Source organism: Molothrus ater, chromosome 7, assembly GCF_012460135.2.
Source record: "Molothrus ater isolate BHLD 08-10-18 breed brown headed cowbird chromosome 7, BPBGC_Mater_1.1, whole genome shotgun sequence".
In the NCBI taxonomy this organism is placed as follows: domain Eukaryota; kingdom Metazoa; phylum Chordata; class Aves; order Passeriformes; family Icteridae; genus Molothrus; species Molothrus ater.
In genome coordinates this window covers 34,780-102,136 of record NC_050484.2, presented here as the reverse complement: position 1 = coordinate 102,136, position 67,357 = coordinate 34,780, and the positions used below count along the sequence as shown (strand labels likewise).

The window sequence follows — 67,357 nt, the reverse complement described above, 5'->3', positions numbered from 1 at the left end:
CCTACATTGCAAACAGGTTTGGGCAGATCCTCAGCATCCACCAACCACAGGAAATCATCCTGTTGAGGAGGAGATCCCTGGAATGACAGAGAGACTCCATGGTGCTCACAGCCCAGCAGACCTCCTCTGTGGTCACCTCCCTGTGGTTGTGCCTAGCTGTGGAGCCAGGAGCCTACTTCCTGCAGAAATCCAGTGGTGGTAGAAAGGATCCAGCACGTTTCAGCGCCATGGGTTGCAGGTGCCAGCTGAATTTTTGCTGCTGCTCCCAGTAAGTTAAGTGGGGCATGCACTACCCATCAATACAATCAATGGAGCAGCCTCAGCCACTAATAAACTGAGTGCCAGAGGGCTGGAAAACCTCTCCACTGCCCAGAATATTCCCCAGGCAGCAGGGTGAGCGAGCTGCAGATCCCTTGCTTGAACTTGGTGCTGCTCTTAGTGTGCTGGGGCACCTTATGTGTTAACAGGGAAAACCTGACTCTCTCAGTGACTCAGCAACCTCCGTGCTCATCCCCAGTACCTCGGCACTTCCCTGCCACAGGAAGGAGCTTGTCAGTGGAAGGGGAGCCCATGGGACCTCCTAAAGTCAGTCTTCAGCCCTGCTGATGCTCACAACAGCATCAGCACTAAGGTCAGAGTGGGTTGCCCAGGGCTTTATCCCTTTGGGGCTGAAAACCTCCAAGGATGGAGCATACACAGCCTCTCTCAGGAACCAGCTGTCCTCAGAATTTATGGTTTTTCTCTCAACAGTTCACTCCATGTCCTCCAAGGTACTGGCTACATCCCCAGCTGGTGTCACCTACAAGCAGCATAGGTGCCAGGATGGACTCTGAGGGATTTCCCTGCTCTCCACTGAGCCTACACCAGCCAGATAAATTTTAAATCCCAGTAACTGCTGCAATCGCAACATCCAGTCCCATGGGCTCTGGCCAAAACTAAAAGCCTGGAAAGGATGGAAACCTCAAAGTGTGACTCACCGTTGGAAGACCCGCAGGGCCAGGTCAGGGATCCCGTGGAGTTGGTGGTCAGCAGTGCCGGAGGCAGGGAAGGATCTGGAAGACAGCACATGCTGAGGCGGCCAGGCAGCCCCCCCCCCGGAATCTACAGAGCATCCTCCTGGCCCTGCTGCCGTGGCCAAGGGCAACACAGGGAACAGGGAAGCCCAGGGCCAAATCAGAGGAGTCCTTGGTAATTGTTTTATTCCAATCAGTACCAATTGCTGGTCACTGATTCCAGGATTGATAACAAGAAGGGAAAATCCTCATCATGGCACCAGTCTCATCTACATACCCATGGAAAGGGAGCTCAGGCAAGTATTTAGCAATGCTGGAAGGACAAGGGGTTGCAAGGAAACCCCAATCCTTCTTCCCAGATCCAGTGTGGGCACAAATCAATCTGCATCCCATAAATTCATGGGGGAAGAGACTTGTACTTATCTTCTGGGTCCTAGGTTTGAGTTTATCCCAAGGCAAGGCTTAGCATCCAATGAACTCAGCATTAAGGAATTTTTTAGCAGTTTTCTTAATCAAAAATGGGTCCATCTTTCAGTAGCTCTGCTCCTTGCTATGTCCCACCCCTTCCACCCACCAAGCTGCAGGTGAGATGCCAGCCATGACCCTGTGCTCCTGCAGTAGGCACCAGGGCACACGCAGGAGGTGTTCTCTGCCATGAGGGTGCAGGTCACCTCCAGGCACACAGGTTTGGTGCTGTGCTGGGATAACCTCAGTTCCAGCACAGGTAAAAGTGAACCTCAAGCAACCCAAAAGCAGTGTCCAGGTAGAAACCTCAGCACTGCAAAGGACATCTTGGCTGCTTTAAGCACCATCTGACAACTCCAGTGGGGCTATTTCCACGACATTCTGCTGGGCACAGCGATCCAGCACCTGCCACATAGCACCACCAGTAGCTCCTTCCTCATCACTGACCAGTCCAAGGCACTCAGGAATTGTCTTAAAAGGTATCATGAGATAGATAAACAACATTTGGGTTGCTGGGGGACAATCACCCTTGCCATCTCCCAAATCCTCTCTCCAGCATGGCTGAAGGCCCTGCACCTTGTGGCTGCCCTGTCAGTAAAAGCAAAGGAACCAATTGAATTTTTTTTCCTGGTTGCTCTCTCCAGTGAAGCATGCATTGCCAGCAGAGGCAGCTGTAGGCTTCTCCCACCAAAAACTTTCCATCTGCTGATCCATGGCAGTGGAGAGCACAGCTCCATCCCTGCATGGCCAGCTTGCCTGCTAGCTCTCATGGACTACATCCCATCAGGAAATTTGGCCAGGAATGTTCAAAAGCATCACTCAGGATGCTGAAGGAGTCATTTCTGAACAGCAGAGTGCCCAAATCCCAGCAAAATCCCGCCTACTCCTCCCAGATAAAAGCACCTGAGGATGCAAGGAATTCCAATGCACCGAGATGTGACCAATCCCAAAAATCAGCCTCTGGAGACTACAGGATTTCACTGCTCTTAACTCATCCCAGTGAGGCCACAGGGACCCAGGGGCTGGGCAACACCTGCAGCTTGATGACCTCACCTGCACTGGAGCCCTTGGCCACCCCATTCCAGGGGGCTCGAAATTTGGTCTGGGATGGGAATGGAGGAAACACAAACACATAGACAAATCTGGGGCCATCAGCAGAATGCCAAGGGAAAGGACTGAGGGGGGCTCCTTGCTCATGCCCATCTTCCAAGGTGAGCTGGTGGTACTTTCATGTGGGGGCAGCTCCCATGCCTGGTCCCACAGGGCTGTGAAAACTCCCTGCTTTCCTACCACCCCAAATACCACATTCCCTACTGCACACCACTCCCCTTTCCCAAAAATACCAAAGCCTGCTCTGACACCCACCCTGCCTCTCCTGCAAACTCAGGACTTCAGCTTCCCCTCGCTGGTGAGTCCCTGGATTTTCGTGACAATCAGGAACCTTCCTTGGTATGTTTGGGACCCTGGGGCACATGTGTAAGGTCCAAGCTCTGCAGAGAGCGTGGAGAGCTTGGAGAAGTCCTATAGCTTTGCTGTGACCCTCCAGGGAAAATTCAAGGTCTTTTGGAAGGCATGCTGTGCAATGGTGAGGGAGGGATGGGATGGGATGGGATGGGATGGGATGGATGGGATGGGATGGGATGGGGATGGGAATGGCTGCGATGGGATGGATGGCATGGGGATGAGACAGGATATGACGGGATGAGATGGATGGAATGGGGCAGGATAGGATGGGATGGAATGAGATGAGATGAGATGAGATGGGAATGGAGATGGGATGGGATGGCATGGGATGGGATGACATGGGATGGGATGACATGGGGATGTTCTCCCACCATACCACCAATCCCTGATCCATAGTACACCCCAAAGACAGGAATACCAGTGACATGGCTCCATCTGCATTGACCCCTAAGCTGCCAGCCTCCTCTGTGCTGGAGGCAACTCCCCTTCTCTCTCCTGGGGATGCAGCAGCCCCCACACTGCCAGATCTGCTTTGCTCTGGGGTTCTGGGCACCACCACTCCCTGTGCAGGGAGAGAGGGATCCTCCCCTGACCTGTGTTCCCATCATCCGCCTGCCCGGGTGTTCCATGCAGACAGAGGCAATGATTTTGATGTCCCAGTGAACAAGCTGTCGGGATGCATCAGCCTCAAAGAGCAGCCTTCAGAGCTGCCTTCTCCTCCTGTGCACTGCCTGGGCAAGGAAAACCAAATCCAGCTTCGAGCACACACACCACACGCACACACACACATACACACAGAGATACACACTGCGTCACCGGTGCCTGAGATTTTCCAGCCTTTTAACTAAAAATCCTTGCAAACCTTACCCACGAGGAGGGGGAGGCAGCGAGCCTGGGGCGGGGGTCGGAGGGGAGGTGCCGCCCAGCTGGCAGAGGGGCAGCCCCACGGGCAGAGCCCCGTGATGTGATGGAACCTGAGCACTGCAGAGCCGTCAGGAGCATGGGCAGAGATGAGCTGAGAAAAGCCATGAGCAGAGCTGACATCTGCCCCCTGGGTGGATACCTAATGAGCGGAGACACTGTCCATTTGTGGAGATGAGGAAAAGTTAAAAGATTTCCAAGCTGACACCTGGCAGCCTCCATTGGTGTTCCTGACCACACAGAAGGGGAAGGAGAACAGCGTCACCCCCCGGCTCTGCAGGGGTGGGTGGGCTCGATGGCCGTGGGGTTGACATCTCAGCAGCTCATCCACACTGCCCAAATCTCCCCTGCTTGTGTTTTTCTGCCACCTTAAAAGAGAAACTGGTGCTTTATGGGAGCTGGGGGTGGTGTGGTCTGGCAGGGTCCCATGCTACCCCATACCCCAGGAAAAGGCAGCAGCATGGCAGGGAGCACATTCCTGGGTCTAGCAGCACGCCAAACCTGCTCTAGGCTGGGATCTGAGCACGGGCAAAGGCTCCTTTTATCCTGTGGTCTCCACATCACAGGAGTAGGATGGCACTCAGCAATGCCTCAGCCCCCAGCGTGGCCCAGCAGCCCCCCCCACACTTCCAAAAACCTAGTTCTGTCAGTCCCTATAAATCCAGCCTCCCTAAGCCAACTTGTCACAAGCTCTTCTGTAACTCACCTCCAGCCTCTTCCCTACCCACCACCTTCCACTGGTGACAAGACAGGAGCGATGGAGCAGGAGAAGGGAGAGCCCTGTATCACTCCAATCGCCTCCCAGCTTTCCCCTCAGGAAAACCTGGGTCTAAAAGTACTTGTGAGCCAGTAAACAGCCCCATTCCCCCCCAAACCCACAGTGAAATGATCTTCTCCCCACCTGCCTGCCTGCTTTCCTAAAGGCCAAGTGGATTTACAGAAAAAACACCTCTCTCCAAGTATTCTGGCTGAAAGGGGAGATCCTGGAGCATCCTCAAGGCTTTTCACCAGCCTAAAAAGCAGCTTAAAAACACTGACATTACTTCACATGGTTTTCACCACCTCCATCAGCGAACAGTCTCAGGTCTAAACCCCATTACAAGCATGATTTCCACCTGCCTGGCTCCAGGGATTTTTGCTTTCCAACAAATATAGCCAGAAATGACCAAAAGAAGGGTGCAACCCTTTCCCTGGGATGCCTGGGAGTACAAACAGCAGCTGGGTTCAGGCTGCTCTTCCCTGGCACCCGCTCACCTGCTATGCTTGAGCAGATGGAGCAGCCACAAATCCCCCTGTAAGCCAGGGAAGGGACTAATCTCCTAGAGGACAAATCAGTTGGCAAGGGGGGGGAAGCTCAACATTCCACCTTTTCCTCCCTCCTCTGGCAAACCCAGCAGCACCCAGCATACCCAGAGGGATCACAGCACTCCCGAGGGCAGAGGAGGCACCAGGAGTTTGGGCACCTGGTGGAGACCCAGTCTGGGGACAAGCAGACAGTCAGGTCACAGCAAGCTAAGTCTTACATGCCCTGTGCAGGGAGGGGCAGCAGCTGGTGTGTCTCTGTGGAAAACCACATCTGGTGAGCTCTTAAAACTTCCAAAATGCTCTCCAGCCATGACGGGCTGAGGCTTCTTCAAGACTGAGAGGTTCTTGGTGGGTGTGGAAAGCTGGAGGAGCAGCCACTGGGATGAGGTGGATTACCCACAGTGGAATCCTTGGTCTTTCCTCACTGTTGGAGGAGGATTAAGTCCACTGGAGAGGGTTAGTCCAGGTTCACAGGATGAGATCTAGAGAGCCAAACATGCTCTCTCCAAAACACAGATATGCCCAGAAGGACTGGGAATGACAACGTGCCGATGTCAAAGCCCCACAGCAGATCCCACCATGGACATCACCCACTGCCACGCTCACCCCACGTCCTTCAGAAAGGTGTTTCTGCCCCAAAGACCCCAAACCACAGGTCAGCCCAAGGACACACAGCCTAGTCCCGCTCCTGGGGCCATCCACAAGTGCCAACCCTCTCCAACTCATTTTCCTTCTGCTCCAGAGGCCATGGAAAGTAAGAAGGTCAGTAAATTTCGTGCCACCCTTCATTCTTCTGGCTTGTGTTCTTTTCTTTCTTGTGCCCCCTCTTCCCTTGCCTAAGGGCTGGAAAACTCCTGTGTGCTTGCTAGGGACAAATGTCTCGCCAGATATTGTCAGCCCTACTCAGAAAACTCCAAGGCGGGAGTGCTGATGAGGACAGGCACAAGAGCTCTCAGAAATGCTTGGAAGGAGGAAGCTGCAGCCCAGGGAGAGGATGGAAAAGATACAGGCTGGGATGTGCGGCATCTGGGTTTGGATTGCACCCTGCACCTCAGATGGAGGATCATGAATGGCCAGCAGAGCCTGGGGAAGCCCTGATGAGGTGTGATACCCACAAGTGCAGCACAGCACCAGTGCCACCTCTCTGGGTGCCACTGCACATCCAAAGGAATGGCCTGGGACAGAGGGTAAGCCATTGGTGTGTCCCTGGGGATCATGGCTACTCAAGCTATGCAGTCAAAACAGGCAATTTCAAGTCTCCCACAAATCCATCCCCATGTCCTGGAGGGGAGATTTGGGGAAAATCCCAAAATTTCCCTGAGGGAACCCCAGAAAAACCTGTTTCCCAGGTGGGGAAACTGAGTCACGGAGAACACCACCATGGACAGGCTTGCCTGTCCCATGGAGCCACACAATGCCAAGGAAGGGCTTCATTTCCCAGATACCCTGGGCCCATGTTGTCATGCCCTGCCTTCATGTTATCAGTCCAATAAAAGCCTTTAAATAGGGAATTGTTTCTACATTTTAAGGAAAGTTTAGAGGCACAGAGTGAGTGAGCATCTCTGGAGGTCTCTGGCCCAGCTCCCACCCCAAGCAGGGTCACTCCAGAAATGGATTAGGCTGCCTGGTATGAAATTACTCCACCCTGAAACCTCAAAACTTTTTCCAAGCCCTCCATTTTCTGCCTGCACACAAGGAGATGTTCCCTGGATGCCCTCAGCCACTGCTATTCCCAAAGGCCTAATTCTTATCCTTTTCAGAGCACACTGGACAGCAGGGACCTCATCATAGATCATCACCTGGATAAAAGGGGACCACTCCATGGTGGTGCCCACAGTGGTGACGTCCCCATACCCATGGCTGTGACCCCATGCCCACAGCAGTGTCCAGACTGGAATGGCCACCAGCCTGCGTGACTTGTGCCGGGGGGAACATGCCACCATCACCCCAAGGGTCCCCTGGACAGCCCCAGGCCCAGAGTGGGGCTGTTCCTGCCTCCTCACCTCTGGAATGGGCTGCAGGCGCAGCACAACCTGGAGGCACATCTGGCAGCGTTGGAAGGGTGGTGCTGCAGTGGGATGGGTGGCTCCTTCCCTGCGGAATAAAGGGATGAGAGTCAGTTATGGAGCAAAAGCATCCTCCAAACAATGTGCCCCCCACAGGCCCCCATCATGGGGACACCCACACAAGCATTTGAACCCGTGCCAGAAATGTCACCACCACAATTCTCTCAGGACAAGCAAGTCCTAGATGCAGCTTCCCCCAGCCCAGCTGAGCAGAGTCCTATAAGGCATGATCAGAAGTCTCTGGGGCACTTGGATTTTCAGGAAATCATCACCTTGCGCTGAGAAAGTAGGGACAAGAGGGTTTGCTCCTTGGTGGCAGGGCTGCATGAGTCATCCTCCAGCCGATGCCCTTGAAACAGAGCCAAAAAAGCTTTTACCCAAAGTAGCCAGCAACAGGATACCAGAGCTGGAGTTCCAGGATTAACCCGTTCCTGGCAGAAGCTGGCTGGCTGCCCTGCCATGCAGACCCCTTCTCCTCCTCTGCTCAGTGCTGGGTTTTCCCACTGTGTGCACCCACCAGGTGCCAACACTGGCAAGGGCAGGGGGGGACATGCCATGAGACCCCAATGATGGGCTGCTGCCAGACCAAATGGGGTTGGAAACACAGGCCCCTCAAATGGGGTACATCATTTCTCTTCCACGTCTCACCACAAAGCCTACCCAGCAAACAGGACAATGTTTGGGGTCCACCAAAGTGAAAACACAACTCAAAAAATAAAGTGGAAAATTTAAAGCTCTCTATTTCCACCGCTTTGAGGGGAAGGCTCTTGATCCCTGCAGTCCTGAGTCCTTGTTTCATTTAGGAACCCACCAACCATCCGTAGCTCTGATGGGATCCTCATTGTTTGGTGTGCCAAGACTTGATGAGCTTTCCCCAGAATAGGGGGAACTAGCCGGCTGGAGAATCCCATATTCCCTCCTTGATGGAAAAGTGTCCCTTAGGGACAAGTGGGAATTTCTGTGTTAAAAGGAGGTTTCCCTCCCTGCAGGCAGGCAGAGAGGTGGCAGCACCCAGCTTTCCTATCAACCTGATGACAATGGACCTATTCCTGCAGTGTGGAAAGGTGGGAGCTTCAAACCATGGCGTGGCAGTGGGCATGAGCATCACTGAGCTGGGACAGGGCAAGAAGATGGAGGATAATGCTCCCAGCTCCCAGGGCTGGGAGTGGCTGCTGCACAGCAGCCTTGCTGTACAGGGCCCCAAAACAAGCCCAGCCTCTCCTGGGGCCATCAAAAAGAGAAGGGAAAGGTGCTGGGGGTTACAATGATACCCACTAAGGTGGGCTGGAGCCTCCTGCCATGGCCCCATGGACCCAAGCATCAATCGACCCACTCCAGCAGTCTGGCAGTGTTTTGGTACCTGCATGGACCCACCCAGGGCATTTAAAGCAAGACAGAGATTTCCCTCTCATATTCTCCCACAGGCCACTATGCAAATGCTCCTTGAAAGCACAGATTAGGTCACGGAGATTTTGATGAGCTTCACCTTCCCCAGGGTTCTCCATCCCCAGTTTACTTCTTTACAGTCTACAGTCAACCCTGGGGGATCCCTGTGCCCCTGCCAGCCCACCCAGACCCCAGGTGCAGCATCATGTGTCTCCCACCAGGACCACCCGCTCCCTTGTACTGCATCCCTTGTGATGCACCGGTGCTCTCGGATCTCCCAAGGATGGGCAGCATGAACCGCCCAGGCCTGGAATGCCTGGAACACCCAATCTGTGCCACAGCAGCGGGCGTTCCCCAACACCCCCAGCACCAGGGACACCATGGCCCCAGGCTGCCCTGCCTGCCTGCAGTGATTCCCGGGGAGCCATGCAGCATCCGCACGGGGTAGGGATCTCTGCAGTGGAAGGAGGATGCTTCCTCTCTGCTGGAGGATGCTGCACTGACCAGGCTGCTGCACAGACCCCTCCCCAGAACGGGTGTCATCCAGACACTGGGAGGACCTGCTGAAAGGAGGTCAGCAAAAAACACGGCCCCGGGAGCCAGAGCTGAATAAACTGACCCCTCCTGAGCCTGCTCCGTGTGATGAGAGGTGGTGACTCCAGTGGGGAGCACGCAGCACCCACTGCTCCACCACAGGGCACCCACTGCTCCCTCAAGGTCCCTCGAGGCACATGCTGAAGAACCAGCTCAGTGACAGAGTGGGTGACAGCCCTGCCTGTGGCAGGGGGTTAAAATTAGATGGTCTCTAAGGTCCTTTCCAACCCAAATCATTCTGTGATTCTATGATGATTCTGACTTTGGAGGAAGGACAGAAAAGTTCTGCCTGGGGAAATGGGTTCCCAGGAGATATCTACCCAGCTACAGCAGAAATTTTGAGGCCTGGGACTCCTTTTCTCCCCCCAGTACTGATGCTGAGGCTGCATCTGCACCACTTGGTAATCACCACACCTAGAGCGCATCTCATAAATTACTACCAGCCTGACACTCGTGAGACGCCATGGGTGCTGGCACCCAAAACCAGCAGCCAGGGCTCAGAAACGCACCGTGGGACCCCTCGGGATATTCCCACCCAAAGTCATGCAGTATCCCTGCCGTCACCCATCCCTATGCACACTTCTCCCTGCACTTGAGAGTTGGGGCGGGATTGGAAAGCCGTTCCCCTTGGGGACCCTCACTTATCCCCACGCGGGGACAGCACTTTGGAATTGTTTCAGCAGAGCCCGGGAGACTCCCAGGGATGGGAGCCAGGGACAGAAAACTCCCAGCAGCCTCGCAGAGCCACTCAGTCGGGAAGGTGGCAGCACACGGGGGCACCTCTTGGGGACGGGGGGGACACGGGGACAGGGTCGGTGGGTGCACGCCCTCCGCACCTCGGAGCGATGGGGGAGCCGCCCAGCCCCGATGTTGCCGCCACCACACCCATCGGCGTCCCCGCACGGGGACCCTCCTTCCCCGCTCCAGGTCCCGAGCCCCCCAGGCCCAGAACACACCCCTCAGAGAAGGCAAAGTCCTACCTGTGTCCGGACGGACGGGCCGAGGGACGGCTGGGGCAGGGCGGGGGAGCGGCAGGGCTGACTCAGGGGCGGCGGCAGCCGGAGCCGAGCGGGAGCGCTCAGCCCTGCCCGCCACCCGCCCGGCTCTGCCCGGCCCCCCGACTTCCTGCCCCTGCCCCGTCCCTTCCCGTCCCAGACCCAGTCCCTGCCCCTGTTCCTGTCTCTAAACCTGCTCCTCCCCTGCCCCAACTCCTCCTCTAGCCCCTGCTCCTGCCCCGGCCCCTCCACTGCCCTCTCCCTAGTTCAGTCCCTGCCGCAGCCGCTGTACCTGTTCCTCCCCTACTCCTGCTCTTCCCCCTACTCAGTCTCTACTCCTGCCCCCGCCCCGTCATAGCCCTCTCCCTAATACAGCCCCTGCCCCTAAACCGGCTCCTCCCGTCCCAGCTCCTGCTTTCCCCCCTACTCAGTCCCTACTCCTTCCCCCCGCCCTTCACTGTCCTCGCCCTACTACAGCCCCTGTTCCTGTCCCTGAAGTAGCTCTGCCCCTACCCAGTCCCTGCCGCTGCCCTGTGGTGCCTGGGGGCAGTCCCAGCTGACACTGCCCACGGTGACTCTGCCCCAGGGTGACTCTGCCCCAGGATGCTGGCATTTCCCGGGTGCCCAACACCGCCCCGGACCCACACCCTGCAGAGCTCCTGCACCCGGGCCCGGCTGCGTTTACGGCAGGGACCTAACCCTGCCTCCATCCTGGCCATCAGCGATGGACAGACAGGTTCCACCTGCCCGCGGGAGGGGCAGGGTGCAGACAGGGAGCTGACGGACACGTCTGCTGTGGTCTGGCCACCCTCCCCAGGACCACCTGGGGGGCTCAGTAGGGCTGGAAGCCTCTGGGTTGGAATATCCAGGGCTGCCTGGACCTTACAGGCTAGCTTGGGTGGGACGGGTGTGTGGGTGTGTGTGTGGGCGGGTGGGTGTGGGTGGGTGTGTGGCAGTCCCCGGACGTCTGGGATCCTGCTGCCGCACTTCCAGGCGGGAAGACATAAATATTTCACCGGAATAGCCGAGCCCTGTCAGCTTGCATTTGCTTCTGGCAGGGTGAGCGCTGGGAAAGGGGGAGGAAAGGCGGGGAGAGAAGATGCCCTCGGAAGATGCACTCTGAAGATGCATCATCTCCCGAGATGCTCCCGATGGGGCACTAGCTCCGAGGCCAGATTCTCGGGGGGCTCCACCTCCTCTAGGGATGCTCTTCCCTCCGGAAGAAGTGCACGACCATGCTACAGACCCTCCAGGTCCTGAAGGCCGGACTCACCCCATAAGCAACTCTCGGGGGTTGCTGCCAAGCTGGGTGAGGGGATGAGAAGTTTCGGAAGCTCTGCTTGGAGCACAGCGGGGAACTGTTCGGGACCCTCTGGGATACGGCACAACTGCGTAGACTGGAACAAATCCACCCCCAGGAAACAAACGGGGTGCAGAAATAAATCCAAGCAGCCATGGGTATCACAAATCAGCGGAGGGAGGCAAGGCGGGGGCAGCGTTCCCCAGGGCCCGCAGCCCAGAGGCCACGGCAGATGTGCAAGGAGCGGACCCCGGCTGAGGGCAGTGGACAAGGGGGTCCTTCACGCCCAGCCGACGCTTTCGGAGGGGGATTTGTCCCTATACGGGACACAGGCGCCGGAACAGCTCTGTTCCGGCGTGGCCGGGCTTTTCCTGTTCCTCCTCCTCCCCTTCCTCCCTCCCGCTGCACTGTGGGGTTTGTAGTCCCCACGTTGCCCCGCACCTGGAGAGCAACTACATTTCCCGAGGTATTCCTACATTCTCCTCTTCCTCCTCCTCCTCCTCCTCCTCCTCCTCCTCCTCCTCCTGCTGTCTCTGTCCCGGGCTCGCCGCCGATCGGGCTCGGGTGGCAGCGGGGAGCTCCGGATCCCGCCTGGCCTCGGCCCGCAGTGCCCATGCCCGCCGCCCAGCAGGTACGGGGTGCGGGGTGCGGGTGCCGCCGGCGCGGTGCCGTGCCTGGTGCGGTCCTGGGATGCCGGCAGTGTTGTTTCCCCCGGGTGCTGGGGATGTGTGCCGGGTGCTGTGTTGTTTCCCCCCGCTCTGTTGTTTCCCCCGCCGTTGTTTCAGGGTGAGCAGGTGCCGCGTACCGCCAACACTCTCCTCTGCCAAGTACACCCCGCACCACCCCGCAGCGCCTATCCCTTGGTGCTGGGCGGTGGGAAGCAGAGAGGTGCTCGTACGGTGGGCGAGGGTGCATTTTCCGGAGCTTCCCAGCCCTTGTTTTAGGGAAGGTACTCCAGGGATTCACGCGCCCCATTCGGCGTGGCAGCTCCGCACATAAGACGTGGCGCCTTGGCAGTGTCAGTTGTATGCCACCGGCACGCTGGGCGGAGGGCATCGCGCCCACTCCCAGGGCTCTCCCCTCTGGACCACGGGTGGCTCTGCCGCCCGTGTCAGCTCTGGCCCCGGGCTGACAGCGGTGTGTGGCGTGACAGTGATCCATGTCAAGGTCACACCCAGATAACTCGGTGATAAACAGGTTCACACGGTGATAACGGACCGGCTCTGCTCCCTCTCCCTCCCTCTCTCTTCTCCCTTTTCTTCTTCCCTCCACTCCCTGGCTTGCACCAGGTACTCATGCCCACTCATCTCGAGCAAAGTAGCTCCATGGATGTTCTGGACAAGGGGGGTAGGGTGCAGCTAGGTGGGTTCTGCTCTGGAGTCCCTTAGTGTGTGGGGACACGCATGCTGGGAGTTAGGAGCCAGTGCTCCTGGGAATGGAGCAGCTTCATGGAGCTGTGTCCTGGATTTAGTGTGGATGGTTTTCTGTGGGCCAGGGATCCATGTATATATCCCTCCTGGATGGACAGGGCAGGAATGGGGAGCAGAGGGTGGCAAACACCCCACAGGAGTTGTGGTGCACGTGGCGGCAAGCAGCTGCTGCAGGTGACATCTACAGCCCAACCTGGGGACAAGAAAGTGATGGAGCAGAGTCCAGGAACTCGCAGCTGGCAGTGGCCCCGGCACGGTGCTGGGCTGGGTGTTTGCCGGGGGTTAGCCCTTGCTCCTTGCTCCTTTTCCTTCCTGCCACTGCAGGGGCCAGTGCTCCAGCCAGTGCCGGACAGGCTCGCTGGGCAGCGAGTGAGTGAGCGCCTCTTTGATCCCCAGGGATCTGTTTAGGGGCTGCCCCAGCCGTGAGCTCTGGCACACGAATGTTTTGGTGACACTCAGGCACCAGTGCTGAAATCCCATGGGAATGCTACTGGAGCGGTGTATCCTCACTGGGGCAAATGGACACTTGGCGTCCTGTAGGTTTAGGTCACCACCAGCTTCCTCTGCCGCCACTGGTGCTGGCTCATGTCCCTGTTTATCCTGCATTATCTGGCAGCAGGGAGGGGATTATCCCCCAATTTCACCATGCAGGATGCAGTGGGACACAGACTAGGACCATGAACTTACTTTTTAATGACCATGATTAGTTGTTCTATGGTTATCTGGGTAATCAGGTTTCTAAACCTTGCTCCTGTGGCGTGTGTTGGAATACGAGGAATCACGTGGCATGAAAAGTCACCTAGGTCACTTCTTGTGGGAGTGGGGAGTGCTGGGAGGACATTAGTCCAGGCCTTCTCCTGTCCCTGCCCTCATCCCATGACTGCTAATCGGGTCTCCTGGCACTGCCAGCTTTCCAGCAGCCAAACCTCAGCATCTGAGCTTTTAATCCTTCTCTGGACCATGAATCTCGTGGCATTTTGCATTTCCTCATTTTGCACAAGCTGGGGATTGTGTCCCCCTGGGATGAGCCAAGCGACAGCCGTTTGCCGGTGGCTCAGCTAAAGTCCTGCCAGCCATCCCGTTACTGAGTAACACGGGTGGCCCCATGCCCGGGGTGCACATTAACTCATTTCCACAGCCAGCACATTCTTGTGCCATCCCCTCCAGAGCATTCCCGGTGCAGGGCGTCTGCATCCCTCTACCTCTGCAGCTCAGAGGAAGTGTTGCTCCAAGAAGCAGCAAAACCCCACTGAGTCTTAAAGGGGAGGAAGAGGAGGTGGTGGGAGCTGAGGATGCCCCACTGTGGATCCAGATGCTCTGTGCATCCAGGCTCCGGATGCACGTGATGTACGAATGCTGCCCAAAATGACCCCCCTCCCCCCCGCTTCTGCACAGCAAGATGCATGGCTGCTTTTCTTCTTCCCAGAACATCTCCTGGGGAGAAGGTAGTGGTATTTATTTGCCTTGCGATTCTTGAGGAATTTTGAGCCTGTGCCAAATGCTGCTTTTTCCACAGAAACTGCAGCGCCCTGGTTTTCCATGCGTCCGAGAGCGCCTGTGGACAGAGAGGGGCTGCGTGGTCCAGCAGAGCCTGTGTAGCTAATGGCTCCCAGGATAATGCTGCTGTCCTGCTGCAGAGCCATGCCTAAGAATGATGGCACCAAAAAGCCGGCGCCGGAGATGGTGCCGGACCAGCGCTGGAAGCTACAAGTCTGCTACCTCTGCTTCTATGGCTTCATGACACAGATCCGGCCCGGGGAGAGCTTCATCACTCCCTATCTGCTGGGGACCAAGAACTTCACAAAGGCAGAGGTGAGCTGTGGGCATCTGGTCCCCCACCCTGGTGTCCCCCTTTATGGCCATGGTCACCATCCTGGGGCTGTACAGAGCATCCCTCAGTGCTTCTGGGGTGCACAGGGGTGTTGTGTCCTGGGCATGGCAGCATGTGGTGACTCAGTGGTGCTTTCTGGGCAGGGAAGGTGGTGTGTTGTGGGGCCTTGTCTCACTTGGCTGTGAGGTCACCCTATCCCCTGAGTCCCAGGCTCAACTTGCCCTGGCATAAAACCTCGTGCCCAGGCTAGCAACTGATTTTGGGGGCAGTGTGTGACCCCTGCCCACCTTAGCAGCCTGTTGGAGGGTGCTGGGCTGGGAGAAGTCATGCCCCATCCCACTGGGGAGACTTTTCCATGATGGCACAGTGCACTGCTAGGCCACTGGCAGCGATGGGGTTAGACAAGGAGGGGCCACAATGTCATCATCTCCCAACCAAGGGATGCTGGCCTCAATCCCAGCTGGCTGCTGCGCTGTGGGAACGCTGCATTCCCGGCATGGGAAGGGGCCAAGGCTCAGCCAGACCCCCAGCTGAGCATGCTGCTTGTCACAGTCCTCCCTGAGGAGGTGCTGCCATGGGGGTCAGCAGCCAGTGCCCATACCATTTGCAGGTTGGGGGGCATTGCCAGGGATGTGCCCGGCGCTTAGCCCCTCCTTGCCCTCATGGCAGGTGACCAATGCGATCACACCGGTGCTGTCCTACTCCTACATGGCCGTGCTGGTGCCCATCTTCCTGCTGACAGACTACCTGCGCTACAAGCCCGTGCTAGTGCTGCAGAGCCTGAGCTACATCTCCATCTGGCTGCTGCTGGTGCTGGGCACTTCCGTCCTGGCCATGCAGCTGATGGAGTTCTTCTACGGCATCACCATGGCTGCCCGCATTGCCTACTCTTCCTACATCTTCTCCCTGGTCGCCCCATCCCGCTACCAGCGGATGGCCAGTTATTCCCGTTCTGCTGTGCTCCTGGGGGTTTTCACCAGCTCCGTGTTGGGCCAGCTCTGCGTCACCTTGGGTGGTGTCCCCTTCCTCACCCTTAACTACGTCTCCTTGGGCTTTGTCAGCTTCGGCCTCATCCTCACCCTCTTCCTTGAGCGGCCCCGGCGCAGCCTCTTCTTCAATCGGCCCGGGGGGGCTGATGACGCCGCTGTGCCCACCGAGCTGGACAGGATGGCTGGGGGGGACAGCAGGAGGGGGACACGGGGCTGGCGGGACATGGTGCTTTGCCGGATGCTGCAGGAGCTGGGAGCACTGGCCCGGCAGCCCCAGCTCCGCCTCTGGTCCCTGTGGTGGGTCTTTAACTCGGCTGGGTACTACCTGATGCTGTACTATGCTCACATCCTCTGGAACGAGATCTCTCCTACCACAGACAACCGCCGGGTGTACAATGGAGGCGTGGATGCTGCCTCCACTCTGCTGGGTAACTCACCTGGGATCGGGACACTGGGGGTGTGGGGGGACACTCACATCCTGCTGCATCCTGTGGGAATGGCTGGGGACACCAGAGAGGCGGGGGGTCACTGCTGTCCTGCTGCACCCCTTGGGAATGGTGGTCCTTATGGTATTTTTGGTGGTTTGGCATTGGGGATGATGGGATGGTTACTGGGCTGGGTCCCAGCCTAAGTAGGGCAGGGGATCCTTGAGCTGTTCACAGCATCCTTCATTCCTCCTCAGGAGCTGTCGCCTCCTTCGCTGCTGGCTACGTGAAGATCCGCTGGAAGCTGTGGTCAGAGCTGGTGATTGGAGTGGTTACGGCATTCCAGGCAGGATTGCTCCTCCTTATGAACTCCACCACCAACATCTGGCTGTGCTATGCTGCCTACATCCTCTTCCGTGGCTCCCACCAGTTCCTGGTGCCCATTGCCATGTGCGTGGTGCTCCTGGGGACCCACTCCCACCCTGGCAGCTGGGTTGATGCCAGGGGTTCACCAGTGCTCCCATTTTTCCCAGTTTCCAGATTGCTACCTCCCTCTCCAAAGAGCTCTGTGCTCTGGTCTTCGGGGTCAACACCTTCTTCGCCACAGTGCTGAAGACTGTCATCACCATCATCGTGGCTGACAAGAGGGGCTTAGGCTTATCTGTGCATCCCCAGGTAGGGGTGGGGTCGCACCTAGGATGGAGGTGGTCCCTGAATGGTGCGGGATGAAGGGAGGGCTCCAAGTGCTGTTCTCCCCTCTCTCCTCTTTTGCAGTTTTATGTGTATTTTGGCTACTTCACCCTGCTGGCCGTGGTCTACCTGCTGGCAGCCATCGGAGTGGGTGTCCAGCACAGCCACCGCAGGCAGCCAGTGGAGCTGGCCCTGGCCAAGAAGCCATGCCAGCTCCCAGCGGAAATTCCAGCACAGGAGAAAAGCCCGGAGGTGGGCACCATACAAGCCTGAGTGCTGGTACCACGACGCTGTGGCTGGCTGTTGGCTCCCCAAGTGAGCATTGTCATCGCCACCGTGTGCTTGGTGTCCTGTCCCACTGCTGGTCCTGGCTGCTGTTCTGTCAAGGATGTAACCACTGGGACATGTTTTCTGCTCTGTGAGGACAGGGCTGTGCCCCTTCCCAGTCCCCACACACAGAGAGGGGGCAAGATTCCCATGGTGCCCCTGCCGTGTGTCACACACACATGGGGTATGGATGGGGACCCCATCCCGCTCATCCCCATCATGGCACAGAGCCAGGCTACAAGAGAATGTTTCTTTATTCAGTGCCTTTAGAAAATGGTTTATAGGACACAACTGATGACAAAAAAAATATAAAGATCCACACACTTTAAATTGCATTAATTACACAAAATACAGTAGACTGTAAGAAATAGAAACCGTGTGACTTGCACAGCTTTTATGGTAATAATTTCCATAGAATAACAAAAAAGCTAGTTACAAATTTCTCTTTTTTCTTTTATTTTTTTTTTGGTTTTTTTTTTTTTAGCACCTTGGATTTGCCCCCACAAATTCCAACCAGCTTTGCTGTGCCTTTGCCATTCAAGCCCAGCAAAGGTGGCACGGGGAGGGGGGGATGGCAGTGCCTGGCCTCAGTACCACACGTGCTCAACACGCACGCACAGAGAGAAACACGTGCCAGGAGCACAGCTGGCCACGCCTTGGGGCCACCCTGTCACCCCAGTAACTGGGCTGGCTGGGGCTGTACCTGGGCTGTGGGGGCACAGCCGGGGGTCCCCAGGGTGTGTGGATGGGATGGGGGAGACCAGACCCCCACCAGAGCTCTGCTGGCTGGGAGGTGGAGGTGAGAATGATGATGGGATGGTCCTTACCTGGGGAGGATCGAGACCATCTGGGAGGGCCCCAGCATCAGCACAGGACAATCCCTTGGGTGGGATGCTGGTGTCTTGGCTGGAGAAGACCCTGTGGCCTCAGCAGCAGGGATTTGGTTCCAACCCCAAGCTCCTGGTGAGGACAGCGTGGGGCTGGGGGGCTGGGGTGAGAGAGGCCCCACAGGCTTTTGCGGGGAACAGCCCACATGGCAGCACTGAAAACTCCCTGCCGAGCATCCTCCCACCCAGCCATCCCAAAAACAGCAACCAAGCAGGGAGGGGAACAAGCTGAAGTGGTTAAATATTAGGAGTTAGAAGAGGAGGAGGAGGAGGAAGGCCACCAGCCCATGGCTGCCCTGCCCCAGGTGGGACCTGAGCCCCTGCCAACCCAGGGCAGGGGCCATGTCAATACTCTTTGGCTTCAGGTCTGCAGGAGAAGGAAACCCTGCAGGGCAAGAGTGGGCGCGTGGAGGGGGCTGAGGGGTGCTGGGGTGCAGGCTTGCCCAACCCTCCCCAGGGACATGGGGGTACTCAGGGGTGCCGGGGCAGGTATCACTTTTTGGTGGCGGTCATGAAGCTGTTCTCGATGCAGAGGACAATGAAGGCTTGCTGGCAGCTGCTGGCCACCTGCTCCAGCAGTTTTCCAGAGGCCAAGGAGGAAGCCTGGCCAGTGACTGCACGCTCCTCTGTCCGCCATGTTTCGCAGTAGCTCTCAGGCAGGCGCCGACCCTTGGCATCTGAGCCATGCCAGACACTCTTCTGTGGCCTGGAAGGGTGAAAGGTGGGGGGCTGCTGCTGCCCCACCGTGCTCCAAACCCCAATTCCCCATCACTTGGTCCTGCACTCACCATCCCGCATCCTGCAGGACATCCCGGCCATCAAAGGAGAGGATGCGGGCGCTGGTTCTCAGTGGGGCCCCGCTGCCCGTGAAAAGGGCTTCCCAGTTATTGAAGAGCACTTCATCCTAGCGGGAAGGGTGGGAAAATGGAGGAGGAGGGGGTTTAGCACTGCCTGCACCCCAAGAGCAGCCCAGAAGCTCCAAGCTGCAGCAGCCTCTGGGAAGGGGATGCTTCATGATGGCTGGCAGCTTTGCTATGCTCTGCATCCCAGACCTTGGCAGTGCTGGGTTAATAGCTGGACTTGCTGATTTTAAAGAGATCTTTCCCAACCATAATGACTATGTGATCCTATTCTGTGATCCATGAGAGCTCAGACAGTGTTGAGAAGGGGATGGGACGTGCATACCCGGAGGTTGACAATGGGGACGGCGGCGCGGTCGGCCCTGCGCACGATGCTGTAGAGATCCTGCAGGCGCGAGGACAGGAAGGCACGGAAGGTGCCAGCCAGCCCAACCTGTCGGGCTTGCTGGAAGCACTGGAAATCGGCGCCCCGGATACCACGCATGCCACCACTCAGCGGGGTGTTCAGAGCCACCAGGTGAAGCTGCCAAGAGGGGACAACAGGGCTTGAGGGACACAGCTTTGGCCACCATCATCAGCTCCCCTCAGCCGGCATGTGGCACTCACGGCAGGCTGGAAGTCCTGGTGCACATGGGCGGCCACAGGGGCGGGGTCTGGCCGGCGGTGGATGTAGTACCCATTGATGAGCTCGTGCTGGTGGTGGAGCAGGGGCTGCTCGGGCAGGCGGTGCTGGTTGGCCACCACCTCGTCCCCACGCCAGGGATGGGCGGTGGCCGAGGGGACGTGGTTGCGGAGCGGGTGCAGGGGCCCGCGGGGCTGGGGGCCAGCATAGTGGAGGGTGGGCGGCTTGTCGTACACCTCGTTGTCCTGGGGAGGGGGACACAGTATGAGGAGGGGCGTGGTGCCCCAGGTGGGGATGGGGATGGGGATGGAGATGGAGAATGTTGGGGATGGATGGAGATGGTTGTGGTTGGATGAAGATGGGCATGGAGATGGTTGGGGTTGGATGGATATGGCACTGGGAATGGAGATGGTTGGGAATGGGGATTGATATGGTTGGGGATGAATGGGGAATGAGATGAAGCTGATTGATGATGGATAGAGCTGGTTGTGGATGGGATGAGGATAGATGAGGATGGAGGATAGGGATGGGAATCGGAAAGATAGGAATGAGGATGTGCATGGGAAATAGAGGACTCACCAGAGCCGAACTGGGGATCAGGTTGTGCTCCTCCAGCTGCAAGGGCATGGCACATCAGATCCCAGCCACCCCCCTCTCCTCTTCCTCGCGCACGGGTGGGGGGACCCCAAGCATCACCAAGAGTCACCACCGAGCCCCCGGGATGGTGCTGTCCACGCTCCCCTCAAGCCGGGCAGTGCAGCCCCGGCAGGGGTGCCCCTCTGCCCCCGCACTCACCAGCACCCTGCGGAAGCCCCCGCGGAGGCGGACGTAGAGTTCCTGCCGGTCCGTCAGGAAGACGAGGCCGCCCTCGGGCAGCTCGTGCGCGGCACTCAGCATCGCCTGGTACGTGGGCATGGCCTGGAGCTGTGGGCACAGCCCGGGGCAGGGCTCAGGGATCGGCTGCCTGCACCATGGGCAACGCCTGCCCAGAGCCCTGACTCACCCCCAAGGATATCCCACTAGTGCCTGGTGGTCCAGGGGGTCCTGGTGGTCCCGGGGGTCCAGGGATGCTGACAGCTGTGGGGGAAGGAGGGTGAGATGGAGAGAGGTACAGCATGAGGAGGAATGCAGAGCTGCAAGGAGGGATGCATGGGATACAATCAGGAATGCTGGGGGGGGCAGGGAGGGATGTGGGGGTGCAGGGTGGAATGCAGTAGAGCAGGTACCTTGTCTGTGGGGACCTGGGAAGGAGGGTGGCCCGGGTGGACCAGGAGGGCCAGGGGGGCCCTGCCGCCCCTCGTATCCGATACCAGGGGGACCCTGAGGTCCTGGAGGCCCTGGTGGCCCAACAATACTGTCCCCCTTGGGACCCTAGGCAGTGTGAGAGAAAATCTGTTGGAGCAAAGCCTCCAGGGATGCCACGTCCCGCTGTGCCCCCCTTCACTCTCCACCCTATCTGGTACTCACTGGCAGCCCGGGGTATCCCTGGGGCCCTGGAGGCCCTGGAAGTCCAGAGACTCCAGGACTGTAGAGTGGGGTGCTGCCTGGCTCGCCCTTCTCACCCTTGGGACCTGCATCCCCCTTGTCACCCTGTGGGATGGCACAGTCTTAGGGTGAGCAACTGGGATGCACTGGCACCCCAAGTGATGCTGGGTTCCAGCTGCCAGTGTGCAAAGGGCTTACCCGCAGGCTGGTACCAAAGTGACTCACGTCATAGGGGAACTGGCCTGTGGAGAGAGGGAGAGGAGGGGAGAGGAGCCAGGATGGGCATGAGCCATCCCCTGCCTGCCTCTGACAGCAGGGACCAGTTATCTACCTGGTGGTCCTGGGGGTCCGGTATCACCTTTCTCTCCCTTTTGTCCTGAGAACTGGTGGAAACCTGTGGGGAGCAGCAGAGATGCCATCTCAGAGTTGCAGCTATAAGGGATGGGAGGGGGTTCCTCCCCAGCCCTGCTTTGCCAAGGTTCCCCAAAATTCCCAGAGGGGGCGGGGAGAGGGACACCCACTTACTAGGGAACGCTGGGTGGCTGGAGTCACTGAAAGTCTGTGGAGATGCAAAGGAAGTGGCTGCAGAGACAGCAGCATCCCTGGGGACCCCCCCTAATGCTGGTGACAGTCCCACATGCCAGCTCCAGCCAGGATGTCACCAGAGCATTCTCTGTTTCCTCCAGGCAGGCAGGGGACATTGGGGGCCCAGTCACCAGCATGGTGACCGTGGTGATACTCACATTGCCATTGTTGTAGACTATGCTGCCAGGTGGCCCAGGGGGCCCAGGGGGTCCTGGGGGGCCTGGGGGACCCTGTGGGGGTTGAGAAGATTTGTCAAAGTCCTGCAAAGCTGACAGTCCCCACCAGGGAGGGGGACAACCAACCCCTGAGAGAAGGAGACATGCCCTTTGCCTAAGGGATTGGGGTCCTTGGGGATACCCTCAGGGTGTGTGCCCCGCCCTGCAGGGCCAGCAGCTGGGAGGTCACAGCAGTGCTCACCCGCAAGCTCAGCACGTCTGCAGGGTCACCCTTCTCGCCCTTCAGCCCGTTCATGCCAGGACGTCCCTGTGGATGAGCAGCGCAATGAGCCTTGTCCCCGTTCCCCTGCCAGCCCCTGGTGTCACATCTGGTGCTCCAGAGTCACCTCCGACACCCCAGCACTGCCCCATCCCTCAGGGACACAGCAGGGTGTGGGGCTCAGTGGGTGCAGGACGTGCAAACGCAGAGGGGGGCGCGGTGGAGGAGATGGACACAAACAAACCGGGAGCAGGTCTTACGGGTCTGCCCGGAAAGCCAATCTCTCCCTTCATCCCTGCTCGTCCTGGGGGACCCTGGAAGGGAAAGAAGATGAGGGTGAGAGATGCTCAGTATAGAGGCATCCCCTCTGCCTAGGATCATCTCCATCCCTCCCCATGGGACACAAGGAAGGGGATGGTGATGGTGACTTACCGATGGTCCCATTGGGCCCTGCAGCCCTGGCTCCCCCTGCAAATAATAGAGAGGGACAGGGCATCACCACTGGGACCACCTGGCACTGTCCCAGGGGGATGTCCCCCTCCCATTCCTGCCAGGAACCCACCTTTTCTCCTTTCATCTTGGCAGTGACCACAGTCCCATCAGGGCTGATGATGACGCCGGGCTCCCCCTTCTCCCCCTGCAAGAGAAGAGGGGGTGGGAGGGGACACGCAGGGACCAGGCTCCCTCCCATGACAGAGCTGGTGTCACCTGATGGCCAGGTGGAATGGGGGACCAGGAATGTGACCACTCAATGGGGTGCAGGTGGCCTGGAGCAATTACCTTCAACCCTGGGGCACCCTGGGGACCAGTTGACCCCTGGTCTCCTTTCGGTCCCACCGGGCCCTGCAGAAAGGACACAGAGTCCATGTCATTCCCAACTCAGCAAAGGCAGGCTCCAAACTCTCCCTCCATCACCACCACTCTGCAGCAAAGCACAGCAGGACTGGCGACCACAGCTGTCACCAGGGCCACCCCGTGGTCCCCAGATGTGTCACCAACTCACCGGGAAGCCAGCGTGGCCTGGTCTGCCCTGCAGAGAGAAGCATAGATACTCCTAAGAGCAAACCCCATCTTTCCAAAAACAGGCTGCCCTCCTGGCACTGCTCAGGGGTGGGCACAGGTGGCAGGAGGGCACCTACCTCTGGACCAGGAAAAGCCACCAAGGACTTCTGCAAAAAGAGACAAAATGAGGTTTTTCCCCTGATCTTGGCTCCGAGGGTCAGAGCTGCTGGTGAGGTCTCCCTCATGATGGCTGCTGGAATACCCCTTCCCCTGCCCTATGCTGAAGCCAGGTGCCACCACTTACATCTTCACCAGAGACACTGATGACCTGTCCAGGGGGACCAGGTGGGCCAGGGGGGCCAGGCAGCCCCACTCCATCCTGGCCTCGCTCTCCCTGGAAAACACAAGCCATCAGCCTAGGGCCACCAGTGGCTGGTCCCCCGTCCCCAGCCTGGTGGCACCTACCTTCTCACCGGTACTGCCTTTGTCACCTTTGGGTCCCTGGAAAGAGGAGCAGGAGGGAGTGAGCACCAAATGGAGAGGGACTGTGTCTCACCAGTGCAGACCCCCTCCCACCTCTGGCTCAAAAAATACTACAGGCAACCCCACCTCTGCCTCCAGCTCCAGGCAATGAGCCAAGCTGCAATGATTTTGGGTGGAGGTGGTGGCCAGTGTGGTGACAAGGTGGGGGAGGACAGGATCCTAGGGGGTGTGGGCACCCCTGACATGTGGTGAACCAGGTCCCACAGCAGGGAGGGGGAATTTTGGCTGCTGGGGATGGAGCTGCTGCAATCAAAGGCGCCCTGCCTGGAGGTGGGGGGGGGGGTGGGTCTTCTGGAGCTGGGGGGGCTGAAGCTCCTACCTGTGGTCCAGGGAAGCCCTCCAGGCCAGGGCGGCCATCCATGCCAGGCATGCCAGCATCTCCCTGCAATGGGAGCAGGAAAGGGCAGGATGCAGCCCCAGGTCACAGAGCACAGCGGTCCTGCCCACTGCCCTGCACACCCGGGTGCTGGCACAAAGCCATCCCAATCTCCCAGTGCTCCTACCTTTGGTCCCGGCAAGCCAGGCTGTCCGGGGCTGCCGACCTCTCCCTGCAAGGAAAGAGGTGTCAGAGGCATCCCTACAGGCTGCCTGCAGGCATCCCACATGGATAGAGCCAAGAGCATGTTGTAAGGGTTCCTCACCTTCAGCCCCGGTAGTCCTGGCACGCCCTGCAAGCAACAAGGGGACCATGAGCACTGGGTGATGGCAGGGGACATGATGGCTGGGAATTCCCTAGGGAGCCCAGGATGGAGAGGAGGGAAAGGGCAGGAATGGCCCTACCTGTGGTCCTTCAGGCCCAGGTGGTCCAGGGGTGAATGACAGCCCCGAGCCCTCCATGTCACCCTAAATGCAGGGAGAAGGGACTGAGCTGTGTCTGTCTCCGGCTCCAGCTCATCCCATCCCATCCCTGCAGTGACCACTCACAAAGCCAGCCTCGTAGCCCGGCCCCGGTGGTCCTGGAGGGCCGGGGGGCCCTGGCCGCCCTCGGGGTCCGATGGGCCCGGGAAGGCCGGCTAAGCCCATTTCTCCTGGGGGCCCTGCTGGTCCCGTTTCTCCTTTGTTGCCCTGCAAAGGAGACAAAAAGGGCACAGATGGAAGGTGACAGTGGTCACTGCCTGGAGCCTGCAAGCAGGAGGCAGAGCATCCCCTCACAAATCCCCTCTGGGACAGGATATAGAGGATCTCCCTGATGTTCCCCTCTCTAGGGGCTTTGTGGGAGGGGGCATTGCCCAGCTTGGGCACCCTTCATCCCACCAGCTCCCCTTGTAATGTCCACAGTGGCCACCAGAGGCTCGTCTAAAATCATAAAATGGGAATGTCTTTGCACGTGGGGCTGGCTCCACTGCTGCAGCAGAGCTCAGTGCCATAAAGGAATGCTCACAGGCATTCCAGGGATTGCAATGGCTCTGGAAGCAACAGGCTCGGACCTTACACACGCTGCCACCCCATCTGCCCTCTGGGTGCTGCAGAAGTGCAGAAAGTTAGAATTAAGGTTACGAAACCTTAATTTTTGAGGGTTTTGCCTCCAGTTCAGGCTGTAGTGGATGGTGATCACAAGGGGCAGCATCCCAACTCTAAGGGGCTCCCATCCCGGCAAGCCTTTACTTCCACTTTTGGGGATGCAGGGTGGAAAGAAGCTGGAGCAAGCAGGCAGGAGAGAGTAATGCACAGAAGATGGGGTGTTTTCCAGTGGGGTGTGGGCATCTGCCAAGCAAAGTCTCCTCTGTGTCTTGAAACACCCCTACTTGGTTTTCCTGCCCACTTCCTGATGTGGCAGTGCCTGGAGCAAAGCCAAGGCAGGGTAGCAGGAGCCCAGTGAGCATCCTTTGTGGGGTCAGCAGCTCCATGCACCTTTGAGATATGGCCCTGATCTGGGAGGAACACAAATAGCAGCACCCCTATCCCCATTCCTGTGCAAGATGGCTCCCCCAGGCAACATCCCTGCCTCCAGTCTGCAACGGACAACCCAAAAATTCCACCCCAGGCACAGTACCTTGGGTCCTGGTAGGCCAGGGAGGCCAAGGTCACCCATATCGCCCTGGGAAGGAGGAGGGAGAAGAGGGTGTGGAGAAGCTGCCCAGCCCCAGGCAGAAGCAGAATGGTGCTCCCCAGCCCAGGAACTGGGGCCTCCCAGAGATGTGCCAGTGCTGCCTGTGGGACAGCTGTGACACGCTCTTGGGGCACATGGGACAGGGCCAACCTGCCACTCACCTGCTCTCCTTTGGGCCCCGGCTGCCCATCCTCCCCATCTCTTCCTGGAGGACCCCGAGGACCCTGTAAGATCCCAGGAGTTGGTTCCAGCACAGGAAAACCCTGTAGGGCTGGTGGGCACCAAGCCCCCCACCGGCACAGAGTGGCCCTGGCTGGGTCTCCTTGGCCAACCCACAGACCTACCACTGGCCCCGGGGGCCCAGGGGTCCCGTCCCTGCCTGGCAGCCCAGGCGGTCCCGGCAGGTCTGTGCGGTTCATCCCAAACCTTCCTGGCTCCCCTGGCAAACCAGGCACGCCAGGTGGCCCTGGGGGACCAGGTGGCCCTCGTGGACCCTAGAAGAGACATGGGGGGCCATGGCTGAGGGTGTCCCCCCCTCCCAGCTGGCAAGACAGGCACTCAGCCCCACTCACCCGCAGGCTCTCCAGGTCACCACCGAAGCCAGAGCCCTCCATGTCGATGAAGGTCTGGGAGAGAAGCACAAGGGGGATGTCAGGGCACCTGGTGGCACTGGGGCTCGCCCAGGGGCTGGTGGGATCACTCTGCACCTGTCTGGCTTGATGGACCCCCCCCCCCCGCCCCCCCATCCCTCAAATCCCTGTGTCCCAGGGGGCACCCACCAGCTTGTCATTCTTGGAGGAGGGTCCCGGTGGTCCCGGAGGGCCAGGTGGTCCAGGGGGTCCCCTTGGCCCCACACCTGGGTCACCCTAGCACAGAGGAGAGAGTGTGGTTTGGGGGTGCAGCTGAGCTGGGATGAGAGGAAGGGGGGCAACACTGGCACTCACCTTCTCCCCCTTCAGGCCTGGCTCCCCTGGCATCCCAGGGAATCCTGGGGGCCCCATTTCACCCTGCAAAGGGGAGCAGTGGGGGGTCAGCAGGTGGCAAGGCAAGGGGGTGGCCATCCCCCATCACCCTGCCACTCCCTCCACCCCACTTACGGGTTTGCCGTCCTCGCCAGGATCTCCCTAGGGATGGCAGAGAGGGGACAGGTCAGTGTGTAGGTGGGTAGAGTAGGGGGACAGGCACACCCTGTGTGGGGGGAATTGACTCACAGGCTCGCCATCCCTGCCAGGGGCTCCATCCTTCCCTGGTGTCCCTGGAGGGCCAGTGATCTGCTCCACCACCGAGCCATTGGCATGCTGAGAGAGGGTCCCGGGGAGTCCAGGGTCACCTGGTTCTCCTTTTTGGCCTTTAGAGCCAGGGTAGCCAAATCCAGCACTGCCCTAGGGAGGGGAGGGAGATGGGAAAGGGTGGCAGGTCTCTGAGCTGGCAGCCTGGGCAGGGCATGGCTCTGTGCCAGCTCCCACAGTGATGCTCACCTTGACACCCAGGTCTCCTTTCTCCCCCTGAAGATCAGAAATAGAAAGAAATGTGTGTCAAACACAAGTGTCACCAGCACCCTCGAGCCCCTAGGGATCAACTCTCACCCACCTTTTGACCCTTGACACTGCCTGGCCCTACAATGCCATTGGTCCCTGAGTCTCCTTTCAAGCCACGTTCCCCCTTCTCTCCCTTTTCGCCTTTCTGACCGGTGCCTGTGGAAAAGGAAAAAGAACCCAGTTGGGGCTGAGGATGGCCACACCACCACCATGTCCTCACCTGTGCACCCTGGGGAAGAGGAAAGCCGCTGGAATTACCTTCCGTGGAGACCCGCAGTGTCTCCTCTGCTCTGGTCCTCTCGGCTTGCTGCGGGGACCCCCCGCCACTCCTCGGGCCACTGCCCCCCGCCACGGGGGGGGAGGTCACGGGGACAGCATCCAGCAGCCCTGGGACACCCTGCACCAACAACGAGGGGACACCATGACACCCTTCACCTCCCAGTGCCTTCCCATAATGGACAGGTGCTGGGATATTATCAACCATCCCATGACCTCAGCCATGCAAGGCACTCAGCTCTCCGCATCATGAGAATTTTAGGGTCCTGCCCTGAGTGCTACACCTGCCGGCAGCAACTCACCTCGACCTTGCCTGAGGGCTGCTGTCCACCTTCCATCCCGCTGCCAAAATCCCCAGAGACCTGCATTTGCCCATGGAGAAGGGGTGAGAGCTGAGCTGGGAGCATGGTGGGGGCACCCCTGAGCCCTCCCTGGTCATGCCGCCAGTGCTCACCTCTGTGTCATCCTCCTCTTCCTCACACTGGCGCTCAGCCGCCCGAGGGTCCCCTCGGAGCTTCAAATCTGCAATGACCCCCTGCAAGGAGACCGTGCATGGGTGGGGGACATGGACAAGCCACCCAGCTGTGATGTGACCTGCTGTGCCACTCAGCCACCACATCCTCATGTGGGAGAAAAAGGATGGATGAGATCTGCTGTGCACACTGCAAGCAGGTGGAAAAGTTCACCACCCAGCTGGGGGCATTTGCTTGTGAGAGGAAATGATATAATTTTTTAATTATATATAAACTATGTATTTATAATATATTTATTATATAACTTAATCTACTTATAATTCATTAGTATTATGTCACAGTCAGCCTAGCTGAACTGCGACTGCCCTGATCCCTATTTTCCTAAGTCCATCACATTTCCTTGTCTGGACGTGGTGCCCTGTACTTTCAGGCCAGCTCCAATATTATTTTTGTTGTCTTGCTCAAAGAAGAGACACCAAGGGGGAGGTATCTTCTCTCTCAGAGTTCACTTCCCAGCATGGTCCCCTGCTCCTCCCCACTGAGATCAGACAGATGGGCAGCATCCCAGCTTGGCAGACTCCCATCCCGACAGCATCCCTGTGCCCCATCCTGCAGCCAGGACTCAGGCTGGGCTCTGGGATGTGCTGGGTGATCCCACTTGCAGTGGGAGCTGTGGGGTTCAGACTGGGACCCGCACCACCTCTCCTGCTGAGTCCCGGATGCTACAGAGGTTTGGCTGGAGGCAGCATCCTTAGGAAGGGATTTGTGGTGGTTTCTTGTATAAACAAGTGGCCTGGATGCACACGGTGCTTGCAAAACACAAATAAATAGTAAGGAAGTGCAGATTATCCCAGGAAATACAACACGTGGGCTGCAGAACCTGCCAGCTGTCCTTGCGTGGGGCAGGGCAGTCAGCTGTGGCCAGGGAGCCCTCAGCAGAGGAAAAACAAGGAGCACAGCCAAAAGATCCCTGTAAAAGCTCTGCTGGGTGTCTGGCCGGGTCCTGGCTGCTACCTCTGCTAAGCCCATGTGATGCCAGCTCTGGCACATGGCTCGTCCAGCCATGCTGGTGGTGCTGGGCAGTGGCTGCAAGGTTGAAAGCTGGGGCTTTCCAAAGGCATGGCAAAAAAGCCACTTCTAAGCCCTGAAGCGAGGCAGTCCCACAACAGATGGTGATAGGGGACCTTTGCAGCCTCTTTGCTCTGATAAAGAGAGCAGCAGCACCAAAGATCTTATAGTAAATCCATAGAATCATGGAATCATTAAGGCTGGAAAAGCCCTCTAGGACCATTGAGTCCAACAATTAACCCAGTGCTGCCAGGTCCCCCACTAAACCATGTTCCCAAGTGCCACTTCCAGCTGCAAACGAATCCTCCTGCCAGGCCCTAGCTGAGACCCCATTTGCCCCTGTGAGAGCTGCTGTCCCAGGGGCTTCTGCATCACCTGCAGGCTTTGCCCCTCCAGGTTTCCTGCCACAGCCACAAAGGCAATTCAGGAAGGAGCAGAGGTGCCAGGACACTCCTCCAGCTGCCTCCCAGCAAGTTCATCCTGAGGCTTGACCCAGGGCCAGGCTTTAAACCACTTGATGCCCCATTAGTTCCAGATAACAGGAGGCAGGGCTGGCTGGACAGTGATAGGAACACCACGAGGCAGTCAGATGCCGCTCCCCTCTCGCCCAGCCAAGGCCTCCTTCCCTCCTAGGCCAGCTATTCCCCATGGGAAAACCGGGGGCGGGCAGTGGGATCAGGGGTTGGCAAGCCTGGGAGCATCACCTGCTAAAAGGGTCTGCTCTGCTCCAGGCTGTTGCTGTGCCTTCCATATGGTGCCAAACCCCTCAAGCTGGGGAGAGGAGCTCCTCCACAGCCATGACCTGGCCCTCCCCGCATGTTCAAGAGCAAAGAAATTGCTCTTCAAGAGCAGAGTTGCTCTTCAAGGGAGCAATCGGAATCCCAGTGCAAACCAGTTTGTAGCCCATCAATGATTAACCCCTTCCTGGGGGAGCTTTCCCTGCCCAAAGCCATTCCAGGGGGGAATGTGGCAGTACAGTCAGGATGATGTTTAAGCTCAGAAACGTGCTTTGCAGAACTCCACAGGAAAAACATTGCTCCCCTCAGCAGAGCCTTTGTTGCTGGGCAAATCCTGCTCAGCCCAGGATAAACCTGAACATTCCTCTCCTCAAGTCCTGCAGGGAATTTCCATGTCAGCTGGGCATTTTCCCCACACTTTCCACAACCCTTATCTGGAACACAAGTCCTGCTCAAAGCACTGGCTGAGCTATCACATCCTTCCTCACCCTCCAAAGTCTTCCTGCAGATACCGCCCAACATCAGCCAGCAAAGATATCCTCTAGCCCAAGCATTTTTTCCATGTAAGGGAGACATTTTCCCAGACAAACCAGCTTCTCCACCAAAGGAGCTGGGTATTTTTAGGAATGGGAACAACTGAAGAGGCTCCATGTGTTTGCTGGGAAAAGGCAATGGTGGGAGCTGCATGGCAACCCCATGTCCTCCTGCCAGCCCAGCTTGAGAGCTTTGCCTTGGTGAGCCCCACGACAGTAAAGCAGTGGCATCTCAAGCCACCTCCATGTCACGTGTTCCCTTTGCCAGGGACACACATGGAGCTGGTTGTCTTCTGGGCATGGGCAGTATCACGTCTCCAGGCTTTTGGGAGATACTCCTTGGGGTGACCCAAGCTCTTACCTGGTATTTATCTGGGTCAGCCCCTCCAGCCTGAGCAACAAAGAGCCCAGAGCCCTCTTCCAACTCCATCTCATCTGGGGAGCGCTCAAAGCGGACACGCTCGTGCTCCTCACAGTCCAGGTAGAGGACAACTTCCTCCTCCTCCACGCTGATGGCGAAGCGCGTCCACTGGTTGAGCAGGGTGGGCACAGTGAAGGTGGCGGCCGGGTAGGAGCTGGGCGAGCCTGGCTCCGTGTAGTAGAAGATGATCTGCTGCTGGCCCGCGCGCAGCTCTGAGAGCTTGACGCCCACATAGATGATGCTCTGCGAGGAGTCCGTGACGGCAAAGAGCACACCGGCCCGGGGCGTGGTGGGCTGGATGTGGAACAGCAGCGAGAAGTCTCGGTAGAACGGGCTCGGCAGGTGGTACCGGGCCACCTGGCCCGTGTTGGCATTGGGACCAAAGACGTAGCCAGGGTTGTTGTCGGGGCCATAAATTCTGTGGATCTCCTCCGTTGGCGGGTCCCCAATCAGCTCCAGCAGGCTGATCTCAGCACTCAGGCTCTCTGCAAGGAGGAAGGACAGGGGATAGTCTCAGTTCCAGCCAAGGATGGCCACTCAGCAAGGACACCCCTGCCCGTGCCTCCCAAATACACTGTCCTTCAGTGGCTCCCTCCACTCACCAGCCCCAAGATTTGTGTGTTGGCCGAGACAGTGACCTTCAGCTGCTCCCACTACATCATTCAGATACATCTCCCAAAATGCTCCCCATTCCCAGCCACTGGCCCTCCAACCACAGCTGGGACATCACAGAATCATAGTATGACTTGGGTGGGAAGGGACCTTAAAGACCATCTCATTTCAATCCCCCTGCCATGAGCAAGGACACAATCCACCAGACCAGGTTGCTCAGATTCCCTGAGATGGGATAAAACCAAAGGGGTCTTGCCCATGCTAGGGAGATGCTGCTGGAGCATGAGGATGCTGAACCACCATGGAGCCCTGGGGCAGTGTGTTGCATCCATAGTCATTCCGGGACCACAGTAACCCCTTGCATCATCCCAGTACAAGATCCAACAGTCACCCCAGCTGGGAATTATTCAGAGCCATCCCCTCGCAACACCCTGGGAACGCAGCTCAAGCCAGCTCAGCTTCCCAGATGCTCTCAATTTGGAGGTCGCCTCCTTTCCCAACCCCTATTGAGAATTAGGGAATTGGGGAAGTTCTGCTGGAGAGAGTCTCTCCTACCCAGCACAGCTGAACATCTGGTGAGGGTGAGCCAGCGCTGTGTCCGCCAGCTCCCGTTGTTCTGGCAGCCAGCACATCCTCATCGCCCACACACCGGGTGCTGGATTCCTCCTCTCCTATGTCAACTGCTTGGGGCCAGTGCCAGCTCCAAAGGAGAGGCTTTTTAACCTCTCCTTTCCTGAGAGGGAGGAAACCCAACCACCCTGGCTCTGAAACTGCTGAAGGATCTGCACTGGGAATGGATGCTCAGCATTGAGTTTTGGCCCCATCCCGAGCCAGGAGCAGGAGCTGACACAATTCAGTGTCCCCAGTTCCATCGCTGATTTTTACGTGAGCAATGGGGAGTGCAGGAAATCAGAGGTGTATCCAGAGGTAACCTGGGCTGAACCCAGGAGGATCAGCCAGGAACTTCCACCCAACTCTGAAGCCAGGCATTTTCCTCCAAAGCTCTTTAAAAAAAAGAAAAAAAGAAGAAAAAAGAAAAGAAAAAGAAAAAGAAAAAGAAAAAGAAAAAGAAAAAGAAAAAGAAAAAGAAAAAGAAAAAGAAAAAGAAAAAGAAAAAGAAAAAGAAAAAGAAAAAGAAAAAGAAAAAGAAAAAGAAAAAGAAAAAAGAAAAAGAATCAGCTCAGCTTTGCCCAGCCCAAAAGGAAAACACATCTCTTGGGATGGTGATGAAAACCTGGGTGCCTCTTCCAAAGCCTGAGACATGGAACATTCCCAGGCTCCCCTACTGCCAAGCCCCAATGCCAGCAACAGACCCATGACAGAGACCCAGCAGTGGGCACATAAGAACTGCCACCAACTAAAGGTGGGGGCAAACTTTTGCTCTGTCAGAGCCAGACACACTGATCCTCTGAAACTCTGTCTCTGAAACTGCTCTGTGTCCACCCTGCTCCCCAAGCCCCCAGTCCCTCCCAACCTTGGCACCCCAAAACTGAACACCTCACTGGGAGAAAATCTCCTTCCCAGTCTTTCCACCAGTTCTAGCCCCTTCATGTGCCTTGCACTGGGATCAGGCTTCCCCATGGGGCATCCCCAGTCTGCTGAGAGGAGAACCTCTGGATCCTGGAGTCCAGCACCCTTTCACACCCAGATGTGCACAGCCCTACACCAAACCTGATCAGGTCAGTGAGTGGGGCTCCCCCAGACCCTTAGCCTGTCACCCATCCTTGAGTCACCCCATGCTCAGTACCTCACAAACTCATTCCAACTGCAAATGCCAGGATGCAGGGACTGCGTTTATCTGGGGTTGGAGGAAGTAAAATTAATGGCAGCTTTAAGGAAAAAGGAAACCAGAGCTTCCTCCCAGGGGTCTACACGGGGCGTAAGAGCCAGTGCTGCAATTCCTGCAGCCAGACAAGTCACTGTGTCCCCCCCAGAGCTCAGGATGACGGGACACGCTGAAAGAGGCTTTTGTTAGCAAGGCAATTTGCTAACCATTCTCCCTTTGGAGCTGCAGCCGGCTCTGGAGTCTCCCTCCTCCTCAAACATGCCACTCGCCCCCAAGTCCGAGTCCGGGGTGGGAGCTGGGTGCTAGCACTTCCCAAAGCAAATGAACTTTTTTCCTGTGTGACAGAAGCTGGATGGGGACTGGGGAGCAAGAGGGGTAAGGGGAGACCCCTTTAAATATCTGCTCCCCTACAAAAGCCAAGTGGCCCTTCTCATTCCCAGAGCTTTCAGGCCACACCTGCTTTTTCCAAAGGGCATCCAGAACCCAAACATCACAGTCCATCATCCCTGTGGCAAACTGGGGATGCACCAGAGAACATGGAGAGTTGATGGGGACCACAGTGAGTTTGGTGCTAGCACGGGATGGCTGCGGGGATGTCCCTGGACACAGTGAATCTGCCATTGGAAATGTCCCCAGGATGCTCCAAGCCACCTTCCCACTCTGCCATGGCCTTCCTGGCTGACCTGAGCCCAGGCTGCCAGTGTGGGATTCAGGGGATCCCCAGCACACAGCAGGACATCAAGTCACTCCATGGGGTGCACCACAGCCCCCACATTCCCCACTCATTCCTGACACTGCCCATCCAAGCAACCACAGTGCAGTCCCAGATAGGAATGCACCTCCTCTGCAAGCATCCCCATGATCCCAGTGCATCCCCCTGCAAACAGAGCCTCTTTGACACCGAGGGGACCCTGTCCTCGACCCTGGTTTGCCAGCCCCCAGTCTCAGCATTCCTCCTTGGCATCTCCCGGCCATCCCCCAAGGGCACAGGGGTCGGCACGGGAACACAGCCTCATTCAGAGGCTTTGGCAGGGGGAGCTCCAGCTTTCATCCCAACTGCATTTCTCCAAGCACCAGTCACCCCCCTCCCCACTCCCTTCTCTCACCCCCTGCCCTGTCTGGGTCCCTAAAAGGTCACAGCCACCGAATTATGAAGCTGGGAGTGAAGTAACCTCTCCCTCTTTTCCAAGCAGCAGGGATCAAACATTAGCCGCCATCGAGTGAATCATTAACCCCAAAGGGCTGCTCCAGGAGAGGGGAGCATGTGGGCATGGCTGAGGGTCACCTTGAAACCTCCTCCTCGCCAACACGGTGCTGTGGTTAGATGGCCACAGGGTCTGTGTCCTTGCCCTGCACCTGCAGGGAGCTGCCAGCTCTCCAAGTGCTCTGATCCCAGCCAGGACACCCCAAAGCCCTGTGGCACCTGGAAACTGGCCCTAAATGCCAGCACAATGCGCATGGGGAGTACCCCCTGTGCTGGGTGGATGTGATTCACCGGGACTGATGCTTGGTCCTGTGAAGGGACCCAAAACTCACTGGTTCGGCTTGGAAAAGCCAAGGCTGGATAGAAAGTGATTTTGGATTCGGCAGCATTCCATGGGCACAAGGCAGAAGCATCCCCCTGGGGATGCTGGGCAGGGGAGCAGGCGGTGGAGTCTGGGCAGGGGAGCCTAGGGGAGTCTGGGCAGGGGAGACACAACACAGGGACATTGCCCAGCCACGTTACCTGCAGAAGCATTAATAAAGACACAAGAAACCCCTTCATCCTCCTCAGGGAGAGCATCGCAAGGCAGAGGCAGGTGCCTGCCGGCCAAGGGAGTCCAACACAGGTCTCTGACGGCCTCGCAGAAGCCCTGGCACGGCGGGGGGGTTATGGGGACCGAGGGGCTACAGCCGGGGAGCAGCAGCAAGCAGAGGAACCACTCCAGGTAGCGATGGCACCGCGACTCAAGCAGCCCCTCCCACTCATGCAAAGCCGCCCGAATTTCCTCCTCACTGCCATGCTGAAGGTAATTTGGCAGTCGGACATGGGTGGTGCCCAGCACGCTGCAGAAGGGCAGGTGGGTCGGGATGGGCTGGCAACGGCTGGCCACTGGCATCAGTCCTGGAAAGAAGGATGTGAGCCCCACGCCGTCACTCCTGTAGAGCTGCATGGTAGCGCTTAGTAAATCAAACTCCAGAGGGACAGAGTTATCGGCAGTAGGAGAATCCACACCCTTATCCACCCTCTGGTCAGGCCAAGGGGGGCTCTGGCTCCCGCTCCTGCTGGCCAGAGCCAGCCCTGGGTTGCGTGATGCTGCGGGGAAGTAATGGGGAGGTTGTGCCAAGGGGTCCTGGAAAGACACCGCCTGCTCACGGGTACTGTCACCTGCTGAGAAAGGAAAAGGGGCACTACCTGGCTGGAGACCTGCTGGTCTCTGCAAGGACACCTGTGACTCCATTGTAGGAGTTCCCATCCCCAGGAACTCTGGGTCTTCAGGGGTCACTGTCCTCAGGAGCTGTGGGTTCTCAGTGTTCCCTTGGAACTCTGGGTTCTTGGTGGTCACTGTCCTCAGGAGCTCAGTGTTCCTCACCACCAGGAGCTGCAGATTCTCAGTGGTCCTCATGCCTGGGAACTCTGGGTCTTCAGAAATCCCTGTCCCCAAGGGCTGTGGGTCCTCAGTAGTCCCTGTCCCCAAGGGCTGTGGGTCCTCAGTGGTCCCTGTCCCCAAAGGCTGTGGGTCCTTGGTGTGCCCTGCCACCAGGAGCTGCAGGTCTGTGGTGCTCATCATCCCCAGGAGCTGTGGGTCCTCAGTGGTGCCCAACCCCAGCAGCTGCCGGTCCTCAGTAGTCCCTGATCCCAGGAGCTGGGGGTCCTTGGTGGTTCCCATCCTCAGGAGCTGTGGGTTCTCAGTGGTCCCTGACCCCAGCAGCTTCAGGTCCTCAGTAGTCCCTGTCCCCAAGAGCTGTGGATCCTTGGGGGTCACTGACCCCAGGAACTGGGGGTCTTCAGTGGTCCTCATTCTCAGGAGTAGCAAGTTCTCAGTGGTTCCTGTCTCCAGGAACTGCAGGTCCTCGGTGGTTCCTGACCACAAGAGCTGCAGGTCCTCAGTGATCCCTGACCCCAGGAGCTGGGGGTCCTTGTGGGTCCCTGTCCCCAGGAGCTGGGGGTCGTCAGTGGGGCTGCTGGCCACCTGCTGTCCTGGGGCAGGTGACATGCTGTGGAGAGGAGCGATGCTTGGCCACATCGTGGGCTCCGTGGTTTTGGCTGCGGCTCCCTCACTCACAGGTACTGCTGTAGCAGGATCTGGCTCCTGCTGCCATGGGGTGGTGACATTTCCTGCCACTTCGCCACCCCACATCCCTGGGGACGGGCTGGGAGCCGGAGCCACCGCTGAGGTTGGCAGCTCCGACTCTGGGATTTTCTCACTGGGTAGTTCTGGGCTTCCTGTGTTCTTCGTGCTGTCCCAAACCCAGTCCAGAAGCTGTGTTTCAGAGCAGGAGAAGCAGCAAGCTAAGAGGAGCAGAAACCCCAAGCGAGGTGGGGCCATCGGAAAGGGAAAACAAGCTCCGTTGCTCCCGAGAGCGGAGTGGAGAGGCTGGAGGAAGGAAAGGAGGGAAGAGGCAGGAGTTCTGTCCAAGCCAGACTCTCGGAGCACTCACATCACTCTCCTCCCAAGCTCCGGCACTCAACCCTTCAAACCGGAGCAGAGCAGGGGGAGGAGTGGCCGGCCCTGCCAAGCCTTCCTCTCCCCAGTGCCAGCCTCCCGCTGCTGGCACAGCCCCTCGGGGACCCCGCCACCTGCCTGGGGACTCATCTGAGCCCCCAAAACCTCTGGCAGCCGAGCCAGTCTTCAGACCCACCCTATTGCCTGTCCCAGCAGCTGCTGCCAGATGTTTAACTCCTTCCTGCCCGGAACATCCTAAATAGTCTCTCCCTGCTCGATGGCTCTGGTTAAATCACCAGCATACAGAGCTGTACAAGGTGGGGTCGTGCATGGACATGGTCGTCATGGTCCTCATGGTGTGCCCAGCTTTGGTGGGACACTCCACTTCAGGCCTCGGGAAAAGGTTATAATCTCAGAGCAAAACTGAACGAGGAGGGAAACAAATACCAGAAAACATTTCCAACATTTTCACCAGCCGGAAACAAATCAAGTCCCCAAAGCCAAGTGTTTAAAGCCGCTTTCCCGGCTCGGTTACAGGGCCAGGACCCCCCAGGTGCTGTCGCAGGACGGCCAGGGGAGCACTGCAGCTTTCCTGCCCCCCCAGGCATCACGCGCCAGCAATGCCTCAAAGCCAGGTCTGAGCAATCACAAGTTTCCCAATCACAAGTTTTCCTGGAGCTTGGGATGAAAATCTGTCATGGGCAGTACTGGCACTCTCCCACACCTCAAAAATTTTGATTGTTCTTTGCCTCTGCTTAAAAAAGTTACCCTCAAATCCACTTATCCAGCTTGGGTGACGGTGCCCCTCATTCCTAGGATGGCCAAGCAGAGATGGAGCATTCCCAGGGCCTACACTACCGTGGTGACACCAGGCAAGTCACCTCCATGGCTCAAGAAGTGTCCCTGAGAACGGGTTTTGATGGGGAGGTGACAATTTTGGCTCCCCTTGGCTGTGTGTGACCAGGAAGGTCAGAGTGTGCCGTACCATGGTCCTACAGAGTAGAGATCTCCACATGCTGGAGCTGATGCTCCAGTTTAAAAATATTCAGGAAAATCACCGAGACAAATGCTCAGATGTTCATTTTGCTTTATGCAACATTTCCCACACTACTTTTGAAGCAAAACAGGCGAGTTTTCCCCTGAAAATGTGAGCTGGCTGCTGCTGCCAGCAGCTCTCCCTGTGACTGATGCTGTTAGGGGCGCCTGCTGTGGAACAGCCTCCACCAATCCGCACGGGGCACGGGTTTGTCCAGATGGCAGAGCTTCCATATGGCCCTCTCCCAGAGCTCCAGTACTTCCATCAGCCTGGGGAAGGAGCCAGGTGCCTGCCAACCTTCTCGGGCGTGTCCTGACGGGCTTGACTGCCCTGGGGCCAGGGTGCGGTGCAGAACTCCTTGGCACATCGAGAGGAATCAGAGCGACTGCTGCTTCCATTCCCAGTGGTGGGATGGAAAACCTTGGTGTTCCAGGAGCCTCTCCCCGCCCCAGAGCTGTGTGGCTCCAGTGTGGGGAGCATCACATGCCCCCATGAGCTGCCTGGTCTCTGCCAGGAGGATTTGGAGAGCAGCACCCTGCTGGGGTAGCCCAAGCATGTGCAGACAGGATGCACAGCCAGAGAAATTCTCGCTTCTCCCTTCTGCTGGAATTAGGCAGCTCATGACAGTGGAGTGCAGCAGCAGCCCCGTGGGACACCCTCATTAAGTCAATGACCGTCATTTCACTGCACACCTCCTCACTGGAAGCTCCCCAGGAAGGAGCCAGGGCTGGGGGATCCCCAAAAAAGGGATTTCCAAATTAGGTTCCCTGAGGGTGGGCAGGTGGCATGGGTGGCATGGGTGGCACTAGAGCATCTTGGTCCAGTGCAACCAGCTCTGCCACTGACCAAGTAGCCAGGCAGGGACTGGGAAGGCAGCAGCTGGTGAAATATTTTGGAGAAGTATTCCTACAGGGAGAAGCCATGGCAGGTGGCTTGCTGGCAGAGCAGAGAAAACCCCTTGCTTTTGCCTCCTCCAAGCTAAAAGATCACAAAAAGCGTTTTGCACACTCCATGAGATGCTGCTGCCAGCTTGCCATAACCTTGGACTTCTTGAAAAGCAAAATTGGACCCTCACCCTGGTCCCAGTTCCCTCCCAAAGAGGCTGACTGCATCTTCCCAAAACTGTCTGGCATCTTGTGCTGCAACATAGTTCTTTAGGAAAAGGGGGATTGGGCTGCCCGAAGAAGGCACTGAGGGCTCAGTCCTGGGCCAGAAGAATAGAGGGGGGAGAGGGGAGAAAGGGGGGAAAAGGGAAATGAGAGAAAAAATCAGAGGTGGGGGAAAAGAGTGGAGATGGGAAGAAAAGAGATTGGGGGAAGAGGGTGGGGGGGAAGAGGGTGGGGGGAAAGAGAGTGGGGAGAAGAGAAGGGGAAAATGAGAGGGGAGGAAGAGGGAAAGAAGTAAAGAGAAAAAAAGAGATTGGGGAAGTCAAGGAAAGGGTGGGAAGTGGAGGGAAGTGTGTGGAGGAAGTGAAAGAAGTGGAAAATGACAGTAGGAAAGGAGAGAGAAGGAAAGAGAAAAGAGGGGAGAAAGGACAAAAGAGAGGAAAAAAGAAGAGGCAGAAAAGAGGAAGGGAAAGAACAGAGAAAATAAGAGAAAAAAGAGAAGAAGGGAATGAGAAGGAGGAAAAGAGAGGAGGACAAGGCAAGAGGGGGGAAGGGGAGGGGAAGAGAAAGAAAAAAAGAGATGGAAGAAAAAAGAGAAAAAGAGCGTGAAAAAGGAGGAAAAAAGGGGGGGAGGAAGGGGAAAATAGATAAAAATAGGAAGAAAGAGCCTGCCATTCAGACCTGCAGCGTTTTATCCGTGGTCAAAGCACACCGATGTTTCTCTCCAGGGAGGATTGCTCTCCCTGCAGGATTTGGGGAGAGGACAGGGAGCCTGCTGCAGCGCAACTCAGCAATTCGTCCTGCACAGGCCAAGAGCTGGGCAGATGGACGGACAGGCAGAGAGACGAATGGATGGACAGCAGAGGGAGCCTCAGGCTGAGCGGAGCGCAGACACTTCCTCAGGAGACCCCACTTGGCTGGACACAGCCCTGAGATCACAGAACTCCGGGCAGAGACTGGGAGGGAGTAGGGGTGGGCAAAGCCCTTCTGGAACCCGGGGAAGGGGAAGGGGAAGGGGAAGGGGAAGGGGAAGGGAAGAAACCCTGATAGGAGCACAGGCAGAAAGCCAGAGGTGGGAGCACTCTTGGACTTAGCAGAAAAATTCAAGGACTGTCAGCAGGTATCTATAAATCCTATTGACATTTGGGATTCTAATCCGTTCTCCATCTGAAAGCCCCACACAGCAGTTGAAAGGCTCTCCTGGAGATGTACGCCAAGGATGTTGCCACATCCGGAGCCGCTGACCTCCCCTGCGGCCAGTCCCGGAAAGAGGCACCCAGGCCATGGGTGGGCGCTCAGCCAGGGACATGGGGAGGCAGGAGACAAGGGTGCACAGGAGCCGAGCTGGTGGGAGTGACAGCAGCCAGCCCAGCCCCAAAAATGACACAGGTGCCGCTCTGCCAGGCTCTGCTGTGCCTCCGGGACAGTGCTCCCCCCTGCCTCTGGATGTGCAGCACCATGGAGCCCCCGGGACCGCAGCGTTCCTAAACATTTACTCATGGAGAGCCAGAAACATCCTCCTGGCAAATTCCTCGATAAGATAAACCGTGAAAATGTCACAACTGCCTGCGGGAGCCATCAAATAGCCCCAGGAGGGGAAGAAGGGTGGTCACGTCCAGACCCCTGTCATTACCTGCATCCTCCTCCTGCCCCTGAACTGAGTAGGGCTGGAAAAGGCACAGCCAAGAGGTGCTGGTGTCCTCCTCTGCCCCATCCACATGGACAAGCGGACAAGGCAGCAGAGAATTGGGGCTGGAGTGACTTTGGCCACTCTGTGAGGTTTCCTGGGGAGAATGGATGGTGGAGAGGGATGATCAATATTTGGGCCCAGCCAAACCCAAAGGAGGTGTATAAAACTCAAGGTGAGTTTGGGGTGAGCTGTAGCTCCCAGTCCCCCCCCATCCTGCCTCCACTGGGGCCATGTCTCTGCTTCCAATCACTCACCTGCCCCCGGAGCCAACCGACAGCCCGGAGATAAGGTGGGGAAGGCAAGGGAAGGAATGCAACCCCCTGGATCATCCTCCTCCACATTCATAAATCATCTTGCAGACTAATTGCTCCCTGGACAGGAGAAGACTCTGCTCCTCACCCCCCACCAAGGTTCTAGCTCACTCAGGACAGGCAGCTGGTGGAGGGTGTTGGCTGCAGTCTCCCCGAGGGACAAGGAGGAAGTGCGTTCCCATTCCCAGGCATTTCTTTCCCTGAGGATACAGGGAGATCAATGCACCTGGCACCCCAGTTACCTCAGAATCTGTAGACAGATTCTGCAGTAGCAGGATGAGGGGAGATGAGGGATGGGATGGAGGGTTTGTGATCCAACTTGATGCCATCCGAACCAGAGAATCAGAGGAGAACAAGGCACCCAGGTGGGTACATGTCCCCAGAGTTCAAACAAACCTTTCCAAGCCAATGATGTCCCCTAACCATGCCAGGATTTTAACCCTCCAACATGATGGAGAAACAACGCACTGTCAGTGGGTAACCCAGCACCAGCTTTGAAGCCTACACAACAAAAACTGGGAGTTGCCTATCCCCAGCTGTTTTCCAGGACTTCAGAAGCAAAGAAAACACCAGCACAGCTTAAAAACCCCAATTCACCAAACAAAGTACAGAAGAGCTACCAAGTGATGTACCTGAAGCTACAACGGAGCGTCACAGCCTCCATCCCACAGAACAGTATCCGTCCTGCCCCCGCCCCAGCCAGGGATGCTGGGTGCCAGCTGGTCCGTGCTGCTGCAGGAGGCAACTGCCACAGCTCATGGATGCTTTATAGAGCCTCACCATGGATTTTCAGGGAGGAAAACCACCTGGCAACTCATTAACCTCATCCTCAACACAGTGTGCAGCAAACAGAATCCAAGCTCACACGCTTGCTGTGGGGCCAGGTGGCGAGGAACGCTATTTTCTTCGGGAATGGACAGGAAAAGGGGGATCGGGGAGGGGAGTTTGTTTTGGGATTTCAGCTGCAATCTCCAGCTCATCCAACCAGCCTGGCTCTTGTCAGTGCTGCCCTCCTGCAGAGCAGGGGACTTTGTTTGGCTTGGAAGCCCCCAGCTGTGCTCGTAATAAGACTCCGTGTCCGCTCTGTGGTCCTTCCACCTCTCTGCACTCCTCAGACAATAGTTCGCCTGTGCCGCTGACTTTGGCAGCATTTCCAAAGTTTTGGCTCCTTCCAAAGTTTCCCCTGCACCAGGCCACCAACCTTGGCCATCGTGCTTTGTTGTCACATCCCATTGCATCCCATCTCGGGCTCTCTGCTGTCTGCGGGGCACTGTGCTCCATGCTGGACCTTTTGGGCCTCCAAACTGGGGACATGACATGGAGAGGTGCCTGGCAGGCCCTTTGAGGATGGATGCTGGGGTCATGAAGAGCCTGGATAGGGGCCAACTGGAAAAGGGAAAGCATCACCCAGGCCTTGAACCCACCCAGCTGCGCACATCCCAATGCCATAGTGAGAAATCAATCAATTGAACACCTTGAAATCACGTTGAGCAATGACAACCTGATATCAGCCAAGGCTGAAATCCCCCTTTCCCTGCCATGTCTCCACAGGTATTTAAGCAGGAAAACTTAGAGCTTTTGAGGAAGTCCAAACAGCCTTGGAGATGGATAGTAAAGGGGTCAGACAGGTGGGTGATCCTTTGCTGCTCCACGCAAGTGCTGGGGAAATCCAGCAGGAGCTGGATGAGGCCAGAACTCACATCATCCCTTTCCAACCAACAACCAGAGCCAGTATTTGATTATTCCTTTCAATTATTCCTTCTTTCTACAAGTCACTTGGTTTTAAAGCAAAATACAATGCAATAAACAGCTTTAATGCACTGAAGTTCACCACCTGTAACAGGACAGTTGCCAAGAACAAGGAGGGGTGTAATTTGTGTCCCTGCCTGCATGAAGACTGAGATTCCAGATCAGGTTTGCCCCCTCCTGAGTGCAGGGATGATGCCACAGCCAGGCACCATCCCAGGCTTCAGCATCCCAAGGCAAAGCTGCCTGGCCCATGGGCACAATGCCATGAGCCAAGGGCATCCCTGCAGCACAGCACCACGGAGATGGGTACCCATAAGCTATTTCCTGGGATGATAAGGGGTTAAAAAAAAAACCCAAACCACACAAAAAAGCTCAGCAGGCATGCCTGAAGGGGAGGATTAGAGAGAATAGGGCCATTTCTCAGCAAAGACTATGGCAACCTAAATAGAAAACTAACATTACTCTCAAGACAGGGGCCCTTTCCCTTTACTCCTGCCCTACAATGTCACTATTGTTTTGCTGACAACTGGTAATTATCCCAAGCTGCACACACTGGTATTCCCACCCTTTAACCGGGAGGGATTTTGCAGCCGCCGACCCTCTGACACCAGCAAAAATTCACATACCAGAGAGTTCAAAGGGGGGGCGGGCTGGGAAGGCCGGGCAGCCTTGCGGGGGACGTCATTCACAGGGTCCCGGAGGGCTGAGGCTGGGAAGGCACCTCTGGAGATCGGCAAATCCAAGCCCTGCTGAAGCAGGCTCACCTGCTGGGTGCACAGCACCATGCCCAGGTAGTGTTTGGGCATTGTCAGAGGAGGAGAGCTCAGAGCCCCTTCAGAGCCTAAAGGGGCTCCAGGAGAGCTGGAGAGGACTGAGGGACAAGGGATAGAGGGACAGGACATACGGAATGGCTTCCACTGCCAGAGGGCAGGGATGGATGGGATATTGGGAATTGGGAATTGTTCCCTGGGAGGGTGGGCAGGCCCTGGCACAGGGTGCCCAGAGCAGCTGTGGCTGCCCCTGGATCCCTGGCAGTGCCCAAGGCCGGGTAGGACACTGGGGCTTGGAGCAGCCTGGGATAGTGGAAGGTGTCCCTGCCCATGGCATGGGGTGGCACTGGATGAACTTTAAGGTCCCTTCCAACCCAAACCTGGCATTCTGGGATTTGGGATGGTTTTGTTACTGATGGCCATGCTTTGGGTTCAAGGTGCCCCTAAAGTCAGGGGGTCTTTTCTCATATCACCATCCCAGATGAAAAAATGTTCATATCCCAAGCATCCACATCTAAGCAGTGAATCTTTTCTGGAAAAAAACCAAAAAAACAAAAAACAAAAAAACAAAACAAAAAAAAAAACCACAACAAAAAAAAAAAAAACCCAAAACCAAATGAACGAAACAAACAAAAAACCCAACAAAACCCACATAAAAATAAACCCCCAAAAATAATGCTATGGAAGCAGAGTTTCCCTTCCCTGCTTAAAAGTTCTGGGGAGCTGGGACCCCCAGGATGAGACCTGCAGGCTGCAGCTGTCCTACTGCAAGAGGATAGGGATGAGTCAAATCCATAATTTTTCATTTACAGCATGGAGGAGTCATAGTCCCAACATTCCCTGCCTAACAGGAGTTCATCTTGGTGCCAGCCCCAACTCAGATAAGGTGATAAAAAAACTCTGGAAACTTCCTCAAGATGGATTAAAATACTCCCATGGTCAAAATGTAGATTTTTTTTTTTCCTGCTTTTGCAGGCTGGTACAGGAGCCAGAAAGCCCAGAAAAAGTGGAAAAAAAAGCCCCTTTTTTTTTCCTGCCACAGGCTGCAAGCAGCATAGCCAAGGTCAGAACAAGGCAGAGGACACACACAGCCCCCAAAGGACCCAGCTATGAGCACCAGCCTCTCTGGCATCTATTTAAATATTGCTATTTTATTTTTTTCTGCATTTTAATTACACGATCACAGAAGTTTCTTCCTAATGGGAATGCGGGAAACCAGTTTTTCCTGCAGCAAAGCCAATTCCACAAATACTAGCAGTGACCTGTAAAGTTAAAAAAAAAATCCCCATAAATCTTCCCTTCCTCGCAGCAGCAGTGTCACTCACAAGGCTGGGACTTTATTTATTGTTGTTTTAAGCACCCAGGAGAAAAGAAAATGCTTCTAAAACCCCACTTAACCCACTCCAGCTGCAGGGGAAAAAAAATCCCACTTAGGCAGGAGCTACACTCTGGGACTCCGGGCAAGCTGCAGCCTGTCTCTAGAGCACCCAGCTGGGATTTGGGGGAATGAACCCCCCCTTCTCCCAGGCCCACAGCCTCACCAGCTTTAGCCAGCTCCTCATTAAAGCGTGGGGCCGTTTGCAGGGCGCAGAGCCGGGGCACTGAGGCTCCAGCAGCCCCGACACAGCCTTGCCCTGGGACCAGCACCTCGCTTGGGAGGATGCTGGAGCCTGCAGGAGCTCCTGGAGCTGCACTGGGAGCCAGCTTCTGGCTCCTCTCGTCATAACAGCAAGGATTAAACCAAGATTGTGCTCTCCAAACCCCTTTTGGCTCCTTTGCACCCCGCACTTGGGGACATCAGAGCTCAGTGGCATGGGGAGAATAGCAAAGCTTGCACGGCTCTTGGGAGAAACCCTGGCTGGCCACTCCACAAGGAAAGAAGGCAGAAGAAAGCCCGGAAAGGGGGCGCTGGGAAAGCAGAGGAAAGGCTGAAAAAGACTGAAATGGAACAATGTTATCAGGCAGCTGTGCCACGGATGTGGGGGCTCCGGATGCCCAGCACCCACTGGGAGCCACCCATCGCATGTTTGGGTGCTGAGCTCCGGCACCAGCTGCACACGGGCAGGGAGGCTCCACCAGTAACACCTGGAGGCAAACTGGGCCCTCAGGTGATTGAACAGCAGCACCGAGATAAAATGATTAAACAGCTGAATGAAGGAAATGGGAAGTGGTTTTGCTCCCGACCCAAACAGACACATTTTTACTGGTGTTGCTGCCACCGAGGCTGACCCTGAGGGATGACCCCAGGGGTAAACAGCCACCCCTGCACAGCTGGAACAGAGGGAGGGATGTCCTGGGACCCCCAGGTGCTGGGATACAGATGATGTAGTGGGAGACCAGAGCACTGAGAGGCAAGGAATATTCTGGGAGGGAGATCAGAGCATTGGGATCAGGGGATGCACTGGAAGATCCATTTCCACTGTGAGAGTCAGATTTACAGGGACACAGGCTGTCCCACAGTGCCAGTGTGGAGCATCCCACTCCAGTGCGGTCCCCAAACCAGGCCAAGTGTCCTTCTTGGGGCAGAAGTGCTTCACCAGCGGCCTGGGGTGGATCAAACATCCACAAGCCTGTTCTACCACCAGTATTCTCAATTCCCCTGCCGCTGGGCTAATGTTTGGCACCAGGAGCCGCTAGCAGAGCCCGGGGCAGGCGAAGGGAGCAGGGCCAGAGCCCAGCCCACCTCTGGGGCTGCCCGGCCATGCGAAGCGACTCATCCAGACCCGGGATGGAGCGGGATCCCGCCAATGTCCGCCCGCACCGCGGGTTAATCGCGTTGCTAGGACACCCGCGGGCGAAGAAATACAACACTTGTCGGATTAGAGTCTAGACGGGCTGACCTTTCCCTCCGAAACCGGCCGAAAATCAGGCCCCGTTGGCTAAAAGGAGGGATTTTTGTCGCTGTTTAGGTGTTTGGTTTTGTTTCAGATGGGAGCCAAAGAGGGAGGGACATCGCTGTCGCTGAAAGAGTCATTTCACTACCTGCCGCCGGACAGGGATGTGCAGGAGACGGCCCGGGGCTCGAAACCTGCTGCCAAGCCCGGGCTTTGCCCAGCAACTCGGCTGACAAAAGAGCCTTTCATGAGAGGGGACGATGTCAACTCCGCAATTAGCAGGGGAAAAGAAAAAAGAGCCGAAGGAAGATTACTACCTCCAGCAGTTGCCTCTGGAGGCCCCTCTCCAGTGGCTTCCTTAACTCTTTCAGCTGAGCCCAAGGAGAAGGTGGGAAAGGAGCCATCAGCCAAGGGCTGGCTGGAGCCAGGCTGGTAGCCCAGCTTTGAAGGGTGTCATGAGGATTCCCATCCCCCTGGCACCCAGAGGGAGCCAGGCCCACGACCCCATTGCATCCTAGCTGGGAGGGAACTGCCTGATATCTCCATCCAGCCCAGCACCAGGAGAATCCTGGTGGGATTAGACTCTGATCAAGAGCCCAGCCCACTGGGTACCACACGTGGGCATGGGGATGCCAGGACACCCACACACCCTCCATCTTCATGGCCTGACATCACTATCTCCCCACCAAAAAAACGTGCCCAGAGCAGCTGCAGAAGTAACCACTGGTTACTCAAATCCTGAAGTCTGAGCTACCTGGGATAGTGGAAGGTGTTCCTGCCCATGGCAGGGGGTGGAACAAGATGGGCTTTGAGGTCCCTTCCAAGCCAAACCATTCAAAGAATCTACAGTAAAAGCCAAAAATCAGAGGCTGCTGTCACACACCTCTCTCTGCCCACAGTGCCATGGGCTGGGACCTTCTCTCGTGCCCGGATATCCAGGGAGATTTAGTGCTGCCTGGAATCATTGCAGGTTTCTACTCCATCCACTCCCACCCGTCAGTACCCCCCTGAGCCCCAGCTCCCAGCATGACAGGGCACTTCTCCAGTTTTGGAACCCAGCTGGGGAGATGCTGGCATCAGTGATAGGGTCACACGATGTGTCCAGGATAAGGCCCCTTGCCCCTCTGGAAAGCATTTTGGTATCCCAGGGGAAGGAATAAGCTGTACAGATGCCTTCCCATCATGCCACAAGTGAGCACCACCAGTTTATCTGGGGATTATTAAAAAGTTGCAGTTTATCCAAACGTCAATAATCTCCAACTCAATTAAGTTACAGACTAACAAGGAGGGTGGAAAAGAATAAATTGGTTTGATTACTGTGTCTTCCAGAGGGAAGGCAAGTGGCTAATTTAGGAATGATAAACTCAGAGGTAGCTTCAAGGACCATTGGGCTCTCAGAGATTTATGCCAGTGGTGACAGTGAGAAGAGCATGGGGATGGTAATGCTAGATTCCAGGTGCCCCAGATCCTATTCCCACCCTGGGCTGTTTAAGCAGACTCCCACAACCTGGGAACAGGGTCAGTGGAACAGCCAGATCTTACAGTCCCCAGGGGAGGAGGAAACCAGCAGACTGAGCTTGGGAATAAAATAAAACTACAATAAAATCCACTAATGACCAATTTCCATCTTAGAAAAGGGCTGGGAGGCCATGCCAAAAAAAAGCAATAAAAAATTCCACAAAAGCAACCTTTTTAAGACACAGGATGTTCCGCACCAGATGTTGCTTGCTGAGAAAGCCCCAGTGCCGGGGCTGCTGCTGCCAAACGGCGCTGCTGGTCAGAGCCAGGAGCACAGCAAGCCTCTGAAGCCTCGACCCTGGAGCAGCCCCAGCCTACAGCCCAGGGGGTGTCAGTGTCCTGCTTCATTCCAACACTCCCTAGGAGGTCAAAGCCATCCACCTCTGCACGGTGGGAAACACCCCTTCATCCCCAAAGAGCAGATTAACCATGCTCACACCTCGAGAGTGTGGAGGTTTTTTGCCCTCAAGCCTCTCCCTCTGTCTCTCCCAGTGGTTCCAAATCCATATTAAGGCAACGCCAGAGCCCCTGGTAGCTGCACAAATTTCCTAACCATTTTCTAACCCCATCTAGCTCCTTGTGCTTCAATGATATCTTTGGCAACATGCTCCCAGGCTAACCAAGCCTGACACTAAAAGCCACACACGCTGCTGCTACCACGCGCCTTCCTCCACCCACAAAGTCAGGGACTTGTTCCCAATCCCCAGGATTTAAGGGGACTTAGCACCAGCTGAAATCATAGCAGGTTTCCCCTGCACCACCTCCCACCCATCAGCAGGACAGGGCACATCCTCCCAAGGGCAGCAGCACCGCTGCTCCACACACATGGCTACCCAAAGGATGAGGAATGTGGCTGGAGGACAGGAGAGCCAGGCAGAGCACCCCCACAGCTGGCAGAGAGGAAACTGGGACATGGGATGACATGGAGCTCATCCATCATGGAGCCTCACAGAGTGGTTTGGGTGGGAAGGAACCCAAAAGTCCCACCCCCTGCCATGGCTAGGGACACTTTCCACCATCCCAGGCTGCTCCCAGGGACACTTTCCACCATCCCAAGCCCTGTCCAACCTGGCCTTGGACACTTCCAGGGATCCAGGGGTAGTCACAGCTTCTCTCGTCAACCTGTACCAGTGCCACGACACCTTCAAAGGGAAGAATTTCTTCGTAACATCCAAGATACTGCCTCCAGGCTTGCACACAGAGCGATTGCAGCATGCTCTTGGAAAGGATTCCTCTCCAATGCTTTCCCAAATGTCATCAGATACAACAGAAGAATCACTAGAGTGTTTTATTAATCCCATACCTCTGGACTGCTGATATACATCAATACTTAATCCCAGATGTCTCCTTCAGCACTTTGAACTCTCTACCGAAATGCCAGAATTAATTATTTTCTTGGTAAACTATCGAGAGTTTGGGAAAAAAGACAGCACACTTGCTAGGATTGTTATTCCAGGGTTTAGAGTATCATCCCTAACAGTTATGACAGGCCAGAGTGGTGCAGAAGAGACTTGGTGTCCCTGTCACAGAATATGGGGTGGGTGAAGGGACACAAACCTCACCTTGTTCCACCCCCTGTCATGGACAGGGACATCTTTCACTCTCCCAGGGTGCTCCAAGCCCATCCAACCCAGCCTAGAACACTTCCAGGGATCCAGGGGCAGCTGCAGCTGCTCTGAGCGCCCTGTGCCAGGGCCTCACTGGGAGGAATTCCTTCCCAATATCCCATCCAACCTTCCCCTCTATCAGTGTGAAGACATTTACCCTTGTCCTGTCACTCCAGGCTCATGTAAAAAGTCTCTCTCCCTCTTTTTTATCAGAGGATTCAGCCAAGAATGAGTCCTTGCCCCTGGCCCCGCATGCTCCTGCCTCCTCATAAAGAAGTGGTGACATCCCCCCCAAGAGCAAAGCCAGTTTCCCAGCAGCACATTTTTCTCTGCTCAGGGAGTTTTTAAGCCAGGCGGTGACGCTTGAAGCAGTATTGCAAAATGTTTTCTCCAAGGGCTTGGATTTGCTGCTTAACAGCACCCAAGTTTTGTCGCCATAAACACTGGAAGGAGAGGTTAGTCCAGCTGCAAGCCAAAATAAATAGGGAGCAGTGTTACTGAGAGGCTGCTCTTCAGAGCAAAAAAAAAGCCCCACTTCTCCAGAATATGGAAGTGTATGGGCAGGGTTTTCTAGTGACCACAGGGAAGGGCAGCTCTCCATCCTTCCAGGGACATGCAGCAGTGGGGAGGGAGCTTCCAGGATTCACGCTGCTGGGCCAACAGACACCATATGGAAACCTAAAACCAAGGCAAGAGCTCTGGGAGAATGGTTGCTGTGGATGGACCAAGTTCAGGTACAGAGCTGGGGAAGTAATGGAAGAATTAGGATTAGGGCTTGAAAAGGTTGTGTGCTTCAATGGAAGCAAACTCCTGCCGGGGAGCACAGCCACTCTGCAGGAATACTCAGTCTCTTTTTAAACCTAATTTCCAGCCCCAAAGCACCACCCAAGCACAGCCACTTCATCCCTGTCGCCACCTTCTTTGGACAGGCAGGAGGGATGGGATCCACCTGCCAGGGGGGTGGACCAGGAATTCAGAGGTGCTGCAGGAAAATGCCCACAGCCTTGTCTCCTTCCAGCTGCTGGCAGCCTGGGCAGCTCCCCCTCCCCAGCAGCTCCCATGGCACAGATAAGGTTTTGCAAACAGCAGTCCTGCCAGCTGATAAGGAGCTGAAGAGCCTGAGGAGCTTCTGGAGCACAGCATCCTCCCCACTTCCTCCAGCCCCTGCTGGGAACCTCAGCAGTCAAACGACGCTGCTAGAGCTAAGAGGCACCAACCCTGCGTGAGCCAAACCCACGATGCTGGGTGCTGCCCACAGTCAATTCCCCCTGTCTTTTGAACATTCCTAAAATAATGCCAGGAAAGCTCTGTCAAACCCTGTCAAACCCCCCCAGGTCCTGACACCAGAGCAGTTGTGTCGCAGGCTGTAAATCACTTTGCACAGTGATTCCTTGTGAGGAATCCCAGACAGAAGGACCCACAGCCCCCTGGGGATGGAAATTATCAGGAATGAGCCTCTCAACGTGCAGCTCCAGCACCTGTTGTCCACAAGAGTGGGAGGAGGCAGCTTGAATTCCCAGGTGCTGTCTGCACCCTCAGCAGCAGCACAGTAGAGAGCTGGGGCTGCTTTTGGGGCTCTTCCCAGCCCCAAACTAAATCACAGAAATTCAGTGTGAGAGAAAATAACAGAATCATGGAAGCACTACAGTTGGAAAAGACCTCCAAGGTCATCAGATCCAACCACTAACCCAGCACAGCCAGTTCCACCATTAAACTATGTCCCAAAGAGCCACATCTACACATTTTTCAAACACTTCCAGGGATGGTGATTCCATCACTTCACTGGGCAGTCTGCTCCAATGCATGGTTGTTTCTACCACCAGATTGGGGTGGTCTGGCCAGCAGATCGTCCCTATCCAGGGACCCGGGACAGGATTGCCCCCCGGGGAATGGGGATTTTCCCAGTGTCTGACCCAGCCCATGCTTGGGGTCATTCACAGCCCTATCTGTGATTCCCCCCACACTCGCCAAACCAGATGTGTGGCAGAATCCCCACACTATTCCTCATGGCTACGTACCCTTTCTGAGGAATCCCAGAGATCCAGTGATAAGAGGCCAGCCCAGCTTGGGGCAGCTAAGCCCCCAAATTTGCAAGGCAGGCAGATAAACAGAAAGGTTATCTCCATGCCAGGACAGCCTTTGGAGCAAACATTCCCCAGAAGCCATCACAAAGGCGGGCTGGCAGAACAGGCCCTGCAGTCCTTGGACATTGAACCAAGGGAAGGGAGGGAAGAAAAAAAGAAAAGAAGGAAAAAAAGCCACACCAACCCGCTGAATTCCTTTAAAACCCGATCTGCAGCCTGCCTTTGGGAGAAAGCCAAGTCAGCTGGGTGAGACGGGCGCTTTCTGCCAGTGGTGACCAGCGCTGGCTGCGTTCCCCCAGCACTCATCCCCTCTGCACACCCTGGGGAACCTCCTGGGGGCCCCCAGCATGGCTGCCCAAAGCTGGAGGATGCACCTGCAGCTCAGCAGAGGGTCCTGGCCGGCCCTGAGTGCCCAAGGATGCTGATGGAGAGGATGGAAAGGGCATGGATAACTCTGCGTACCCACTATTAAAGCAGTGCCAAGCCCTCCAGCTCAGCTTGGCTGCACTGGACAGTCTCCAGGGACCTAAAATAGCCAATTCAGGATTTCACATGGGAATGATGTTCCCAACTCTGCAGATCTCCAAGGGGAGCTTTGTTCCTGTGGCCCCTGTGGAGGCACCCACACCACTGAAAGCAGCATCATAAATGCAGCCCGGGGCACTTGGAGAGCTTCTCCCAGTGTTCCCAGACGTGCTCTGGGAGTGCTGGGCATCCCCACAGCCCCAGCCAGCCTCCTTCCCTCCACAGCTGACCCCGCTGCCCACAGAGCAGTGCCAGAGCTGTTCCTAGATGACACAAAGCCTTGCCCCAGTAAATAATGCACCAATTTCATGGCTGACTTCCAGTTCGCCTGCACCTGAGGATGCTACTAACAGAAATGTTGTGCCCAGCCTGGGACAGCAGAAAGGGACACAAGTGATGCTTCACACCATGCTGGCACAAGCCAAAGACCAGACCACTACCCCAGAGAAAATCCACTGTATCCTTGTTCTTGGATTGTCACTTGCAGCTCAGCTGCTTTGGCAGTTGGGGTTCCTGGGATCAGGTGGGGGCTCCCTGTGTCAGCCGTGGCTGTTCCCGCCTCCAGGCGCTGGGCACACATCCAGAGACGGGCTGCAAGGGGAGGAGGGCTCTCATCCCGCCTGGCAGCCGGCAGGAAGCTTCCCTGTCGGGGAGGTAAAGTTCACCAGAAACACAGGCAGTAGGAGAACCGGCTCATGTGCCTCGTGGGGAAAAAAGGGCTGGAGAGCTGAGTCAGCACTGAATTCCCCTCTCCCGGCGAACCAGTAGCTTGAGAAGTGGGATGTTACAGGGAGCCCCGAAGGCAGGGAAAAGCCCAGAAGGGTGTGAGAGGTGTTGCATCCCCAGGGCATAGGCTCGAGGCTCCCGACCACTCACAACACTTCCAAGGACATGCACCTACAGGGAGGATTTGTGGAGAAAAGCTAAGACATGGAGCACGGCCACTTTGGGGCAACGCCATCCTGCCTGTCCCACAGCCAGCACGGACCTGACAAACACTCTCCTCCCAGGGAACTGCAGTCAAGGATTTCCCCAGCATCCCTGGCCGCTGATGGGATGGAGCACACGGGACCCACCGGGCTCGGGAGCCCCAAGGGATGTGGCCATTGAAGGAATCAGCCCCAGCTTCGGGAAGCACGACTGGGCACAGCATTTGCTCGAGGGGAGACTCCAGCCCCCATTCCTGCTGGGGAGAACCTCCCAAGCGATGGGGGGCGTCAGGACAGGGAGGAGGTATGGGACCCTGAGTACGGCGGCAGGCACTCCCCTCCCCAGTATCCCGCAGCATCCCGTGCACGTTACCCGGCTCCGGGGAAGCAGCGGGGACCAGCAGGACAAAGAGCCCGAGCAGCAGCCGCGGCGGGGGGCACCTGCGGGAAGGGAAGGGGAGAGAGAGGTCACTCACCTTCCTGCCGAATGCGAGGCGCCCCCCAGCCCCACCCCGAGGTCCTCCCGCGGTCACAGCCGGGACCCCCAGCCCCGGCGGCTTCAGGGTTCCTGTACCCCCCAGCCCCTCGTGTGTCGGGGCACCGGCTTCCCGCGCTACCCCTGCCCCCCAGCCCGGCGGCTTCCCGGTCCTGGTGCCAGCCTTCCCCGGTGTCCCCGCGGTACCGGTGCCCCTGGGGTCCCGCCATGGTAAGAACGAGGTCCCCCCGCCCTCCAGGGTCCCAGTGTCTCCCTCCCCGGCGGCTCCAGACTCCCGGAGCTGCCTCTCCACGGCGGCTCCGTGCTTCCCGCACTACCTGTGCCCTCCCCATCCCCGACGGTTCCATGGGCCCGGTGCCCCCCGCAGCCCCGGCGCTCACCCCGTGCGCATGGTGCCCGCTCGGCGCCGGCAGCGCAGCACGGCTTGGCTCGGCTCGGAGCGGCGGGATCGGCACGGCCCGGGGGGCGGGGAGGGGAGGGGCGGCAGGGCCGGCCCGCCCCGGGCGGGTGAGCCGGGGCCGGGGCTCTGCCCGCCCCCAGCCCCCGGGGCCGGGACTCTCGCAGCCGGCGGTCTCCTGCAAGGGTCAGGGACACTCCGCGGTGGTGGATCAGTGGGTAGAGGCACAGCTCTTCTCGCCGAGGAGCATCCCTCCCGGGGAACATCCCTCCCCGAGGAGCATCCCACCTCTGCCCGGGGCGCCGGAGAGCACCCTCGCCCCCAAAGGGCACCCACTGCCCGCAGGACCTGCCCGGGCACCCCCTACTCCACCAAGCCCTGGGCTTCGGCCTGCAGGCCAGGTCTGGTCTTGAAGGAGGGAGTGAATCAGCGAGCTGAGATCATTCCCTCTCCCAGCACTTATCCGAGCCCCGGGGCACGGAGCAGGGCTGGGCGCTCTCAGCATGGAACAGCAGTTCTCCTTTCCTGGCCCTTTGCTCGCCCTCACTGCGTGCATGGGGCTCGGGAACTCCACGATCCTGCCTCCTTCATGGTGCCGTGAGTCCAGCCCAGCCCGGCAGAGTGTGGAGCCGGGAGGTTCCTGGACACTCTCCCGGGGCAGCTCTGCCTGCGGGCTGCAATACCAGAGCCACGGCAGCAGCGCCCCACACCTCACCCTACCCGTGGTGGGAAAGGAGTTAAAGCTGAGGCTGCTGCCACTTTCACTCCTCCCCATACCCCAGCTTTCATCTTCCTCCAGTCTCAGGATTATCCCAGCGGGATAATCCCCACAAAACCTGCTGCCACACCTTGCTTTGTCTTCCGTAGCATTTTAGTGCCCCGCGGCAGCAAAAAGCTTCTGAAATCCAAGCCCTGGAAGGTTCGAGGAGATGTAGAAGTGATTCACTAATGATGGCAGAGGCGTGTTTAGTCTAAGGCAGGGTTTGGATCTAGCAGGATAAACCATGACATCCAGCTGCTCAGCTCTGCGCTCGCTCAGGGGCACGCTAGCGCTTTCCGAATTTTGGCTATAAATCTTTCAACGGCATCAAAGGCCGGCAGCCCCTCAGCACAACCCCGGTCTGAGGGCCATGAATAGACACCGAAGCTGCCTCTTGTTTGGCCGCAGAATGTTTTCACGTGGTCAGGACTCTTGAATTTATGCTTTCCCAGCTGGATGCTGAGTGATTTACCAGCCCTTTCTTCTCCCACAGGTGGATTCCTTCTCTCCAGGTAGAGGTTGGAATACCTGAGCTGCACAAAAGGCAACATGTTGGCAGCCCCGAGTCACAGGGCTGCACTTCTGCGAAGGGATTTTGGAGGGCTGGATGGGCTGCAGGGCCTGGAGCAAGGGGGAGGAGAGTCCTGGGACAAGGATGATGCTTGGAAAAAAAATCTCCTTGAAAATGGAGAAGAATCCTGCCTGATAGCAGAGACCTGTTTGGAGTGACCTGGCTTTGTGTGGGCTGGATCAAAGCGGGTGGATAAGTGCTCCCGTGGGGTGGGAGAGCCTGTTAGGAGCTCTGGGAAGGCTGCTTTGGCTCCACGGGGGAATTCTGACCCTTCCGATGTTATCTTCGCTGCCGGGGCCGGGAGGTGCAAACACTCAGGGCTACACTGACCGCCTGCCTGGACCTTCCCACACACGGAGCACAGCGATGTTATCGCTGCTGCAGGTGAATGTGGAGCTGGATTACATCTCACACTTCCTCCTTGCTGCACCTCCGGACTCCACCTGACCCAGCTGCGTTTGTTCGAGCGCATCACCTTCTGCCACCCTCCTGTCTCACCTGTGTCTCAGCCCCGGTGCTGTCCCCACTGCCCCAGCGGGGGCGTGGTCCCCCGCAGCAGACCTCCATGCAAAGCCCGCCTGACACCAGGGCAGTTTCCCATCAAAAAATCTCCTCCTGCTGAGCTTTAAAGTCCAAGCGCCACGGAGGACAGATAATGAGGCTCATCTTTTCCCAAGCAAACAAACACTGCCCGCCGCGGGAGGAGGGACACCCACGCTGCCAGTGGAAGCAGCTCTTTCGAAAGCCGACCAAATGGAAAACAGCGATGCTCCGATGCTCTTGCAGCTTGCAGCCCAGACTTCCCAAGCCCCAGCCAAAAAGGCTCTCCTACCCCGCAGGCTCCCAGCTCCAGCAAAGCTTTGGCATTTTTTCATCTCTGTGTGGATCCTACAGTGTCCCGCTGTCCCCCCACCCCTGCGCCTGGCCCCCACCTGCATCCCGCGGCCGGTGGTCTCACGCTGCTGGGTGGCCCCGGGCAGGGGCACCCCGGTGCGAGGACAGAGGGGCTGCCCCAGCTCTCAGCACACAGCCCCTGCCAGCTCAGCGGCCGCGACAGCACGGCCGCCAAAAAATGTCACCCTGGCAACCTTGCGGGACACTGGCCTGTTTTCCCTCCTTCGGGCAGAGAGGAGGGGTTAGAAACTCGTCTGCTGTGGCCCAGGCGCGTCCCCGGCAGTGGCTCCGGGGCTGGCATGCATTCCCAGGCCCCATGTCCCCCTCCCGGCTCGCGGGACGGCTGGTCCGGCGCTGGGAGGGGCGGCGTGTCCCAGGCGCCGGCGGCCCGAGGAGCCGTGACCCGGGAGCCGTGGGAGCGGCGGGGCTGCCAGCGGGCACCGCGAGCTGCCACCAGGGCCCAGAAACGTGCCTCGTACACGGCTGCCTTCGGAGGCTCCTTTGACCTGCCTAGTCCCGCTTGCCACCACGCCGAGTGAGGAGGCTGGGGAGCAGTGGGAGGACATAGGAATTGGGTCAGGGGGGCAATAAAGGACAAGAAGACGGAGGACAATATTTGGCGAGTGCCCCTGCAGAAAAACAAAGGCTGAAGCAGACAGAGGAAGCAGAAAACCACCTCCAGGCAGGGCTGTCCCATCTGGGCCAACCCCCATGGGGAGGCTGTGGCTGGTGCTGCCACTTTGATGTGCCATTTGTCCATGTTAAAGCCACTTCCTCTCGGGTCAGCCTCCGGGTGTGAGTGCTTGGCACCACTGGGAGCAGCTGGTTTTGTGTCTTGCTGCCACATCTGTTGCTCTGGCTCAGAGCTCTGTGTCTGCTAATGGCCCAGGACCTGCCAGGATGTCCTCAGGAAAGGGCAGCGTCATGCCCTGCCTTCAGCTGACACCTCTGGAGAGGATGTGGCGAGGGATGATGTGAAAACCATTCCTCCTTTCCAGAGGTGAAGCATGCACAGCCACAAAGGTGGGCGTTTGGGAAGGACCCAGGCAGTGCAGGCAGGGAGTAGAAACAACTGGAAATCCAGATAATCCCTCAATAAGGAAAGTTGGCAGGCACAAGGGCTTGGCTGAGTCAGGAGCACAGTTACCTGCCCATGTAGGCAGGGGATGAGCTCAGCCAGGCCAGGTTGCTGGGGCTGGGTGTGCAGCAGCACCACACCTGGCCCTGGCAGCCAGAGCTGGTGAGTGTTTTAGAGAGGGGCTGCAGAGAGCACGAGGTGTTCCAGGGGCAGCCACAGACCTGGCTGGCAGCAGAAATGCTGTGGGATCTGGAGCTCACCCGCACCCCACCCATGGATGGGAAGAGGATGGGATGGGACGGGACAGCACAGATTGCTGAGGCTCAGCAGGGAAGTGAGTGGGGCCAGGGAACCACCACACCATCACCTCCTGGCGCAGCAGGGGCAGGACAGGTTCCAGGCGGTGCAGTCCACAACCCTGAGCCCTGCACATAGAGCTGCTGAGCAGGGGACCCCAGGCCTGGCCACATCCTGCAGCTGCTGTGGAGAGCTCCCATCTGGCGGAATCCTGACGTGACAGAGCTGGCCTGGCGCATTCCCAAGCTGGACATTGTCAATGAAATTGCTGTGAGAGAAGGGCAAGTGAGAGCTATGAGAAGCCAGCAGAAACACAGCCACTCACTCAGCAAGAGGGACAGCTGGGAGCTCAACCCTACGCACAGTGACCTCCTCCCCGGGGAAGAGTGAGAGGGACCAAAGGAGAGATCCCCCTTCCTTTCCCAGAACTGGGGAGCCCTGTGTGGTGTCTGCAGAGACAGAGCCAGCCCCAGCCCCAGCTTCTTGGTTCACACACACGTTTCACGCCCTCTGCCCACACCCCTGGGCAGCGCCTACTCCCTCCCACACAGCCTTCCCAGCAGACAGGGCACCTGGGATGTCCGGGCAGCCCCGCTCCCTCCCGACTTTCTCTGTGACTCATCCACTCCAGAGGAAAACCAATACTTCAGCACACATCACAGAAAGGACCGGGAGAAGCATTCCATGGGAAAGGGGACGCGGCGGATGCTTCTCGCATGCCTCATCCCAGCGGTTCGCTCTCAGGTCCCTGCCTCTCGGCTGGCTGTGGGAAATGGCACTTGTTTCCCTTCCCGCTCTGCAGTTGTGGGCCAGCACTGCAACAGGAGGAGGGCAGAGCTCTGCAGCCACCTCAGACCTCGGGGCATCCACGCTCCAGATGCGGGGTGTAGGTTTAGTCCCCCCAAAGCTTCCGAGGGATCCATTGGAGAGAATGGAGAGACCACCCCTTTCCCCCATCCCACTGCACATCCTGCCCAAATCTCCCATTCCTCTGCAGGGCTGGGGCTCGCTGGTAACAAGAACTGTTCCTTACCTCTGCCAAATTCAGGAAGGCTGGGAGAGGTCCCAAAACCTTCTGTGATGCCTGAATTACTCATTCAAGGGAGGAGTCCTCCTCCCACACTAGAACATCCCGGCTGCCATCTCCAGCCCCTCCACATCCCTCCTACGGCCAGTGGGAGCTATCCACAGCCTCAAGTCCTGGCTGGGATGGGTTTCCCAGGATCTCCCTCCTTTCCAGGGACTGTGCCCCTTCCTGTTTTCTCCAAAAAGTGCAGTTCAATTCAATTCAATTCAATTCAATTCAATTCAATTCAATTCAATTCAATTCAATTCAATTCAATTCAATTCAATTCAATTCAAATCATCACTGACTGCCTTCCCTGCTGGGTGTGAACTGAGGCCAGCAGCCACAAAGCAAGGAAACTCATCTGGATTCCTGCTTCCCCTCACCAGCCCTTCCAGAGGGACCACTTGAAGAGCAGTTCATTTTTAACTGGAGAAAAAGAACATGTTCCCCTTCCTTCCTACATTGCCAGACAGGTGTTTGCTCAAGGGAGAGCTTTGAAACCCAGCCAGGCAAGACAAGGACTTCCAGGAGAGAGTAACGGGCCTGAGCCCAGGCTGTCACTTGGGGGACAGCCCTGAAAGCATCCCTGTCACCTTGGCAGGCACAGCGCTGACGTGGCTGTCTCTGGCCTCACAGGGAGCTGGATGTGGACAGGATACAGGCTGCAGTGCAGGGTGGTGGCTGCATGAGGGAGCAGCCGTGCCATAGGGATGCTTTCCCAGTGTGCAGGTAACACAGAGGAAACAGCCCCAAAATGAAAGATCCTGGCATGTTCCCGCTGCTTCCTTGGGGATTGTCCCAGCAGCCTTAAGGCTGTCACCTCTTCTCTCCCAGGCTGCACTCAGCATCTCCTCTGCAGAAGAATGGTCAATTTTGACTCATTTGGGAAAAAAAAAGAGAAAAAAGAAAGAGAAAAAAAAAGAAAAGAGAAAAAAAGAAATCAGTGCCTTTTGCTCCAGCAAGACTCAAAATAGGAGCTGTTTCCTTCCTGGGAAAAGGAAATTTGCAGCTCCCTACTGAGGACTGGACTGCTCCAGGGTCCTCAGCATCTGGATACCCTGAGGTTCTGCCCCAGTTCCCTGTGCCAGGATGCACAGGCTCCCTTCTGGGGAAGGGGAGTGGCCCAAGGAAGGACTGCTCCTGTGAGAATCCTCGTGGTTCCCTAGGTCAGGAGGAGCTGACCGTGCTCCTGCTGACCCATCAGTGTCCCCATCCTGGGGTTGGCCACTTCCAAACTGTCCAGGACATTTAGCTTGTCTCTCCAGGATAACCCCACGAGGATTTTTATTCCAATTAAAGAGCCTTTCCCACCCTGAGGGAAAAAAAATGAGTGGGAGTGTGAATGCTCCCAGGGGAAAGCCCTGTCACTGTGTCCATCTCATCCCTGTGCACCCTTCCCACCTCCCAGTCCCTGCAGAAGACTAGCTGAGCTGGTCACCACTGGTTTGAGCACATTTAGCAGGACAAGCCTCTGGCTTGCTCCTAGTTGTCTTGCTTCCCTATTTATATCTTACTTGATGTGTTTTTTCAGATTTCCTGTTCTTCTGGGAGACCTTCTACTCCTCAGCATCACTTTTCCTTGTACTCTTAATATTTTTTTTCTTTGTGTCTGGGATTGGCCTGGTTTGTTGTTTTTGGGGTTTTTTTTTTGGGACACATTTCCTCATTTTCAAAGCAGATCCAGAGTAGCACCTTTTCCTGGTGGTTCTCAGACTTCTTTCTGGGGGAATGGCACCATGTACTGCATTCAAAAGTTATATTCTTATGTCTTATCCCCAACATTTCAATCAAGTCTGCAAGTTGAAGTGTCCCCTTATTACAGCCTCTCCGAAAATCTGTGAGTAGCTGGTTTAGGTGTCTGGTGTTGATGTGGAAGCACATTTAGGTTTGCCCTTGCTCTGTTGTCCAGGCAAAGGAACATGGAGTCATGGAATCATAGAATTCCAGAATGGTTTATGTTGGAAGGGATATTTAAACAGCATCTCATGGGCAGGGGCACCTTTCCCTGGACCAGGTTGCTCAGAGCCCTGTCTATCCCAACCTTAAATGTCCCCAGGGATAGAGCATCCACCACCTCCCTGGGCAAGATGTGCCAGTGTTCCACCACCCTCATCCTAAAAAATGCTGCCTTACATCTAAACTAAATCAATGCTCTTTTAGTTACGCACTTTAGGGCTCTCCTGGCACTGCAAGAGGTTGGATTTGCCTCCCATATTTATTGCAGTTACACTGTTTTCTTGCTGGCATTTTCAGAAGTGAATGTGAGGTGCATTTCCCACCCCAGTCCCTCCATGCCCTCTCCCCCAGCCATCTGCTGCTGGTTTAAATCCCCTTTGACACTGCAGTGATCAGTGTCCTGTATGAGTCCCTTGCATCCCCAGATGTAATCTGAGTCAAACCGTAGCTAAATGCCCCTTCCCGGACCCATTGTCTCATACCACCCTGAGATTCCAGCTCTCCAGGTGCCCCCTGGGTCTCACCCCTGGGAATGGGGGGGTTTTCCTGGGCCCCAGTGTCTGGATGTAGCTGCCAGGTCACCTCTGATGCTCACATGGCGTGGCACCTGCAGGCGCTGTGCTGCAGTCTGGTCATCTCTCTGGAGGTGTGTGAAGCCAGGGAGCATTGGGACACCCTCATGGGCTCCCTTATGGCACACAAAGCTACTGTCCCCAGACACCGCTTCCCCCAGAGAGGCTGACCTGCTGCCTCACCCCGGGGATGAGCAAACTGGGCCATTTTCTTCCAGCACTTACAAGCTGCCTTTGGTTCGTCTTCACTTGCTCAGCAAACGCCCCCGAACAGGTCAGCACTTTCTTCACAGCAAAGCTATGCAAGGAATTTCTCTCCTAAGGCAGCTGGACCCTTTCCAAAGAAGGAGAGCTGCCAGATTCCCACCCCCCCCCCCCCCCCCTCCAGCCCCCAGCAGTGAAACAAGGTGCAAATTTGGCCCCTGGAGGCTTTCTGTTCTCTTCCACTTCTGCCCTTGCTGTCTGCTGGAGGTGGGGAGGAAGGGGGCCTCTCCACTCCCTTCCCATGCTGCGGTTGAGTGTAGAAGGGAAAGGGCTGGTTCTGTGCCAGAGAAAACTCAAAGTATCAGAGTTCTTCCCAAATGCAGCAGGTAGGAGACACGGGTGTGGGTTTGCAGCTCCCTGTGCCACCTCACAGTGCTTGCTGGGCAGTGGGCACCTCTCTGCTCCCGATGTGCTCCACGGGGCTGGGGACTCTTGGGCAGTTGCCTCCTGTGATTTATTTATTTTTTCATTGCTTCTCCATACTTCCTGCTATTTATGAGCATGGCTGTTGCTGCAGGAAGGAGGCTGCTGACCTGGGCTGAGGGTTCACAATGCTTCTGCCTTCCACTCCTCTTCCCCAAGGCCGCTGCAGAAGGTGCAGCTCCTCCACCCCTGTCTGGCCCCCAGCCCCTGGCAGAAATTAGCTTTCAGGTGCATCACTGCAGCAGCACAGCTGGATGCTCATCTGCTTCATTTCTCTGCCTACAATTCTTGGACAGGAAAGTTGGGGCTTTTCTCTTATGCCCATCTGCTGGGAAGGGCAAAGAGCATCTCCAGGGGATGAGACCGCTCTGCGCACATTCACATTCCAAGTGCCAAGGACTCCTGAAAGCCAAGTGCCCAGGAGAACATGAACAAGTCAGCCTTGGGTAGCCAATGACCATTTCCAAAGATCAATGACCCAGGTGCTCCTCGGATTTCACAGAAGCAAAGGTACCAGCTGTTGGGGGTACTCTGGGGTCTGGCAGAACCTCTTTACAAACACAGTGCCCAGCTCTTTTTGCTTTTCTGAACCACCAGGTCACCCCCAAAAGAATCTGTAAACTCCTGTCCACACAGGAAAAGGTTACAGGGAGCTGGTCACGACCAACCATGGGGATGGGCACCACCATGCAGCTCCCCTCAGCCCCCATCCTGAGGAGCAGCCCCAAGCAGAGCTGTGCCCCCAAGGCACTCATTTCTCCCCTCTCAAACCCTGGGCTGCCCTAAGTGCTGGACCCCTGAGAGCATTAAGGGGTCTCGCTGACCTCACCTGGGGTCCCCACACACACATCCTTCAGTCACAGCCCCAGGCACCCGAGCTCAGTCCCAACTGAGCTCTGGGAGGGTGTGTTTATTGATGGCTCTGTCTCAGGTGGACCTTGCACCTGGGCAACAGTAGCTTATCTCAGCTGCTGCTTCCTGGGTGGACCTCACACTGCTGCAGTAGACAGCTTACTCCCTGTCTCCCAAAGGATGCCGAGAGAAGAACTCTGGCACCTCCAAGAGCACTTTCACTGGTACCCTGTCTGTCTTCTGCCAGGGACCCTGCCCAGCTGTCTGCACCCTCCCTGGGGAGGAGGTCGACTGGACGCCCTGGCCTCCTCTTCATCGTATGTGCCACCTACGGCATTGCAGTAGAATACCGCCTCCTGGGAACTGTCCTCATCCATCCTTCGGTGGGATTGCCCTGCCCTCTGCCGATCTTTCAACACATAGGCAGGACAGAGACGGCGGTCCCTGGCTGGGAGAATGTGGCCATCTCATCAAGGACGAGTTTCCCAGGGATCTTCACACAGACAGCGACGTTAGCACAGTCTGGAGTCAGGACTGGATCCAGAGCACGCCCCACTTGTTTGAAAGCCAGCCTAAGCTGTAAAATAGGAGTCTTTCCCAGCAGAATACACAGCGGGATCATCACCCTGCTGCCCGTGCTCTAACGAGCTGCATCTGTAGTGTTCAGTGCTCACCTGGAGCCAGCACTGAGGCACACTGTGGGCAGTGTCCGTTCGTGATTGAAAAGGAGGGGAAAAAATATTCATAGCAAAACTTTATGTGAATTTTAATAAGACTGAAAAGTCAGAGTCTGCTGGTGGAGAGGCAGTGGCCATGAACATGAGTTTATTGATGGAGAGATCATGTTCATCCAAAGGAATGTGGATTGTGGGGATGCATTGTTTTGAGGATGGCCCTGCACAGACACCCCAACCATCCCACTCTGTGTCTGAGAACACTGTCCAAATGCTCCCAGAGCTCTGGCACCCTTGGGGCTGTGCCCATTCCCTGGGGAGCCTGTTCAGTGCCCTACCACCCTCTGGGGGAACAACCTTTTCCTGGTATCCAACCTAAACCTCCCCTGGCACACCTCCAGGCATTCACTTGGGTGCTATTACTGGTCACAGAGAGCAGAGATTGGAGCTGTCCCTTCACTGCTCTTCACGAGGAGAGAATGCAGACCCAGATGAGGTCTCCCCTCAGTCCACTCTTCTTCAGGGTTTTATTTTGTCCCCAAGGGTCAGACTGCAACCTCCACACAGGTCTCTCATCCTCCAGGAGAAAGAGACAAAGAGATGTACCAATCAACAACAAGGGCAAACAAGCAGGCAGTAATAACCAACACTAGATCTGCCTAGGTCATAGGCACAACACCAAGATGGGTTGGCCTGTGGGCAACCTCAGTGACAGTCAATCCTTTTCGTTGCTTGGTACAGGATCATCACCCTTTGGAATCTGTTAAGGCAGAACACTCTGATTTTGGGGCTCCCATATGTCCCCCAAGGTTATGGAGGGCAAGAAAAACTGTCTGTGCCAGTCGTGCATCCCAGTGGGCTCAGGAGACATCAGCGTGTCTTTTATTCATGTAGAGCTCCTTCGGAGCTGCCCCACAGCAGGGCAAGTTGGCTGGGCTGGGGGAGGCTCCAGGGCACATGGCACTGTGTGCAAGGGCCCTTTATGACAGTGGGCACTGTGGAAGGAACGTGACTGCGTGTCATAGGACACTTTGACACGCAGCTGCTGGTGGCCACAGTGTTCAGAGGAGGCAAGGGGACAGAGTGGTGCTGCAGGGAGGCCCTGTGCAGCCACCTTGTTCCTTGTTGTTCCCAGGCTTTTTAACAATCTTTTTTCCATGTGCCCTTAGGGACAGATCTCAGTGGGACAAGGGAGAGACCTTCCAGCATGGCCAGGAGAAGAAGGAAGTTGCAAACCCTGACGTTACACTGACCACACGGCCAACAGATATCACACCAACTCAGAGCATGGCAAACATGAAGGCTTCTGCTCCCAACCTGGATATTTTTGGGGAAAGAATTGTTTCCCACCCAAATGAAGTAAGCAGCCTGTGGCCAGGGCTGGATCCCCCCAGGAACTGGGGGCTCCTCAAGCCAGGTCTGCTAGGCCCCCCTCAGCCTTTGAAGCCATCAGAGTGTGGTGGAAAGGGGAAGCACTTCTCAGAGGAAGCTGGGGAAGTTGCTGTTCTGGCAGCTCTCCCTGTGCCTCCTCCAGGTGCCAGATTTTGTGAGGAACATGCACCAGAGACTTGTGTCCAGTACACCTCCAGATGACAAGCCATTCATGGACATCCTGAGGCTGACTGAGGCACACCCCACTGATGTTGCAGTCACTCTCCTGCGCTGTGCCCCATCATGTGACAGGTATGGGAGCCACCTTCCTTGTGGTCTCAGGGCTCACTGGCCCTTAGGGCCCATCACCCTGTACAGACAGTCCAGTGGGTCTGACAGACAGGCAGAGAGTTTCAGGACCCACCAGGCTCTCTGTTTCACGGTCATGCCATGTCAGCCACCCAGTCTGCTGCTGTGCTCCCTCCCTGCCTCTCAGGGCACCAGGGCTCTGTCACCTGGGCCCTCACAGCTGCCCAGTCCATGATGCTGCGGCTGAGATCCTCCTGACACACAGCTCTGGTCCCACAGGGCTGCTAAAATTATGTGGAGGACCATAGCCTCATCAGGAATGGCAGTGGACAAGGTGCTGCCAACACTGCTCAGTGTGCTGGAGGACTGGCCACAGCACAGAGTGTCCACCTCCGATGGGGACCAAACAGGTGTCTTTGCCCTGGCTGTGAGTTCCTGCAACTGGCCTTTGCTGGCCCCAAGGCCGCCTCTCCAGAGCTCTCCATCCTCCTTCCCCCACTGCATCTCCCTGCCTCAGGCGCTGGCCTGAAACCTGGCCCAGGGGCAGCTTCAGGCCCACCAGGCCCCATGCTCCCCCTGCCAAGATCTCTCCTGGCCTCTCCCTGCCACACTCGGGCCCAGCCACACGGACACCTCAGCACTGAGCGCTGTCTCGGGGCTTTGTCCTTTGCAGGCAACGAGGGTGGTTTGGGAGATTCTCCACCTGCCCTGGTGCCCAGCACCATTTATGGAATATTCTCCCCGCCTCCTTGTGGCTCTGCTCTTCCAAGTGTTCTTCAGCACAAAAGAGATGCCAGAGGAGGTCAACACCTTCTGGAAGGAATGCCAGGAGCAACTCAGCATTCCCACCACCCCCAACAGGTGCTCCATCCCACTTCTCTCATGTCCTCAGGGCAGGCACCAGCATTCCCAGTGTGACCTGGGCTTTGCTCTGCACACAGGTTTGCAGTGCAGACTGTGAAGGCACTGTTCCGCCATCTGCGGTATCTGGATTTACTGGTGTCAATGGAACGCAAGCGTGGCTGGGACACACTGCTGTGTGCTCACACCCACCACTATGCCGTGGCTCTGCTGGCCAGGTGAGACCCCCCCTTCTCCCTGCTGCCCCTGACATTTGTGTGCTGTGCCTGGGGTGCCCCACACAGTCCCTGTGGCCAGGGGCCAGAGGGTCTTGTCACTGAGGGATGGCCAAGCATACTGGAAAAGGCTGGGAGACGAGGGTGGCCAAGAGTAGCTGCCTCCCAAAGGGCCTGGATCTCCTTGAAGGGTGGTAGGGAAAGATAAGAACTGTGTGGGTCAGTGCTGGGAGAGGCTTGCTCCTGCTGGCTCAGGGTCTTGGTGGCTTTTCCGCCTTCCAGGGAGTTGCACCGTACCTCAAACCCCTTGTGTTCCTGCATTGCACTCCGTTTGCTGGGGCTGCTCAGCAGGCGAGAGTCACACTGGGATCTGCCCGCCCTGGCGTTCCTTGTGGAGGTGAGTCAGGTGTCCAGTGCTGCCTGGCTGAGCTTCCTCCCAGCTCTCTGCCCTCTTGTCGCCACAGCCACCTGGGGCGGTGCCCGTGCCCTGTGCTGCTGCTGCTGCTGCCTGGGCCCAGCCCTGTGCGGCTCCGGGCTCCTGCCAGCCGGCTCCCTGTCACTGCCCTGTGCCTTGCAGGTCCTCGAGTGCCCTGACATGAGGGAATGGAGTGACAGTGCCCTGGAGATCATTTCAAGGCGCCTGCAGAGCAAATCCAGGGAAAAGCGTTGCTTGGCACTCAGAGGCCTTGTGGTTCTCAGCAAAGATCCCTCAGTGGTGAGAAGGGGGCAGTGGCTGAAGCCGTGCAGGCAGCGTGGGGCTGGGCAACGCAGTTGCTTGGCCTTGACTGGGCTTGGGGTGCTGGGGCAGCTGCTCCCAGCTCTCCTGCCTCCCGCTTCAACTGCCCCAGTGCTTTGGGACAGGCCTTTGGCCTCTGGGCCCTGCGGCAGCAGGGTGGGGTTGCAGTGCCAGAGTGGCATTGGTGGTGCAGCCATTCATAAATGACTTGGACACAGCACTTGAAGAAATACTAAATAAGTTTGCTGACGATACTACATTGGGAGGAGCTGTTGACTTCCTTGAGGGTAGAGGCCCTGTAGAGACAGATTTGCAGGCTGGAAGATCACCAACCATATGAAGTTGAACAAGGGCAGGTGCCAGATGCTGCATCTGGCATGGGCCACCTGGCTGTGTGGCTAGAGCAGGGAATGAGAGACTGGAGAGCTGTGGAAAGAGACATGTGGGGATCCTGTGATGGCGAGTAGGAGTCAGCAGTGCCCTGGTAGCGAGGAAGGATATCTGGGATGCATCAGGCACAGGATCATCAGCTGGGCAACAGATAGGAATTTCCTGATCTGCTCTGGGCTGGCATGGCCTCTCCTCAAGTGCTGAGTGCAATTTTGGGCACCATCATGTAAAAAAACCATGAAACTATTAGAG

The 67,357-nt window shown here is 56.9% G+C and overlaps 2 protein-coding genes across 3 annotated transcripts; one reads left to right on the top strand and one right to left on the bottom strand.

Annotated features, from left to right (window-relative positions):
* The first annotated feature begins 11,903 nt into the window (after positions 1-11,903).
* Positions 11,904-17,640, top strand: SLC19A1 (solute carrier family 19 member 1). Of its 2 annotated transcripts, none has more exons than XM_036386546.1 (6): positions 11,904-11,975; positions 14,456-14,751; positions 15,440-16,187; positions 16,442-16,634; positions 16,718-16,859; positions 16,959-17,640. In XM_036386546.1, exons 2-6 carry the CDS (start codon positions 14,542-14,544, stop codon positions 17,145-17,147), a joined length of 1,482 nt encoding a protein of 493 aa, XP_036242439.1. In that variant the 5' UTR covers positions 11,904-11,975; positions 14,456-14,541; the 3' UTR covers positions 17,148-17,640. The 2 variants fall into 2 exon arrangements, with proteins under 2 accessions (XP_036242439.1, XP_036242438.1); XM_036386545.1 differs by lacking the exon at positions 11,904-11,975 and adding an exon at positions 11,991-12,140.
* COL18A1 (collagen type XVIII alpha 1 chain) lies at positions 17,438-53,860 on the bottom strand. The gene is made up of 43 exons (XM_036386544.1): positions 53,797-53,860; positions 53,294-53,361; positions 30,657-31,201; positions 27,939-28,019; positions 27,787-27,846; positions 27,467-27,605; positions 27,261-27,364; positions 27,149-27,175; positions 26,882-27,052; positions 26,768-26,794; positions 26,615-26,677; positions 26,450-26,536; positions 26,243-26,296; positions 26,015-26,164; positions 25,832-25,894; positions 25,614-25,658; positions 24,545-24,685; positions 24,401-24,463; positions 24,262-24,288; positions 24,124-24,168; positions 23,940-24,002; positions 23,543-23,578; positions 23,382-23,471; positions 23,215-23,244; positions 23,079-23,105; positions 22,856-22,918; positions 22,638-22,712; positions 22,508-22,543; positions 22,336-22,389; positions 22,058-22,123; positions 21,799-21,870; positions 21,581-21,614; positions 21,387-21,449; positions 21,254-21,297; positions 21,038-21,160; positions 20,797-20,941; positions 20,574-20,647; positions 20,366-20,494; positions 20,150-20,185; positions 19,555-19,815; positions 19,274-19,471; positions 18,877-18,992; positions 17,438-18,794 (listed from the first exon to the last, which is right to left on the bottom strand). The coding sequence occupies exons 1-43, from the start codon at positions 53,805-53,807 to the stop codon at positions 18,581-18,583; spliced, it is 4,020 nt and encodes a 1,339-aa protein (XP_036242437.1). The 5' UTR covers positions 53,808-53,860; the 3' UTR covers positions 17,438-18,580.
* Between the last annotated feature and the right edge of the window lie 13,497 nt (positions 53,861-67,357).

Excerpts from the sequence above, each read along its gene's own strand:
- SLC19A1 (XM_036386546.1), top strand. The coding sequence starts at position 14,542 with ATGGCTCCCAGGATAATGCTGCTGTCCTGCTGCAGAGCCATGCCTAAG. Across the intron at positions 14,752-15,439 it reads AGAACTTCACAAAGGCAGAG|GTGACCAATGCGATCACACC; the intron begins GTGAGCTGTGGG and ends CCCTCATGGCAG. Across the intron at positions 16,635-16,717 it reads TTCCTGGTGCCCATTGCCAT|TTTCCAGATTGCTACCTCCC; the intron begins GTGCGTGGTGCT and ends CATTTTTCCCAG.
- COL18A1 (XM_036386544.1), bottom strand. Across the intron at positions 23,472-23,542 it reads AAGGCAGTACCGGTGAGAAG|GGAGAGCGAGGCCAGGATGG; the intron begins GTAGGTGCCACC and ends TGTGTTTTCCAG. Across the intron at positions 21,298-21,386 it reads CGGACCCCCAGGACCACCAG|GCCAGTTCCCCTATGACGTG; the intron begins GTAGATAACTGG and ends CTCTCTCCACAG.